Source organism: Cupressus sempervirens, chromosome 8 (genome assembly GCF_028749045.1).
Source record: "Cupressus sempervirens isolate cs-2001-9-10 chromosome 8, ASM2874904v1, whole genome shotgun sequence".
Classification (NCBI taxonomy): domain Eukaryota; kingdom Viridiplantae; phylum Streptophyta; class Pinopsida; order Cupressales; family Cupressaceae; genus Cupressus; species Cupressus sempervirens.
The window spans coordinates 399,699,981-399,772,069 of NC_143125.1; the positions used below are offsets into that span (position 1 = coordinate 399,699,981).

At 36.1% G+C, this 72,089-nt stretch overlaps 1 protein-coding gene across 1 annotated transcript; it reads left to right on the plus strand.

Annotated features, from left to right (window-relative positions):
• The first annotated feature begins 18,141 nt into the window (after positions 1 to 18,141).
• Positions 18,142 to 36,138, plus strand: LOC149542972 (phosphoglycerate kinase, cytosolic). The gene is made up of 6 exons (XM_089797899.1): positions 18,142 to 18,694; positions 34,159 to 34,236; positions 34,328 to 34,588; positions 34,869 to 35,186; positions 35,362 to 35,520; positions 35,748 to 36,138. Exons 1-6 carry the CDS (start codon positions 18,206 to 18,208, stop codon positions 35,955 to 35,957), a joined length of 1,515 nt encoding a protein of 504 aa, XP_089654025.1. The 5' UTR covers positions 18,142 to 18,205; the 3' UTR covers positions 35,958 to 36,138.
• Positions 36,139 to 72,089: the final 35,951 nt, after the last annotated feature.

Here is a 72,089-nt window from a genome sequence, read left to right on the forward strand (position 1 = left end):
TTTGTATGTACATATATATACACATATATGTATAAATATGTGTATATATAGATACATACACATACATATGTGTGTGCCTATGTATGTATATATAGAGAGAGATCTTGGCACAACAGAAAAATTGATCTAGTTGCATATAAATTCCATAATCCAACTAATAAAACAATAAATCTCACTCAACCCATGCTCAGTGACTTATCTCATGATCCTGCACAAAAATAATGTAGACTAGGAAAAATGGGCAGAGTTTGTATAAATTTTTACAAAAACATATCATAGCAAGAACAATCAATTATTCCTAGCTAGCAGGATCAAATACAATTTTTCAAGGTGATAAAATTGCATATGTAGATGTATGTATGTATGTATGTATGTATGTATATGTGTGTATGTATATATGTATATATGCATATATGTATGTATGTATATACATATATACATATGTATATGTGTATATATACATACATACACACATATGTGTGTGTCTATGTATGTATGTATATATAGAGAGAGATCTTGTGGGTTGTGGAGATCAGTGGAGATCTACGATTTCATTGTCATGCCCTTGCGATTGTTGCATTTTGTTGTCATGCCCTTGTGATATTTGTATATGTATGTATGTATGTATACGCGCGCACGCACACACACACATTCATGCATATACACACATATGTGTATATGTATGTATGTATAAAAATAGAGAGATCTTGGCACAACAGAAAAACAATAAAACTCAATCAACAGGTCACATGGCCACAAATGCGATAACAATGTCTATTGGTAAGTAGATTCCTCTTTCTCTCTCTCATTTTTCATGTGTTTATTCCACTTGAACTATTATTTCTTAGGAGACATTTTGTAATATTGGATACATTTTATGCAAGACGTGATAAGGCCATTCCTAGATGTATCTGTGTTAGATGTACATAAATCACTAAAGAATTGTGATGAATTACTCGTGAGCAATGAAAATGGACTTCCCTTAAGAGTAGCAAGAGGCAACGAGGGCATTCCAGGTACTTTAAAGATTGATAATTTCTTAAAGATTTTAGATGTTAATGGGGAATTTAGATGTTAGGGGGTAGTGGGGCCAAATGAGCTTCCATCTTCACATGGTTGGCTCTAATTAGTAGAGAATATTAAACTATTCTTGAAACCAAGTGAAGCTCAACATTAACCTATGATTTCATGACAACTAACTGTGTGAATCTCTTAGTTTCAAGCAATTGAGAAGGATGCCATAGTTCAATATGCAATCTCAATTCATACGTATACAACATTAGGTGGAGCTAAAAAATACAACAGGTTTTCATTTTTGTTAGAGGTCTTTAATTAGGTATTTTAAGTTATAGACCATCACGAAAATTGTTCATGATGGTCTATAATTTTAAAAACTTAATAGACCTATTAAATAAATGTAATTGTGCTGCATTTTTTTAGCTCCGCCTATTGTCCATGCATATAGAATGTAGTTGTGAGTGCATTCTCGATTCAGAGTGATAGAACCTTATTTTGGATGCGATGTAAAAATGACATACACAAAAAGATGGGAAAACAATGTCACTTTTATAGGTCTGGAACCTTTTTTTGTAATTTAAAGATTTATCATTTCTTAAATATTTTAGATGTTAATGGGGAATTTAGATGTTGGGGGGGTGGGGCCAAATGATCTTCCACCTTTACATGGTTGGCCCTAATTAGTAGAGAATGTTAAACTATTTTCAAAACCAAGTGAAGCTCAACATTAACCTATGATTGCATGACAACTATTTGTGTGAATCTCTTAGTTTTAGGCAATGCAGAAGGATGACATAATTCAATATGCTATTATAATTCAAATAGCTTTAAAGTTTTTGCTCCTTTTGCCTATGGTCCCATGGTATTTTTTACATAAAACATCTGCCCACTGAATATATATAGGTCGGTCATGTATAACTAATTTTCACTACAACAAAAAATAATTGATAAACTACATTGCACAAGCAAGATTTTTTTTAAATATTTTGAGTACCCATTGCAATTGCAACGACTTGTTCTAACGGATAGCCATCTCAACCACAACACAACTATCACATACCCATCACCCTTATGATGACCTTTTTCGATGGATAGTGGTCACTTCTACAACATGACTGTTGCACATCCATCACAATTGTGATAGTAGACTGAAAGCCTATGCCATCATAATTGTGACGGTCTACTATTGCAATTGGGATGGCATGAAGATGAACTCTTACCCTTGCCTTATTCCAAGTTATGATAGATTTATCCATCACAATTTCGATAGATGCCCTTACCGTCATTTGCGATAGTAAAAGTTTCAATGCTCATCCAGTGGGAGCCAATTTGTGGTATTGTCACTTAGGCGAAAGGTGGCCATTGCAATTCAGGCCCAAATGTAGTAGTGAGAAAGAGGTGGTTGGATAGGTAGGTGAGCCTCTGGCCCTAGCTATCCATTGTCCTCTTTACATCATAATATCACACAAAACTTCATCAAAATAGTTTCCAATCTTGAATTTCACAACACATTGCTCACTCACCAACAATTTGTTCTTATCCTTGATCCATGAAACATGATAGGGTTTAGGGTGTCTCAACCTCTACAACTAAAAATTTGAAACCAACTCCTCTGATGCCAAATTTTCTAAACTAACACTGTCGACAATTACTTTGCAACATTTTCCTACCATTTTTACGTCTAGTCTTGAAAAGACTTCTCCTTAGGACAAGTTCCTCAACAACTGTCTTATTACACAAAGTTCTCCTTACCATAAGCTTTTCTCCAACCTTAATTCCACAAGGTGAACCCTCAAGATCTCCTTCAATCACAATATTTCTACTACCTTGTTCATTTTCACCAAAGTGCCTACACTCAAAGGATCTATGCCCTTCTTTGCCACATCTGAAACAATTACCATGAAAACCACCTCTAGAATAAGAATTACCTCTTCCTCGATAAGAGCTAGTACCTCCTTGGTAAGTATTACCACCTTTCCACTTGGTCTTTCCCTTCTCATCAGCTTTCCCTTGAGATTTGCCCTTATCTTGCACAAAATTGTCACATCTGCCACCTTTTCCACAAGATCTTCCTCTACCTCTCTGGAATGTCACCTCTACCTCTTTTTCTTTGTTCATGTTTCTTTTTCAAGATCTCCTCAACTTTCAAGGCATATTGACATGATTCTTCCATAGTTTTCAATTTCAAAAAACTTATTTCATCTTGAATTCTAGATCTCAATCCATTCAGGTATCTTACAACTTTCTCAACTTAATCATCCACATGTCTAGATCTGATGTCCAATCTATAAAATTCTTTAGTGTACTCTTTCACAATCATGCCCTTTTGTCTCAAGTTTTGCATCTTCCTCAACAAGATAACTTGGTAATCAATGAGAAGGAACTTCTTCTTCACTTTGTTCACCATTTTCAACTAGGTTCTAATCTTTTTCTTTCCTCTTATTTGTTTATCAATTTTCAAATGCTCCCACTGTAGTGAGGCATGACCTTTCAACCTAGTGACTTCAATCTTCACCTTTCTATTATTAGGAGTGCTTTCAAACTCAAAGAACCTCTCCATATTAGACATCCAATCCAACACAACATTTGTGTCCAATTTTCCATCATAAGGAACAACTTCCATAGTAGGCTTTGAATGTGCCCTAGACAACACTCTCAATAATATTTCCTCATCTTAATCTTCTTTAGGTTCTAGATTAGGGTTTGGTGCAATTGTTTCATCATCACTCACATAATCAAGATGTACTGCTCTCCTTTGGGTTGTCTCCACAACATCTAATCTGGTTGTAATTTGTCTCAACATATCCATTATAACAGTGTCAACATTTCCTCTACCTCAAAACATTTTGTCGAATAGGTTCTTGCAAGATCATAACCCTTTGCAAGTTATAGGTAAAATTCAAAAATCTGCCACCCTACAACCAAATCCAACTTAGGGTTATACACGATCCAATCTCCTAAAGGGAAAACCTCAAGCTTTGATACCACCTAATGTAAGGAGAATATGACAAGCTAGAGCCAAAGGCACACCTGACTATCCAATCACCTTATTGAGTAAACACAACAGAATAAAACAACACCAAGGAGAGAAGGAACAACAAAATATTTTATTAATTCATCACATTGTCAACGTACATGCCCAACTGTGAGGTCTTCTAAGTTATGGCCAACAAGATTTACAAAATTCTAGACTTAGAATTTTCACAGATCCTTCATTCTAACTCTTCTAGCTTCCTAGACTTCACACTTCCCCAACATACTAAAATAAACCTAAACATCCCTATTTAAACTTACTAAAACAACTTACATAAGATTCTAGATCATCACATATTAGAAGGCTAGCCTTAAAATGGTTTACACACATCCCAATACAAGATCCTTACATTAAATTCACACTCCAAATTAAATACATAAGTCAGCAAGAACTAAGAACCAATCATAGACCAACTCAGTTAAAGAATGAATGCTAGGCCACCAAAGCACTCGATCGATATAGAGAACTTAACCAACACTAAACAACTTGGTGGTAACTACAGCTTGACAACCACTAGATCTTGGCAATGACTGCTACTCGAAACTTCCAGGTAGAATGAACAAATATGTGTAGGAAATCAAGGCCACCAAGGATGCTCCTGCATCAATACTCTACCCTTAGGAATTTCTTGATAGCATCTAAAACTAGGGTATGAGGGAATGAAATTATGCCTCTCAATCATTCTATAGTAATGAAATCCATGAACTCAGTTTGCCTCTTTTGACCTCTGAGATACAACATGGTATCCATGGAGATAAATCTCTAAAACTATCTATCAATCTCTATCAAAATGAAAATTCTTCAACTCGTAAATAAGGAAATATTTATAAAATCATTAGTGGGAACATATTTTTTCATCATTAAAATGACCTCATTATTCTGACGACCATATCATTTAATCATACTATTAGGCCTTGTATACTTAAGGGGTGGTGTTCTATTAATGAACTTAAATTTTTTAATGTGATCATGCTATCCTTGTTGAAAGACTCCACCAAAATTCATGATGATTGCCCTAGACAACCACATTGTAAAATGATTAAATGTGAAAGAGGATTAAACAATAAGCATGTGTAACTCTAGCCCATAATTTTTAAATATTATTTATAGAAATTAAGTTGAACTCTTCATATACATATAGTACAAGAATTTTAATTAAAATTAACGTGGTAATATCTGATAGAATGAGTCTATAAATAGGTTTCTAACATCTTTGGAATTATCGAGATTATTGATCTTAGGGTTAAATTGCTACTGACTTAATATGTTAAGGGTATCAATTTCTTAACTTACTATAATAAGTGCCTTACTTATATAATTGGTAATAAGATATTAATACCATGGGAGCCTTGCCTTCTTTAAACCAACCTAGTTTCTCTTGTAGCCATATAAAAGTTATGTTTTATTGCTCGCATTCTCTAGTTGTTATTCCATTTTGCTCCCAAATGAGCTAATTTGTTAGCTAATTTATTACCTTCTTTGTAGGTATGCTTACATTCAACTTCCATAAAATGCGTAATTAATTGGAAGGTTCTTTCTATCATTTAGTTTAGCTTCTAATTTAGTGTTTTACTAGTCCTTGTTGCATTGATGATTATTTGAGAATTTCCTTCCACTATTAACTGTTTAATACCAAGGGTCTTGCTAAGTTGGAGTCCTTCTGATAATGCTATTATCTTTGCCATACTATTGGTGGTACTATTTAATGATTTGGCTATATTACCTATGATTTGACCCTTATTATCATGAACAATGCAACTTATACCAATTATTCCCAGATTGCCTCTCGAGGTCAAAATTTAATTTGTGTCATTATGATCTAGGAGGTTCCCATTTGCAATTTAGTCTATTTTCTTTGCTAGACTATCCCACTTTCTCATACCAAGGTGGTATAATCAAACCAATCCAATTTTTAAATATTATGCCATCCCAAATTGAGAAGGATCCTTTGTAATGATTCAATTTCCTTAGTCTACTATTTAATTTTTTTAATAATACCTGCTTCCAATTTATTTCCTAGGGTTTCAATTAACATTGCTTTGTCTTGGAATAGCCTTCTATTTTGTTCTTTCTATAATTCCCATTCTACTATTATTGGGACAATTACCTATATATCCTTGTATAGACTATTTGTAATTTTAGATGGTCACGGCATATGAGCTTCTTTAGATAATAAGGAAATATTGTATACCAGTTTAGCTTTTGACAGATATTTTTTCCAATAGCTTAAAACATAAGGACATTTAAATAGTATATGATCTACCATTTCTAATTCTTGTTTACAATAAGACACATCTTGAAGTTCCCTCATTTTTGGCCTTTTGGAACCATTCCACTATTATCAATCATTTATGCATGGATGCCCAAAAAAAGGTACCTCCTTTTGGCAAGCATGCATTATGCCAACATAAGTGTAGTGGATGGTCTGAGTTATGTTGGTCTAAAAACTAGACAGACATATCCATCTTTGACCTTGTAGCTATTTTTTTCGATCCACACTAGATGCTTTTGTCTTTCCAATCTTTAATTGCAAAAGTTCTATTATTAAGATACTCCAAATATGTCTTCTTTTGATCATCTGACGGATTGACACCATCCAGAGATCTTTGTTTCCATCCTAGCATGGGAGATTCATCATCCCTTCTATATAGTGTATTAATTCATTCCCCCATTCTTGTTTTCAAGTGTTTTGAATACATGGATCAACTTGGTTAGAATGAAGAGGGGCAAATCCTCCCCACGAATCTTTCCAAAAGAGAGCCATCCTCCCATCTCCAATGTCCCAAGTTAGCTTATTATTGATGATTTCTTTGCAAGATAGTATGAAATTCCTATCCTTGATCCATTGGAATGATTTTTACATCGAAAAAATGTTAACGAGGTCTACATTTAATACGTATTTATCTAGAAGAATACTCACCCATTTCCTACGTGGATCAATCAACATATTCCAACAAAGTTTGGCTCCTAAGGCTATGTTTTGAGAAGACACATTTTTGATACCAAGACCTTCTTTTTCTTTAGGTTTGTGTTGGTGTAAATAAGTATTTACTTATTACACTTTACTTAAGTTTACTTAGGTTAATGCATTATTTTATTATTTCTTAGGTGAAACACTTAGGAGTTTGCATACTCTTATGATTTGTCATGTTGACAACACTAGAGTAAGCAACTCTAATTCATCACATGGTGTCTACAACACTGGAGTTGTCATAATTAATTGAGTTGTCATGTAGACAACATAGTTGTTCGCACTCCTAATTTAGCACATGGTGTGTACAACATAATTTTGTGTGCTACACCTTTGTAGGCTTATCCTCTCATCATCACACTTACTCCTAAGCTTAATAGAGGATAGCCCATATCTGGTGGACATGTGCCTGGTTGTATGACTTATCATGATGTTGATTCCTATGCATTCTAGAAGCATTCTAGAGACCTTTATATACAGGCACTCCTAGTGTACTTTCATGTCATACATATTGAATGAATATTATATCGTCATTTTGATCAGACTCTTTTGGTCTATTGTTGTGCTTGTGCTTGAGTTCCTTAGTCTTGGGTGAATTTTTCCCTAAGGAAAATTCTTACATTGTATCAAAGCTTGGGGAGATTCTCTTCACATAGCCATTCGAGACCATTCTTGCTTCAGCACCTCGACCCAAATCTGGAGAATCCATAGATATTGGGAGTGTCTAGAGCCAAAGTGGACCTCACCATTGTGCTTGGAACATTGATTTGGTGAATTGACTATAAATTTGCCTATGTTGGGCCATAGTCAAAATTGAGGCAACATTTTTTTTGCAAACTGGCAACCCAAAGGCTCGATCTACGAAATTGGTATGATTATTTTAGATCTATACATTTAATTTTTAGATTTGCATTTTTTTCATCTGCATCTCTACAAAAAATATTCGGATTTGCATTATTTTTTGATTTTTTTTTGGGCATTAGGCTAGTTGGAGAGATTTTTGTAGGTGAGGATTGAAGCTTGTTGGTGCAAATCAGATATTTGCATCACATTCAAAAGGTCAAAAAACCCCCAAATCAGATTTTGTTTCATCTAAATCAGACATCTGAGCCCCAAATCTAGAGCCATTTGATTTTTGGAGGTGCAACAATGACGATTCAGGAAAAATAATTACAGCAAGGATTTTCAAACAACGATATCTCCCTCACATGGACTCATTTTTTGAGCAATTTTGTTTTTTGTTTTGAGGTAGAATTTTATGATCTACACATTGGTGCAGGAAGTTTGAGATCTCTGTCCCTAAATTTTTCCACAAATAAAAAATCCTGATTTTTGCCACTTCAAATGCTTAGTGCAGGCTCATCTAGACACATAATCAAGTTTCATTTTTTTTTAAGTGCATTTTTTTGTTTACTTTCTAGATCTATAATCAGATTATAGGGTTGTGTGGAGAAAAGTCTCACTTTCAAAATTAGGTCCTTTTCTACATTGTAATGCTTTGATATATCTTCAGAATTGTTGTATGCCTAAGATACATTGTAATGTTCCAATTTTGAACTCCATAAAGAGGTTGTAAACAACAAAGTTAGAAGTCCACGAAGGCCAAAATTGGCAAGTGGCTATTGTAAATGCACTACATATAAAGTGACAAAAGCATCTTTTTTGGGGGGATTTCTTGATTGAGTGAAAAGGGAGGGTGTTCTCGGTGACGTGTTCCTCTTTTCTTATTGTTTTCTTTCGTTTTCTGCATCATGGGAAATTTTAAGTTTCCAAAATTAACTCTACATAACTGTGCTACATGGTCAATTAAAATGTGGTGTCATTTAATGCATAAAGGAGTTTCTCAATATGTAGATGGTACCCTTCCTAAACCAACAAGTGATCAAGTATCTACAACTAAAATTTTAGCTTGGGAAATAATGGATAGGAAAGCCTTAGGTGATATTTGTTTGGGGGTTGAAGACAAGATCATCTACCAACTCCAGAAGTCTTGTACATCCAAGGAAGCTTGGGATACCCTTAAAAACCTCTGTGGTAAAGTGTTTGAGGAGAATGTTTACAAAATTGAAGATGAACTTGTCTCCTTAGATCCAAAGACATTTGATTCTATAGAGGACTTTATCATAAAGGTGAATGAATTAAGAACGAAGCTTGATGATTGTGGGAGTCCTATTAAAGATGACAGGTTAATCTATCTCATTCATAATAAGTTTTCATCTGAGTTCTCCACATTTGTTTCTTCTTATAACACCTTAAAGACTACATTAGGGTCTGCTTATCAAAAAGTCTCCTTTGATCGCTATGCTATACTATTGGATGAAGAAGAAAAGCAATTGAAATCAATGGGGATTCTCAATTCACCCAAGTCAAAGGCATTGGTGGCAAATAATGAGGGTTCTCAAAATTCAGCTAGTCAATCTTCAAATAAACGAAAGTGCAAGAATAAGAAGTGAAAGAATAACAAATCAAAGGATGCAGAAAAGACAACACCATCATCAAATCAACAAGGCAAGTCTTCCTCAAATTCAAACAAGAAGGGGGACACCTATAAGGAGAATAAAAAGTGTACCTATTGCAAGAAATTGGGTCATGAAGAACATGAGTGTTATCATAAAAAGATTGATGAGTTGACCAACATCATGTAGAAACATAATGTTCCACTGCCTAATGCTTATAAGGAGAAAGGGTCTTCTTTAGATTCAGAGGGTAAAGGGCAAGCACTCATGGAAAATTTAAGTTCTTCAACGGAATGGATTCTTGACTCAGGTGCCTCATATCATATAGGTTCTTCAAAAGGAGATTTTTCTTGATTGAAGCAGTCAAAGGTACCTCACATCTTTGTTGGAGATGATACAAAAATGGAAGTTGAAGGGAATGGAAATGTGGAGATGGAAAATGGAGAGTTCAAAGATGTTCTCTATGTTCCTAACCTAAGTTCTAATCTCCTCTCAATTTACCAAATCACTCACCTTGGAGATGGCCACAAAGTTGAGTTCCTTCCTAACTTAGTATAGGTGCGCAGTCTAAAAGATGACTCATTGGTTGCAGTGGGGAAAGTTAATCATGACAAAAGGTTGTATTCTTTCTCCCATTTTGTGCCTAAGTCTCCTTCAGAAGCCTTGTTGACTCAATTTCATTCACAAATCAAATTATGGCATGAGCGGTAGGGTCATCTTGCCTTATGCTATCTTCAACAACTTTTCTCACTAAAAATGGTCAAAGGTCTACCTACAATCAACTTTTGTAAGGGTGAATATTCAACATGTTTAGTGGATATGCATCCAGAGGATAAGTTTAATAAAGGGAAGTCTTCAAGAGCACCAGTTGTTCTTCATTTGGTTCACATGGTACTAGTAGGTACTAGCTAGGGTCACTACATACTTACTTTCATTGATGACTTCTCACGCTACACATGGATCTACTTTCTTTATCATAAGAATGAAGTGTTGGACAAATGTCTAACCTTCAAGAGTCATGTTGAACAACAATCCAAGAAAGCCATCAAAGTTATTCGAATGGACAATGAAAGTATATATGTGAACAAAAGACTTAAAGAATTTTGCAAACTTGAGGGTATTGATCTTTAGAATCCACTAGCATTCACTCTGCACAAGATAGATGTTGCAGCATTGAGGATAAGAACTCTTAAGTCAATGTCAAGTTGCATGATACAAACCAAGTCTCTAGATCCATCACTTGAAGTTGAAGCTATAAGCAGTGCCACTCACATACTTAATAGGTCTCCTCATGATGCCTTAGATGGAAAGACACCTTTTGAGGCATGGTGCAATAGAAAACTAGTTGTGAAACACTTTAGAGTCTTCGGTTGTCCAGCATGGGCAAACATATCTTCTAGGGGATGCAAGGCACCATCATCTCGACTTTGTACTTTCATCGAATGTGAAGATGGTGTGAAGGCATACAAACTTATGGATCCTAAGACACATGAGATCCTTGTGATGTACACTTTGAGGAAAGTTCACCAAACTTATCCTCTAATCGTCTTCGCACTTCATACATTGTGGAAACTGATAGTGACACTAGCAATAGTGATTCAACAAATTCAGATACATGGGGTTCTATCGACAGTTGCAACAAGAGGTCACGACATCAATGAATTCCACATGCACATATTGCCACAGTGATAGGTCCAAAACAACAAGGTACACCTAGTCTTCTAACTCCAGCATCAGGTGATGACTTCTTGACAGATATTTCAAGTTTGTTCGTGGAGTCATACATAACAGATTTGGGAGACATCATTAATGATAAACAACTTCTCTTTGATGAAGAAGATCCTTCTTCAGTTCTTGCGAGGGCTCACTCTGACCCTCTTGTCCATTCTCTACATGATCAATCTTACCAAGTTGATGTGATTGTGGATTCTTATGTATAGAAGTTGCAGGAGGTCTCTTTATCATTTGAGGAGATAGTTTGTTCTTTGGGACAGGTTCTACATCAATCCTTGCTAGATCTGCACTCGTTCTTTTCAGCAGTATTGTGAGAAGTGACTATCAGCATCAACACAGGGACCGTTGAGCAGGTCTCAGAGACACCGTTCATCATTGGGATTCTTTCTACACATAGGGGAAGTATCTAACGTGTACCTCTGCCATTGTTTCTTCCAAAGGGGAGGAACATTATTCAGTAGTCATGGATCAACTTCTACATTGGAGTAGTTATCACTGATCGATATTCTACATTTAGTGGGGGGACTACCCTATCTCCTTCTTATTCTCTTTTATCGGGGGGGCGGGGGGGACTTTTTCCTCTTATGGGGTTTTGTCCTTCTCCTAATTCTCTTTTGTATATACTTGATGTATGTTGTAATGGGGGGGTCTTGATTACTCCTTCCATCCATGCATCTTGTTTTTTCATCTCTCTTTTTGGGGGAGGGTTTTTCCCATGAGGTTTTCCCTCTTTCTCCACTTTATGAGAGATTTCATTGCATTATGTGCATGTGTACCTAACATGGCCTAGGAGCCAGGACCCATCTTGCTTTTCATCCTAGCTTTTGTAAGCTTAAGGGCATTCCCCTAAGTTGCACTTAAGGGGGGGTGTTGGTGTAAATAAGTATTTACTTATTACACTTTACTTAAGTTTACTTAGATTAATGCACTATTTTATTATTTTGCATTATTTTATTATTTCTCAGGTGAGACACTTAGGAGTTTGCGTACTCTTATGAGTTGTCATGTTGACAACATTGGAGTAAGCAACTCTAATTCAACACATGGTGTCTACAATAGTGGAGTTTGCATAAGTAACTGAGTTGTCATGTAAACAACATAGTTATTTGCACTCCTAATTTAGCACATGGTGTCTACAACATAATTTTGCATGCTACACCTTTGTAGGCTTATCCTCTCATCATCGCACTTACTCTTGTGCGTAATGGAGGATAACCCATATTGGGTGGACATGTACCTAGTTGTATGACTTATCGTGTTGTTGATTCCTATGCATTCTAGAGGCCTTTATATACAAGCACTCCTAGTGTACTTTCACATCATACATATTGAATGAATATTATATTGTCATTCTGATCATACTCTTTTGGTCTACTATTGTGCTTGTGCTTGAGTTCCTTGGTCTTGGGTGAATTTTGCCCTAAGGAAAATTCTTATAGTTTGCAAATATTTTCCCATTTAATTAGTGGTATTTTGTTTCTTGATGTACCTTGCCAAAAGAAACCTCAGATTTTGGATTTGATTTTCTTGCATGTACTTGTAGGCATGATAGGATGGACATTTGATATATGGGTATTGATGCTAGCACTAATTAAATCATTGTAGTTCTCCTTGCATTAGAAAGACATATACCTTTCCAATTATCCAATTTACTATGAATCTTGTTTATCATTGGTGCCCGTAAATTATTGCTCTTTTTTCCTTTATCAATTTGAATGGCTAAGTATTTACATGGAAAATTGACTTTTCTAAACCCCAATACTATATATATTTTTTATTCTACTTTTGGTTCAGTGTTAAGGACAAATTTTTATGATTTATTGAGATTAACCATTTGACTAGATGCAGACTCAGAATAATTTATTTGAATCGATGTGCCTCTCTATTGAAGCTGGCACATGGGAGAATGATGTCATCAACAAATTGTTTTTGATTAAGTAAAACAAGTTTTTCTCAAGGGTTCCTTAAATCCACCAGTTAACAGTTCAAAATAAAAAACTAATAGTTCAAGACTAGCTACTAAAAAACAAAAAAAACAATAGGCTAGACCCGGCCAACAAACGAAAGCAAAATCCAAAAGGCCAAAAGCCAGGGAACAAGCAAAAACCAAGAAGTGTTATCAATGAGCATGATCTTTAACTAGCTCCTATTTCTTTAACTCCATCTCTTCCTTGGCCTTCGCCCAGTCAGTCTTCAAGTGACTATCCTCCTGATAGGCTAGCTCATCCCTCTTTCTCTTTTCCACCCTGCTCTTTCTGCTCGGGCTCTCCTCCTGCAGAGATTCCTCCTCCTCAGTCACCCTAGTTCCCTCTATGTCCTTTCCCTCCTTACCCTTTTTATTTTCCTCCATCATCCCATACAATTGAATGATGTTATCATTTGAACCTTTAATAATATTAAGGCTCCAATTAGTCAAGCTGTGAAGCATAGTTTCCATCCTTTCCACCCTTTTTTCCACCTCAGAAACCCTAGCCTCCAGGTTGCCAATTTTAACATTCTCTCCCACCTCTTCTGGCCTATCTTTTCCCTATAACCTGAACTTTATTTCCTTAATTTCATGAAATATCCATTTTATGGACCAAAAATTATCCACAAGATTGTTCCTAGCATTGTTCAGGAAGTTCATACCCATCTCCCGCACATTGTCACTAAGAATCACTAGGCCAGGATCAATAAGCTCATCCAACTGAATTTTTCCATCCCTTCCCTCAAGCACCTCCAGGTTAATAGGTTCTTTGACAAGCCACATCTTCATTGTATTGGCATAGAAATTCCTCCATACAGTTTTTCTTCCCTTCTCATCCAGAGAAATTGTAGTTTTTACCAAGCCCTCTTCCTCCTTCCTTTCTCCCCGAGCTTCAAAAATACTCTCCTTTCCCTTTCTAAGAGCCCTCTCAACTTCCTTCTCCCCTCCTCTTTTCCTTTTGACCGAGCTAACCACCTTCATGCTTACCTGAGCCTTACTAGGTCCTCCTTCTCTCACATTGTCTTCCCTATCTGTGTCCATCCCCTTCTCCTCATCATTATACTCTTCCTCTGATTCCTCCTCCTATTTTATCCTTTTCTCTGAGCCTCTCCTTGGGTTCTTTTTATTCTTCTTACCCATATCCTTCATGATTTTTGCCACCTCCTCTTCTTCTTTCGAGTGCATACCTACACTATCCTTTGTGTCTGACGAGAGGTAGGAGCTTTCTATTTCCTTGGAAGAAATCGCCTTCTAGGCAACAACCCTTTCATGAGTTTGAGCTTTAAAATGCTCATATAAGAGTAATCACAAACCTTTGTGGAAGGTAGGGTTAGAGTAAACTTTCTTCTTATAGTCCATTATACTCTTATTAGCAAAGAAAAATAGATAGTAGGGTATGGAAATTGTTGATGTGTAATACTCTTTGTATTTTCATAAATTTTGATGCCTTGGATCTTTCCATCTTGATGGGATCTATGAATAGATCTACCCAATTCTTTTGCCATAATGTCAAATAGGTAGGGAGATATCAAGTCACCTTATCTTCATACCACTCAAAATTTGAAATAAACCTTTTGTTTTACTGTTAATCATAATGGATAGTTTGGGTGTTTAGATACAATTGAATATTAAATTGATCCATTTATTAGAGAAGCCAAAAGCTTCCATGCATTTGCAAAGGAATCTCCAATTAAATTTATCATATGCCTTTTGAATATCTAACTTAATCAATACACTAGGTTCTTTATTACTTTGGGTTGTGTGGATTATTTCATGAGTGACAATGATGCCTTTTAAGATGGACCAGTTTGGTATGAATCTTGTTTTCTCTTTAGAGATAATATTTGGTAGTAACAATTTTAGTCGATTAGCTAATGATTTAGACATAATTTTGTAGATGGTATTGTGTAGAGCTATCAGTCTAAAGTCCTCTAACTTTGAATAATTCAATTTTCTTGGTATAGGTGTGATAAATGTGTTATTAACTTCTATTAGCAAGGTTCTTGAATGGTGGCTTCCAGAGCCTCATATAACTCCTTACCTATTATGTGCCAACATTTTTGGAAAAAGTTTGTGTTGAAGCCATCTGGACCTAGTGCTTTATCCAAATGCTTTTGCAAGACCACATCTTCTATTTCTTTGAAAATAAATTTACTATTTAGTCATTTGTTATCCCTACTTGATATTAGTTTTGTATTCTTGATAACATATCATGTTGATCATGTAAGTTGGATCCATTAGCATCATTGCATACATTCTCAAAATAATTAACAAATTTTGTGGCAATATCTTTGGTTTTTATAACCAATTATTATTTGCTCCTCTAATTTGGGTGATTCTATTGACAATTCTCCTTTGTTTCTTATTGTTATGATTTTTTTTGTGTTTCTATCTCCTTTCGCCAACTAGGTTTCACAAGATTTTTTTTGTTCCAATTTTTTTTTCTTTTGATAGGGTATCTTGATGTTTGACTAGTAATTATTTTTCTTTATAATAACTAGTAGCATTCATACCTTCCTCGATTACTCCATTGTTTAGGTCTTCAAGTTCCTATTCTATACTTAGCTTCTCTTAAAAAATGTTTCCAAATGTTTCCTTATTTCACTGTATAATTTGTCTATTTATGTATTTTAGTTTTGAGACAAAAAAATACATCTTGGAACCTTCAAAGTTACCTTCATTCCACTACTTTCTTGTAAAATCCATAAAATCTTTATTTTGAAACCACATAGTCTCAATTCTGAATGGGCTTAGAGTGGGTTTATTAGGTTTTATAATTTTTTGTTTAACTGGAAAATGGTAAGAACCATATAACTTTAATATTTCAGATTCAAGAGTGTAGTTGAAGATTCCCAAATCTCTTTTGAAAAAGAATCTATCTTGTTTTTCTACTATTTGACTGAAGCCTACTCTTTTATTTTTCCATATATAATTACCATTGATGCTTTTAACATCTAGTAGATTATTATTGTTTACCCATCGAGTAAAATCATTTTGAGATCGTGAGATGAAAATGGAACCCCTAAATTTTCATTGGTATTAAGTATTGCATTATTTAGTCACCTCCTAATATATGATTTCTAGGTGGTTTGAATACAAATGGTTGCTTAAATCTATCCATAATGCTATCTTTTGACTGTTTTGTGTTGGTCCATAAACATTAGTCAATATAAAATTTAGATTGGATTAACACTTTTAACTCTCCCCGATACCCAATTATTATATTTAGCTAGAGGTTCATAGGAGACTTTCATAAGGTCCCAAACTATCGTTAAGCCTCTTGATGCTCCTAAAGACTCCATTGATTATGTTTTCCATACACCTAGTTTTTTTCCCAAATTTGTTTGCTTCTTCTATACTTAGTTTAGTTTCTTGAACTAAAATTATATTTGAATTAACAAGTTTTAGATATCTTTTAATTAACATTTATTTGTTAGGGGTATTAATGCCCCTAACATTCCAAGTTGTGAGTTTCATTGGGCCTTAGGAAGGATATTCCCCTTCCCTACATGAAATATTTCTATCAATTTAGCTTGATTATCATCATTTTGAGCCTTGCATCTAAGTTCCACAAGTGATTTCCTGCCCCTTTTCTTCTAATTTTTTTTATCACCCTTACATTTGCTAAACCATTTTTTGTTGCAACCAAGCCAAGTATACATGTTGGACTAGCAACCCATGTAGAAATAAGAATTTCTTGCCCCAGAATCTCTCCATCTTCTGCTTCTTCCCTTAGAGCCTTTTCCATTACTCGATTGAAGGTTTATGTGTCTTCTATATCATTATCTGAGTCCTCTTCCTTCCTCACCTCCTCATGAGTATTCTGATGCATTTCTTGATGGTTGGAATTATTATCTTCTAACCTAGTGTAATCTTGACCATTTGTTGTTTGAGTTCCTAATTCATCCCCCATAATCTTGTATCCCTCCTTGTAGCTTCCAATTATGTTATTTACATACATAATTGAATTTATCTGTAACCGCTCTATAGAGTTTTGTTCAAGATGCTCTATACCTGCATCTTCCATCCTTGAATACATATACAAATTCTCTTCTACCATCTTCATTTGGAAAGGAGGTATCCTTATTTAGATCATTGTCTTCTATTAGGGATTGGTAGTTCTTAGATGAGTTTTGTCGAGCCTTCAAAAATAATACCCATTTTTTTTTTCTTTTTTGTTCATTTTGCCACTTTAGCCTTTCCAAGATTAATGTTTCCTACTACAGTTTTAGATTGCTGCTCAAATGGCCTTTTAGTTATGGCTCTGCTCCAAAATCTGTATTGGCCTCTATTTCCTTGTATGTCCTAAAATATTTTCCCTTGTTGTTGGTGAAATTTAGAGTGCAATTTTCTTCCTTATCTGAATTCGAGAGTTCCTTCCTTCTTCCCTAACATATTGTATAAACACCTGGTTGGGTTGAAATGAGTTCATCAATACCTTATCCATCTCTGAATCTTTTGAATTTATCGCATCTTTATCCTCTATTTCTTTCCCTCGCGTTTCTACTACTCTTATGTTTATATTGAGCTCTCCAGTTTTCTCAATTTCTTTATTTTTTAGCTCAATGTTGTTATACATCTCATCTTTTTTCGTTTCTTAATTAATATTGATCATCATTATGTGATCCAAACTTGATTATGTGCTATTAACATCAAGAATACATCTTATAACCACAAAATTGTTTTTTAAATTTTGTAATATTTTCTGTTAAATGTAATTAAATATTAAAGAAAAGCCATATATTCTATGTGTCATTTTCTCCTAAAAGGAGGAGATGAAAGGAGAAAAATGATCCTATCTATATTCTTTCTGCTCCTAGAAAATGACAAGAAAGGTGTTATACGAGGGATTGTCCACCACTCGGGAAGGGTAAAGGGCTAAGCCTCTCTATCCCCCCGCCTCCATGCGAAATGCCAACCTCTAGTTTTAAACACATGTCCACCTCCCCTTCTTCTCTCTCTTGTGTTTCTCAGCTATCACGTGGTTCGTCCCTTCCCTCGATCGCTCTTTGACCAGTAAGACTTCAATGGCTTCCACAACAGCAACATCGGCGATGGCACGAATTGCCTCCACGCCAAATCTCACTAATTTGCAGTCATCATCATCACCGTCTTCAATACGCTTGGCTATATCAACCAGGAGATGCAATCACTCCGCCGCCTCTTTCTCTCTGCAACCGCTGGTGCGCTCGTTAGTGTGCTCATCCAGCGCCAGTGTTAGGGGTGTCTTCAAATCCAGCTTTTTAACCTCCGATCACGAATTGGCATGTACAAGTGTTAGCAAGAGCAAGAGCAATGCAAGGCGGGCCAGTAAAGTGTTATGCATGGCAAAGAAGAGCGTGGGGGACTTGAAGGAAGCTGATCTAAAGGGGAAAAAGGTGTTTGTGCGGGCAGATCTCAATGTGCCTCTCGATGATTCACAGAATATCACCGATGACACGCGTATTAGGGCAGCTATTCCCACCATTAAGTATTTGATCTCCAACGGCGCCAAGGTCATTCTTTCTAGTCACCTGGTGAGTATACCCTTTAGATTGTTCTGCCTGTTTCTATTTTGTGTCACACATTTATTAGGAGAATGAATGATTACGACCATTCCTCGGATGCCAAATTTATTGCGGCGTCATGTTTGAATCCGTGACTAGCGACATGTGAATCTATTCGCCTTTTGTTTTTCATTAACGTTTTCATGGCATTGGTACTGCGTTTTTTCGCTCAGAAGTTGGAAATAATCAACAGTCCTGTGAGTCCAAGTTAATGCCAAATTGAATCAGTTGGGCGAAATTGGGACGTCAAGAACCCAAATTAAAGCCGATGTGGCGGCCGTTTATTTTTACCAACTTCAATCTTACTGTTGCGTAATGACATTGGAATCAAGTTCAATCAGATCATCTACACAGCCTCGAACAATCACCTGCCGAACTCAATTATAATCAATGCCTTTCGGTAGTAGTTGGGATAGTTTTTACCGTTTACCTTTTAATAACAACTTTTCTGGTGTTCACTTTATAGCGGAAATATATTATAGTTTGCTCAACGTTCAAGGGAAAGTGAGAGTACATTTGAAGTGAAACCCTAGCGACTAGAGTATGACAATTAGAGAAGAGTCAAAGATGTCTTGAATTATTTGAAAGCGCTAACCAAAGATTTTTTCTGAAATTATGGGCTTGCTCTTCTTGTCTAACTATCTGAAAATGATTAATAATAAATATATATCCGGCCAGAGGAACCCGAGTCTTTAATTGATTGGAGAGCGAGATTTCAATGGCTCTTGGTGATCTTTCCATATCTGTAGTTGGGCTTACTCGAGTAGAGCAGAAGAGCTCACTTGGAAATGGAAATGGAGTTTGCTTACAATCTTTCTTTATAATCTTCAATAACTGGTGGTGGTAGAAAGTCAGTCTAGGAAACAAAGGGTTGATCCTTCTGGTCACATCTTACAGATAGCTGTTGAAATCTAGACAATAGTTGTGTGATTGTTTGAGTCATTAATGAAAGAAGTCAACTACCTAAGTTTGTTCAAGTTGCTTGAATTTTCCTTGATGTTTTAGTGAGATTGTAAGAGTTAAGCGTGGATTTGATTTCCTGAGAGAAACACAATTTATTTCATTTTGAATAGCTAAGTCTCTTGCTTTGACTGATCTGTTTTTGTTCAAGCTTTATTCATGTTGGTGTAGACTGTAGAGTGATAATCTTGCTTAGCTGAAATTTGGCTGCACTATGGTATAAACTGAAGTCTCCCTCCAATGTGCTTTGGATTTCTGTTCACTGGATCTATGGTTCGACAGTAGTCTCGGGTTATGTTCACTACCAGTACTCCTCATACTCGTAGACAGAAATCAATTCCATTGTAGGGATTCTACCCAATAGTCCAAAAACAATTTCTTACCATCGCCCATTTGCAATGATGACACAAATACCTCTGTGGTCTGCCCCCCTTATGATGGCTTCTCAAGAAGAGCTTTATTTCTTTCATTCTTCTTGGCTTACAGATGCTTGAATTATTACTTCCTGTTTATAGACGCCTCTTCCTTCTTGGATTGCCTCTTCTGATTCATCTCGTCAAGTTGAAAATGCATTTACCAACATTTTATGTCATTCTTGATTGAAGAGTGGTCCTCACATCTTGCTTTCTTTTTGGCTTTCTATACCTTGCTTTTGCTTGTGGCTTGGAGAATGGTGTGAACAACTTGCATTTTTTCTGAAATAATTGGGCTGCTTGGTGATATGTCGATTCTTCCAAAACATGGCTATATGATGGTGACTCATTCCACAAAATAATTATCAAGTTGAAAATACTGTATATTTCTTGATTTGAAGAGTGGTCTTCAGATCTTACTTTCTTTTTGGCTTTCTATGCCTTGATTTTCTCTATGGCTTGGAGAATGGTGCGAACAACTTGTGTTCTTTTTCAAGTAATTGGGCTACTTGGCAATGTATTGATTCTTCCCACACCTGGCTACATAATGGCGACTTGTTCCACAAAATAAACATGGGTATAGCAATATTCATTTTCTGTGCCCGTTCTCATAATGTTGCAACAAGTCTTGTAATTATTTAATATGCTGTAGGATAACAGCTTTTTTTATTATATTTTTTGTTTCTCTTCATCTTGACTCAAATTTCACATCTTACTTTCTTTTTTCTTTTTATACGTTGCTTTTTGGTGGGTCAATGTGCTTTCCTTTGAAGTACGTGGTGGAAAAATTAGGACTGCAATATGGATTAATCCCATTGGACGAAGAAAGCATATTACAGTAAATAGTTTAATCCAACTTGTGAGCATGGGATAAAAAACTTATTAGGGGTCTTTATAAAAGGGAAAGCAAGGCAGTTAGTTGCACAATTGAGGACAGGATTGCATTGTCTAAGTTGTGAGACAGGTAGGAGGAAGAGGCCCAAGGAAACCTGGGAAGAGAGAATTTGCATATGTTGTAGTAAGGGTGTTGTTGAGACAGAATGACACTTCATCATGGAAGTACTGCTTACGAATATATTTGTATCCATTACAAAGACAACTTGAAGGTTTGACAACATGCGCCATTTGTTTGATGAAGATAAGATCAAAATGACCGCCAACGTTTCAGGCAAGATTCATAGCAGAAGATCCAACTTCGAAAGGGGTATGAAGATTGTTTGAAGATGCTATTCTTGGGTTCTTTAAATTGTTCAGTCTTGTGGGTGCCATTGAAATCATTCATTCATTAGGCTGCTTGGTGATGGATTGCTTCTTCCAACACATGGTCATATAATGGTAACTCATTCCACAAAATGATCATTGGTGTTTCAAAATTAGTTTGCTACTCAGCTTCTCTTTCTATGTGGGCAACAGACAATGAAACATTACCTCTTGTGTATTTTCCTTGGCTCCTTATGCTTGCTTGCACATGGTTGAGGGAATGAAGATGCTCTACATTCTCCACTGGGCTTTTTTCCTTTCTTTTGAGATTCTTCAACTCATTTTGACTCTTTTTGCCTTTATTGGAAGGTTTCTTTCATCTGTATTCTTTCTTGCAGTGACAGTGTGATGTGTTATCTCTTTGTTGATGAAGATACCATCTTTTCTTTGGGGTTTCTAATTTTTTTTTTTTTAAAATAGTGCAGTGCTACCTTCTTCTTCATTAGCAAACCTTCATTGGAGACTCCTATAGAAAGTGATTTGGGCTTCTACTTTTTGCAAAATTGCCTTGCTTCAACTGTCTTAGAACAGTCTGAAACTTCTTGTTGTCCAGGAGAGCACCCAAATTCTGCGCATTGAGGCCTTCCCTCAATTTCTAGGGGGTTTCTCATTCCTTGTTCATTTTTTGCTAAGAAATTTCTATTATAACTCATGATTGATAACTTGTTAGAGTCATTTCCATCACTGTTTTTCTTAAAAACAGCAAAGAAATTATTGATTCTTTCTTGGAAGAAAAAGCATAAGGTGGATTGGTACGCATGCATACCTCAGTCAATGTTTGTTCGTCACTGGTATAGTTTAGTCTCTTGGTTGTATGCTCCTCTCATTATTTTCCAATCTATTTGGAGCTTTGCCAACATCTTTTTATAAAGAACTTTTGTTGCCATTCTTTCATGTATTATGCATATATTTCTAATTTATCTTGCAACCCTTGATTCTTCTCTGTCATTGCTGAACTCTCTTTCTTAAATCTTTGGCTTTTTGTTGATAAATGTAAGATTTTTACTGCAACATATCAACCAGGCATAAGGTCAGGTTTATAAGATGACTGCCATTTGAGTATCACCTTCAACTTCTCTATATCCATCCTCAACTTATCTTGAGCTATTTCAAATCTTAAATATGCAAATTATTTTTGCTTGAAATTGCATCTCTTCAAGTTCACATGGGGGTTTCCATCTTTAGTTGTGCTGAAGCCTATGGTTCATTTATCAGTCCATGCCAAATGAGAAGTTGCACAGCACAGTTCATCTTTTTGTTGGGTTGTTATTTGAAGGTATCCACTTAAAAGTTAAAAAGCTGTCTGCTCATGCAATCCATGGGATCATCCATTTATAGTAACAAAGACTGTCATTTTATGGTTATCTCGTTGGCTGTGTGGGGATCTATTTACAATCTCCACTTCATTTCCTTTGTTGCAAGTATTGCATGTATTTCCCAAGGAATTTTACTTTCCTATTTTAGACACTCAAAAACTTCTCAATTTGCTTTTTGAGTTCCACACACATACCGGCTGATCCAGTGCAGCATCTTGTTTGGCAAGTATATTGGCTGCAATCCATTCAGAGTCCCATTGCTTATGATATGAGTACTACTGTATTCTTTGAGTAGTGCTTCTCATTTGGCATGGGCTCAAGGACCATCGCATGACACTCCTTTGTGTCTATCTTCCTTGAGAAACTCTCTGTTGCTCAAAAAAATCATCTTGCCCTTTGTGCCATCTTCCTGGATGAGTAAAAATCTATGCTCCACAGGAACGTGTACCCTGCCAAATTTCTCCCGCACTGCCCGGGGACGAGAATTTCCCATCCCCAAATTTGTTTCCTTTTTTTGAAAAAAAGGGACGTTTCGGAAATGACACTTTGTGAGCAGCAGGATATGGGTTATGGCTAGAAGTTCCCTGTCATTTGGCATAGGCTCAAGGACCATTACATGGCATTCCTTTGTGCCTAACTTTCTTGAGAAACTCTCTGTTTAACCAAATCATTTTGTCCTTCATGCCAACTTCTTCCTTGATGTGTAAAAATTTATGCTCCATGGGGACACACCCCTTGCCAATTTATCCCAGACCTGTCTCGGGGACGTGAATTTACCGTCCCCAAATTTATTTCCTTTTTCCGAAAAAAGAGGATGGTTTGGAAACGACGCTTTGAGAGCAGCAAGGTATGGGGGTACAGCTTGAAGTCTCTAGGATAGCAAGGGGACGTACTGGGGGCTTATAGCCATTTCCTATGGCTCAAGCAATTCATGGACTTTAAATAAAAAAGAAAGACATTTTTAAATTTGGAAAAAAGGCTGGCTGGTCCCCAAAGACACCCAAACCACATTCAACAATACTAAAACGTAATCTAAGCATAAAATAACCAAAAAATGGAAAAGAAATTTATTTTCACATTCACAAAGGAGAAGAGTGGCTGGTGGAGGAGTGAATATTAGTTGAAAAATGAGGTTATGGCATCAAATTTTGCTTGATTTAGACTCTTAGACATACTATCTGCTGATTATGGAAAGCTATATATTATTGTGATGCAGGAGCATCCTGGGTTGACGTGTTATCCTGCTCATTTGTCTTCATTCCTGCCAGTTGTTGCTGAGTTGCACCAATTGTCGAGTGCTGGTAATTTTGCAGTATCAGCCGAGTTGCAATTATCCCACATTGTGTTAACATTCGGGTTAGCGTGTTATCCCATCTCACTTTGTAGTGTGTGCTGAGTTACACAGTGTGTGCCTAACTATATCTAGTGTGTGCCAAGTTATCTAGTATTGACTGAGTGTTCCTTCATGTGCCAAGTGAACCTGTTGATGCTGAGTGTTAGCATTTTGTTCCTTCTTTTGCTGAGTTGTCTGTGTTTTGGGAGCCGACTTTCGTGTTTAATTCCGATCGCGACTTTTATGGTAGGATCTTGTCTTGGGATGTGTGGAGACCATTTTAAGGTTGGCCTTTCTGTTATGTTCTAGAATCTTTTGTAAGCCGTTTTGGCAAGCATAAATAGGGTGTTTAGGCTTAGGTTAGAGAAAAGGAAAATTGTAGAGAAGTTGGAGTAGAACTTGGAGGATTTTGAAAGTTTGTTGCATCTGTGTCTGGAAGTGCGAATTTGAAGTTGGATTGTGGATGTTGAATGTATTTTGTATCTGGCCGTAACTGAAAAGGCCTTACAGCTGGGCATGTATGCTGATTACTTGATAAATCAATAAAAGTGTTTTGTTCTCTCTCTTTGGTGCTGTTCTCTTTGTGTGTTTAATTCCATTGTGTTAACTTTGCAATGTGGTTTGGATTGCTGGTGTGCCTTTGGCCCTAGCACTTCTTACCCTCCTTGCGTCATATCGTGAACTTCTATGCATTGTTTACTGTTTAGTAATTTTTTATAGTATTTACATTTTAATATTATTATGGACAACTGATTATGGAATTGGACTTCTATGTCATTGTTTACTGTTTAGTGTTTTAGTTATAATAGAATGTCCATTGTTTACATTTCAATTTTTAATGTCATTTCATGCATGAAACTTGGAGCCTTTGGGCATTTTTGCTATATGTACGCTATATTTTTACAATGAAAGTATTTGAAATTTTTGTTAATTTGCGATATATTGAATTTCTAAAATGACTACGGTGAATGGTTTATCAATGTTATGATATGCATATCTCTCTCTCTCTCTCTCTCTCTCTCTCTCTCTCTCTCTCTATATATATATATATATATATATATATATATATATATATATTCTCCAATTTTTTTAATAGCCATTCCCTAACATCCCGTACCCTAAATCTTGGCTTTGAGCTGTACCCTTACCAGAAACACGTCCCTGTCCCAGAAACTTTGTGGAACATAGGTGAAGATTCAAACTTCTTTTCATCTTGTATGACAGCAAAGTTTTCATCTTTCGTGGTGGATTGTGTTTTTACCATATTGCTATAGGCTCTCCAACAAAGCATGACATATATCGTCGGAATCACATTGTACCATATTACATCTGTGTAAGCTTAAATTTGAATTGCAGTTTTACACGGATTTGTCATAGTGAGTTGATGTCCCTTTTGAAGCTAGGAAACTTTGTATCTTGTGGGATGTTTGATAACTTTGCACCCCAACTTTTGAATCATCTTAGAGGTTGCTTGATTACTAGTGTTGCTTCCTTTAATAATCAATCTGTAACACGTACTTCTTTATTGGATAACAGTTCAAACTTTTTTGCATCCTCTATGACAGTGAAGTTTTCTATCTTTCGTGGTGGATTGTGTTTATACCATATTGTTATAGTTTGTCCAACAATGCATGCCATATAACCATCAGAACCAAACTTCATCTGTATAAGCTTTAATTTGAAATGCAATTTTACACAGATTTGTCATAGTGAGTTGTTCCTTTTGCAACTAGGAAACTTTGTATATTGTCGGGTGTTTGATGACTTCGCCCCCTAACTTTTGAATCATCTTAGAGGATGCTTGATTATTAGTGCTGCTTCCATCAATTATCAATCTGCAATGCTTACTTCCCGATTTACAGTTAGTGTGCATGATACTTTTTCTCAACCATGATTCCTTCTCTTCTTTGTTTGGTTTGCTTTCGCATTACCAAGTGCTCCAAAGCCTCTAAAGTTGCACATTCTGCTCCATTCTCTTCATCTTTGGTATGCACAGTGTTAAAATGCTGATCTACATGCCCTTGTTCACATTCTGCTTCCAAATTCTTGAAAGCTCAGTGATCTGCTTCCTTGCATTTGTTGCAAGTCTCATTGAAGCCACCTCTTTGTGGTTTCCTTTCCCTTTGCAGATTGAAATTTGCTCACTGATCACTCTTGAAGGCTTGTGCAAAATCTACATTTTATTATTTCTTCTGCTTGTATGTCTGCTTTTCTGTGCCATGTTTGCCCCTTTTGTAGACATCCTTACCTTTGGCTTGCTGTTACTTATGGGGCTACTCTATTTATTGCTTCTCAGTAGGCCTCTTTTACAAGACTTATATTCGCAAGCATATTTAATCCCAAACTGCACAACCTGATAACATATTTGGAGATCTTTTCTTCATCATCATCTCCATAGGACCTTCCTGAATATTGAGCTGAAAGAACTCTTTTATGTACTTTAAAGAACTCTTTTATGTACTTTAAGGATGTCTTCTCCTGTGCCAAATTCTACAGTTTCTGTAAGTTTGAGCTTACTAACCATTTGATTCCAACTTGAGATCATTGGTTTAAACTTTCTGATGTTGTCTCTTTGCACAACACAACATCATGGCATGGCCCTTCAACTTTATGCTTACATACTTGACTCCTTGGGGATCGTCATTTACTTCAAACTCAAAATATTTTGTACCTTCTATTTTCTAGCGTATCAACTCATCTAGATTCAGGCTTCATAAACTGGTTGATCAAACTTAGATTTTCTTTCAACTTGTTTTTTTATTGTGAATTTCTCATCAAAATATTCACTTCTCCTTGCCCATCAGTGTTTTCCCTCTCAATGTCATTTCTGTACTCTCCTCTTCTCTATGATCTCCATGACATTGAATCTTCCTTGATGGGTCCTCGTCATATCAGCAAGTTTTTTTTCCAAGCGTGGTCCTTTGACCACTCTGATGCTTCTTTCATTCTTTTTTAATGGATCATAGCCCCTTTGGTCCATCGGCAAAGTTATACACACGCATTGCAGCCCCTTTGGTCCATCGGCAAAGTTATACACACTCATTGCACTTTGTTATGCCACTTATGTAACTTTCACTTACAAAACTTGTCTCTTCCTTTAATACCAAATGATGCAAACAGTTAACGAACAACCAACTCAAAGTTGCTTGAAGTTGCCCAACAAAAGCATAAGATAGAGGAAGAACACTGAAGAATCTGGAAAAACAAATAGGTCTCTATCAGTAATATATGCAAAAGCTGTGTCACAAGGTTCGCCGAATTTTCGGCTCTAGGTTTGAAATTCGGCGAACCTAAAAAATAAATAAAAGATTTGCATAAATTCGGCTCAAATCTGTCTTACGTTGCAGGTTATTGTTTCTACTGTAGGTCGCAGGTTGTCGTGTTTGTGCAGGTAGCAGGTGAGTGCAGGTTGCAGGTCATGGTCGTTCCTACAATGAACGAAATCTGTGAGAACTTGGGTTTTTTCGTTCCTCTCCATCCACAATGGCGTCTGAAGAAAACTCACATTCGCATCCATTTCTTTCCCTCGACAATTTGGGCAGGATTATATTGTTTTTCAATGTTCGAAGATTATTTAGTTTTAGGTTTTGGTTCATAGTTTTAAATTTTTATTATAGTATGTTTAATGTTTTGAAAATATTTAACTTTAGATTTACTTAATAATTATAAATTTTTATTATCAAATGTTTTGTTATTGTTATTATTATTTCTGTTATTAATTTTATATTATTTATTAAATATTAAAACATGTTAATAATATTTTATATTATATAATCATATATTTATAATTAAATATGTCAATGCTTTTATTATTTTATCAATTATTAAAATATATAATAATAAAAACTAGTATATACTTTTTTTTTTTGAAAATTACATTAGGCGAATTTAATGCTATGTTACCCCAAGTTTTTGGGACAGGGGGACGGGGGACGAGGAAATGGGTTTCCGGGATGTTTTTTTTTTTGGCTGAAATAGGGGATTATATATATATATATATATATATATATATATATATATATATATATATATATATATATATATATATATATATATATATATATATATATATATATATATATATATATGTATTCATGAATTTTAGAATTACACAGCATTGTCACATTCATCATAGCAACATAGTTTAAAATTACCAATTTCATTTATCAAATCAGCATAGAACATAGCATCAAATCGAATCATCGTCTAAGAATTGGAACATAGGATGACATCAAATGAGAGAATCAATCTACCATAGATTAGACTTTAGAGCCCTTTCTTGTGGGTTTTGGAGGAAAACCGAATTTGTTGTGCCAAATCTCCCTAGATAGGTAGCAGCCATCTTGTTTGGGCAGTAATGAGCTATAACAATTTATTTCTGGGCAATTATTGCTGCTATTAGAGCATTATCAAAGCTGAAAACAATCTGAGTATTCCTCAACCCAGCAGCAATCATTTCCAGGTCTGCAATATGAAAATCAAATAGAAGTCTAATTTACAATCATTTTTCAGTTGTGGTTTGTTGAACAAAAGTTGAAGTTTTAATTTTCAGTCATAGTTGGATGCTAGTTTGTAATGGCTTCCAAAAAAATATATTTCAACATGGGTTATATTAACATATTTTATTATTTTAATGTGGTGCGAGCGAATGGGCAGAAAATTGCCATTTATTAATTTTTTTTTAAAGTTGAATTTTATTTTAAAATTGGAAACTTCAAGCAGTCCCTAGGACGGATGGGAAACGGCTACGGAGTCCCGGGGACGGTCAACACCATTTGGAAACGCGTTGACCGTTTCCGAAGTTTCGGGGACGGGTTTCCGATTTTCTTGCTTGGGTGGGGACGGCTTGGAAACGTTTCTGGCCGTCCCCAAGTCCCCGAAACGGGGACGGTTTCCGAAACTCAAGGTTTAGGGCTGGAAACGCGTTTCCGAGTAACATAGATTTAATGTCGAATTTTTTTGGATTTTTTTGACTTGTCAAACTTCATCCGAATTACATAGTCGTCGAACGCGAACTCGAACTCGAACCTTGTGACTTAGTGCAGAAGAATTGTACACCCTACTTGACACTCCAAATTATATGGAACCCAACAATCTACTGGTAGAAACTCTGTTACAATCTATCTCTTGTTTTAAGACCAGGTGTGCCTACGACTTCCATAGTTAGCCTTGACCCATTTTAAACTTAGTTCCAATTTTTACTGGACTCCAATAACCTCTATAGAAGGAATATTCCACTTTTATGTTGAAGTGGCAGGTGCTTTTGTCCCTTATAGATATGAGATCTCAATGATCCTTGCTACACCACATGTTAGCAACCGAAGCTTTAAAAATTGTAATGATTCAGTTCTGTCAGCAGGTCTATTGATTCTTTGGCTGTTTTTGCAATACCTCTGCATGCAATTTTGCATAACTGACATTTTTGATTTTACACAACTTGACATAAACACCAACGTTCATTGCTTTCCATCTGCTGGCCTCTGAATGGTTTCTTCAGTCCCCCTCTTTTCAAGACATGGACTGTATCCTGCATGGCTTTACTAAGCATACCTGAGTAAAATACTATGTGTGGCGCCACAAGTGTTCATACACTCTTTTTGGAAGACAAAACTCAGAGTCCGTATGCTCATGTGCCTCTGACATCTCAATGACTGGTTTTTGTGTCACCGCGCCTCTTCCAGACATTAAAATCACAAAACAGAACCATTGATGCACACTGCACAAAGCCAAACACAATAGTTGATCTACTGTGCAGACAACTAAAACAAACAAAAGAAAGAAAACTGTTTTGTGTTGATACAAGATATCTCAATCCCTATTGTGCTTTTGCGTGAGAACTATCTTGGGACAAAAAAAATTATCTCAATGAGAAGGCCAAAGAAAAGTCTATCTAATAGTGTTACTTAGTCTTGATCGAGGATGGCAGGCACTTGGTTGCTACACTGGACTTGTATAGTGCAGTTAGACATAACATGGCCAAATCCACAGGGCTGTGGAAGGACCTTGGGTACTTCCCCATGGTGCAAAAATGTTTTGAAAAGTTGAAAAAACCTTAATAGCCAGCTTTCCTTTGTCTTGATCAAGGATGAGAAGCACAAGGCTGCCACGTAGGACTTGCTTTCTACAGTTTGTTGATTTTTCCAAGCTAACAAGCCAGGTGATGTCATCTTTGGATGAAGAAAAATATAATGTTCTAATAAACTGTTTTGATTAACATTTGACAATTGTTGGTTACATTATCAACTATCAGTTCGTTTTTTATTTAATTTTGTACCCCACACACACAGAGTCACACACACATGCAACCCAATCTACCCCCCCGCCCCACTGGTATATATAGCATGTGTCCGAATATAGCCGTGCGAATGGGGGAAGAAAACTAATGAACTTCATACACACATTCATATATACAAATATATATAATTTACACAACTAAATACAAACCAAAATGATAATTGATATATATGCCCAGTCATTGCTGACACTAGGTGAATTAAAGCTATGATATATCAAACTCAAAGCAGCCTTACAGTACAGATTAATAACATAATAATTATAAGAGGTTTGCAAAAGGTACTGAAGAAACTGCTGATTTTCCTTTTGAGCTCTTTCTAATATATACTGAAAGGTATTATATATTCATATATATAAACTTAAGTGCCTAGAAAACTTTTTAACATGGCCAGTGATGCTGGCACAACACGCCTTCCAGCTCCACTTGAAATGCTTTGACTTGGAGCTATGAACTGGTGAGGCCACAAATGGGGGACCTCATCCCCTCATTACACATCTGAGGCTTAAACCCGCAAGCACATTGGATCAACAAAGGCAAAAGCCTGCCATCACAATGGCCCAGCAGGGATTTGAACCTAGGTGTGGACAACACCACCACCACCACTTAACCAACACACTAAGTGGTGAACACCAATGAAATGTATTATATTGACCAGGAGCACAATTATGATTTTTTTTTTGCATGGCTGAACGTATATTTTTATTCTCCTTGTAAATAATGTTGGTCTGGTATGTGTATATATATCTTGAAGCCAGCTGTGTTGAACCAGGTGAAAAAGGTGATGGACTGCAAAACCTAAGCCAGCTGTACAATACAGATTAATATCTATGTGTATATATATCTTGAAGCCAGCTGTGTTAAACCAGGTGAAAAACGTGATGGACTGCAAAACCTAAGCCAGCTGTACGATACAGATTACTATCTAAGTTACCACATTCGGTCACCAAGGGTGGAAGTCACGGTTCGATTTGTCCAAAATTCTGGTTTGATTCGAAATCGGTTCAAATTCGCCTGCAGACTGAGAAATTCCATCCAAATTCGTCATTGAGGACCCTGGTCGACTTCCATGCGAATTTGGTCGACTTGGTTTTTTCCTGTGTGAGCCCTGAATGAATTTCTGGTGACTGGGTGACGACTTGAGCAGTTTGGACTTCCATTTTAGAGTTTTTTCTACTTTTTCGATTTTGATTTTTGGTTTGAAATACACACATGGCATTATAAAACCCACAATTTACACCACCGACGCAGCTAAACACGCATTACACCAGCAACACAGATAAACACAGAAATGGCTTTTTGAAATACACAGATTTACTGCAGAACGGTGTCATGGACCAGCAACATCAGTGACACAGATTTCCAACTCAGCACTGCGACTCTACTTGTCTTTGGCTTTGTAATGTTTTTCTCAGTTTTTCCTATTCTGTAAAAATTATATCATGCAATCTAAGTTTTTCTTAGTTACATTATGTTTTATTTATTAAAAAAAAAACGTTTCAAGTTTTAGAATTTAAATATTTTTTTGAAATAAACTTTAATTTAATATGTTTAACTTATGCTTTTCTAAAAAAATTGAAGTCATTAACAAAATACAAGTGTTTTTATTTTATTAATATTATTAAACTATTTTAAAATTATATATATATATATATGACGAACCCAAAATGAATCCGAACCCAACTCAAAAAAATCTTGGACGAATTTCGAATCCAAATCTTGAACCTACATCCGAAGCGGCAACTTAGATTAATATGATAAAATTTGTAAAAACAGGTTCATAGAAGTTATTGAAGATCATAGGTTTCATCTTGAGCTCATTTAGATTGACACTGAATGGAAGCATTTTGACTATGGACACAATAATGATGTTCTTTTTGTAAGGGCTATTTTTCCTTTTCTTATAATCCGACTAAATATTGTGGGGTTGAAAGGCATGACTAATATTTTGTGATGTCAGTTAGCTGTTGTAGAAGTTGATTGGCTATGTTTGTATCCTTGATCCTAACATAGTGGCAATGATTTCTAAAATTATCCTGAGAAGGATCGTAGATATTTGCAGGGTGTCTGATTGGTAGGGTAAACCTACTGTTTTCCTTGCCAAGACTGCTCTGGGGAGTCTGATTGGTTGTGTATAACTACTGTTTTCCTTGCCAAGATTGCTTTCATTTGCTGATTGTGTGAAAGTTATCTTACCAGTTTTTTTTTCTTTTGAAATATTTTTGCATCCAAATATGGTCCACAGTGTGTGGCCCACCTCTTATAGGTAGAACATTGTGGATTAAAAAATAATAATAAGTGGTGGGTTTAAGTATGTGGCTTGTTGGAACTCTGCGTGCAAGGATAATGCAGAAGTTCATTTTGAAAGTCATTTTCCTCACTTCATCCATTCTGTACAAAATAGATTTTAATCCACCAGAAGAAACATTCAACATCGTATGTTGCCCAGTAAATTCTAACTATTATTTATTCATGGATTCCATGACATGAATGTCAGAGGATTTTGGTCAAAGCTTCTAATTGGCACATTTATGTGATTTTGTGAAACATCAATTAAGTTTGAAACAATAGTTTCACAGAAGGGGGCTTGCTTGATATTTCCGCACATGTAGATTTGAACGACAAGGCTTCAAGCAGCCGGGTCCGGCTTCAATTAGCAACATTTGCAGGGGAGGATCAGAATAGGCTGGGCAGCTAAAAGACAGACAAATTGTGAATTGTGGCATTTCTTGATTATTTTTGTGAAATGGAATAGATAATTGCTGCATTTAAGCTGAGTTTCTCCATCTCTTATTAATATACCCAACCACATGGGAGCACATTAGTTTTTTGCTGACTGGGTTACAATGATATTGTTTAGCCAATGAACTGTCAGGAGTCATTTACGTCAAGAGTGATTTACTTCTAGGTTATCGTCTTCCCTATGTGCCCCTTCTACATTATTGAAGAGAGATGTTTTCTGCTTGATAAACAGAGGTTTTTGTTGGTATCTGGGCCATTAAGGAATGTTGAAAGGCCAAATTACAAGGGCCAGTATGACAACTAGGCAAATGGAAGAGTTTTCTTAATTTTTTCTGAAAATCACTTCTATTGTCTTTATGCTTGACTTGAAAATCTTTCCAATTAGGCAGTTGATTTTGGTTTTTGAGTGTTCATTGAAAAACTTGCTAAGAGAATTCTGATCAATATTGCTTTCTTCTTTTACTCCATATCTCTTCTCAGGTTGGTATAGTATGTACAATTTCATATTCATGATAGTTTCACTTAATTTTGTATTTCAATTTTCAATGGTCAATGTTGATCATGCAATGCTCAATATTTATTATTATGAATGTTACTGCTATTTGAATTTCAGCTGTTTAGAATTCTAATTATATTATAGAGCTCAGCAATTGAATTGAAAGGCTATAAATTTGTCATCTCCTATTCCTTTCCTCCAGCCACTTCCCTTTAGTTACTGAAATATATTCCCTTTAGTAAGGTCAAAGCTAGGTTTGGTTTTGTGTCATTTGTATTACCTTATTTTCCTATTATCCAGGTGTTTTATATTTGAATTTTAATTTAATGAACTTCTCTGAGAATCTGGATTTTTTGTCATTTTCTCTCTCTATGCATTGTCAGGTTGGTTTGCTTTCTTTGCAAATATTTTTGTTTCTGTTGTCAAGCTGGTTCACTTGATATGGACATATTTTCTGGCTTGTTTCTTTCATTTCTGAAGTTCAAGTTGTTAGTTTTGAGACTTGTGCATCATTAGTTCATTCCATTCAAATATTTCTAACTTATATCATAATTCTCTGTCATTGATGTCTTTACCTTCTTCTGACTGTCTCGAGCTTCATCTGGTGATTCCTGAATTGCAGGGCCGACCTAAAGGTGTTACACCAAAGTACAGCTTGAAACCTCTTGTGTCCAGGCTATCAGAGTTACTTGGGATCAATGTATGTATAATATGTCATTTGAGACGTTACTTTCTATCTTCATCAAATTAAGTCTATATTTCTATTTGGTTTTGAATAATTGCTTATGCAGGTAGTGAAAGCAGATGATTGCATTGGAGAGGAAGTAGCAAAATTAGCGGCATCTCTACCAGAAGGAGGGGTTTTGCTTCTGGAAAATGTCCGATTCTACAAGGAAGAAGAGAAAAATGACCCTGAGTTTGCAAAGAAGCTGGCTGCTGTTGCAGACCTCTATGTTAATGATGCTTTTGGCACAGCACACAGAGCACATGCTTCTACAGAAGGTGTTACCAAGTATCTCCATCCATCTGTTGCTGGTTTCCTTCTGCAGAAGGTAGAAGTCTCTATGTACTTTAAATCCTGGGGCTTGTGCCTTTTTGCACTTGATGGGATTTTGAATGTTTTAATTTGTTATAATACTTCTGTAATTTAATATGATTTAATGAATGCATAGAAATGACATAAATATTGGTTGCTCCTTCAAAATAACCCAACAAATGCTTCGAAAATGTCTTCAATATCATTGTTATCATCTTACATTGTCATATGCCCATCTTAAGAGAGGAAATTGAATATCATTTTTCTTGATGTTTTGAAACTGTGTTGTTGTGTAGGAACTTGACTATCTAGTTGGTGCTGTGTCTGAACCCAAGAGACCATTTGCCGCCATTGTGGGAGGATCCAAGGTGTCCTCCAAAATTGGAGTTATTGAGTCCTTACTTGAGAAGGTTGATATTCTTCTTCTGGGAGGAGGCATGATTTTCACTTTTTATAAGGCCCAAGGACTTAAAGTTGGATCCTCCCTTGTTGAAGAAGACAAGCTCGAGCTTGCCACAAGCCTGATGCAGAAAGCTAAAGATAAGGGTGTTTCACTCATGTTACCGACAGATGTTGTAATTGCAGACAAATTTGCTCCTGATGCAAACAGCAAGGTTTGTGCTTTATGCTGGAGTTATTAATAGACATTTACTTGGAATTGTAGTATCCAACATTTTGTCTGATTTTTGAAATATACATATCTTTCCACTTTCCATTTCTTCATTTCCTTGAAGATTAGGTTTTTAATGTTCATTCTCTTCATATTTTGTTCTTGTGTGTGTTTTATAGGTCGTACCCTCTAGTGAGATTCCAGATGGGTGGATGGGTCTTGATATTGGACCAGACTCCATCAAGACATTTAACGATGCTTTGGACACAACTAAAACTGTTATCTGGAATGGTCCCATGGGAGTGTTTGAATTTGAGAAATTTGCATCTGGAACTGAGGTTTGTGTGGCTGGACTTCTTGGATGTTGTTAGCTAGATACTTTCTTTCTAGTTGTATGAATGGATTGGGATGTACTATTTATGAGGGGAGTGTGAATTTGAGAAATTGGCAATTGGAATCGAGGTTTGTTTGGCTGTACTTCTTGGATGTTACCTTATTCATAATTTCTTTCTAGTTTTATGAACGAACTGGTTTATACTTATTTTAAATGTATTTTTGAATGCAGGCAATTGCAAATAAGCTTGCAGATCTAAGTGAGAAGGGTGTAACCACAATCATTGGTGGAGGCGATTCTGTTGCTGCTGTTGAGAAAGTAGGTGTGGCTGAGAAGATGAGTCACATTTCAACTGGTGGTGGTGCCAGCTTGGAACTATTAGAAGGGAAAACCTTGCCCGGCGTTCTTGCCTTGGATGAAGCTGTTCCAGTAGCAGTTTAAGTCATTATCAGCAATATCATATTGCTATTTTTCTAGAAGTATTAGTTTTAGCTGTCTTTTCAAGGCAGATATATCTCATTAATACAAGTATCCAAGACTACAGTTTCTTCAAATGTTCCCAGGCAATCATATTTCCAGGAGCTGTGCAATTAAATAGAAATTTCAACCGTTTTCCAATGTTTATGATTGTATTTCTATCGTGTCTTGTGGGCTGACAGCAAAATGAGTGACCTATCATTTGTGGAAAGTTTGAGAATAAAATATTGGCACATTCTATAAGTCCAGGAGTAAACATGACACACACTTTGGAGGAGCACGTAAGAGAATATGAAACTATGACCAAAACTGTAATAATCTGCAAAGAACTTTAATGACGATCCATCCAATCTCTACACAAGCTGTTAATGAGAGTTGAATTTTTGGAAGGAATGCCATAACCAAATTGGGAGTTGTTACAAGGAAAATGTATTTTAACTTGATAATCTCAAATTAGGATAAGTACAAATCCAAAATAATCCATCAAAAATATCTATGGGCTTAATTTTTCTTCTCTACATACTAAAAGTATACAAAACCTAAGCAGAGTTGCTGTTGACGTTGATAGTGGAATGACCGTTGCTGTCTGTTTATTAATAGCCTTTAATTAAAGTGACATCGATTTTGACGGGCTAGGCTTTTTAATAACTAGGCTTTTTAAAGATGGGGAGTAGGGGAATGTGGTGGATCATGAGCCTTGCTTTGCTTAGGGGTCATCTGGAGGTAGCCACTCTCTTACGTTGTGACCCTGCCTTGACAAGTGGCCTTGCTTAGCACTAATTAGTAATTGGCCACTTAATTGAGATACTATAGGTGCTTTGTGCTTCGCACTAATTAGTAATTGGCAACCTCATTGAGATATATAGGTGCTTTGTGCTTGCATGAGCTAATTTAATTTTATGACGAGTAACTGTTTTGTATGAATGACTACATTTGATAAATAATTGAAGGCAAGCTATTCGCTATGGACTGTTAAGTTGTATTGAGCCGTTTAGATTATTGAAGAAGGTACTTAAGGGCCATCAAGCCTTTTGCAGATGGCAAAGGTTGATTTGGGGCATTGTGGCATCCCCATGTCAGGCCTTTTCCAACTGTACATTAATGGATATGATAAATATTAAAAGAAACGAAATAATGAAGAGAAATGAACATAACGGATAAGAGGAATGACGCCAGTATTGACCATGTGAAGGCAAAGGACATCCACCAAAGCCTCAAGAATGGAGGGATTCCGTCAAACGCAGGGAGAAAGATTACAACAGCAGGGAAGATAAAGAGTCATGGCCAAGAATAATGTTGAATGACCCAGTAAGGAGACTACTAAAATAATCAGGGAGTGGTGTAGGTGTGATCAGAATGGTTGCACAGCTAGCAGGGCATAGCGTCCCTGGTCTTTGGTGGTTCAAAATTTCTGATTTGATCAATTTAGTGTATGTTGCGGAATAATGCTCAACTACCTAAAACAATTAGACAATTTTGAGCAGTTTTGGGGGGGGAAAGACTACAAAATTTGAGGAGGTCGAATAGAGGGGGAGCAAACTCGAGCGAGGCATGACTGATGGAAGGAGTCTTAAGTGCTGAGCGTTGCAATATTTGACGTTAATATTCATTGAGGAACACCATGATCGTAGAATGGGGTCAGAAACAATTTTTTAGTAAGGCTATAAACCCTTGAAGCATTGATAAGTAGAGATAATTTCTACGCAAGGTCAAGGTGTCATGTGTGATATTGCTATCAGGAATATTATTTGAGTCAAATTCATTGACCATATTTCATACCGCAGGTCTGAAATTCGATTATTGTAACGGCCAGTTTCTACTTTTGGATCGAATATGAGAGTCAATTTTTTATTTAATAAAACTATTTCTTAAATATAAATTAATGTGAATAAATTAATTTAAGTAATGTAAAATTTAAAACTATTTTGAATTAAAAAAAACATTATTCATTATAATTAATTTATGATGTATGAATAAATTTCCAATTTTTTTTTGTTAATATGAAAAAATTGAAGGGAAAAAATCATTCTACATAATTTTTTAAAATTAAAAGCAATAGAAAAAAATAAATTAAAATAACTATAAAAATAAAATTTAAACTAATTTAAAGAGTACAAGATTAAACTATTTAAAATAATTATGAATTAATATAATTGTGAAACAAAAAACTAAATCAATTCATAGAAAAATAACATGAAAAATGGATAAAAACAAAAATTAAATTAAAAATATTATAAAAACTTAAAATTCAATTAAAAATGGATGAAACAAGACATTAAATTAAAAATATCATAAAAACTAAAAATTAAACTAATTTAAAAGTACAAAGCTAATTTTTTTTAAACAAGTAAAGAACTAAACCAAAAAAATAAAAACAAAAATCATCTTAAAAATCAAAAATTAAATTTATAAATTCTAAAAGGAAATTATAGATTAACTTGTTATTTTTCAAATTGTACCCTAATTTAAAATAAAAATAATGAGAAAGTTATTTTCGGAACAAAGCTCTCACATAAATATTATCTATCGAATATATATGTTTCAATTTTGTTTATTATATATTCAAATTAATTTAGATTTAAAAAAAATAAAAAATATGAATTTATTTGTTTAGATTTATATATAGAAATTTAGGTAATTTAAATTTTTTGTATATACTACTAATTTATAATTATTTTTTAATTTTATATTATATGTATGGCAAATTTTTTTTATATGATTTATTATATATTATTACTAATTGCTGTATGAATATTGAGTCACTATTATTTTTTAAACCTAAAATAAAAAGAAATAAAACTAGTAAAAAAAAAATTCATATGATAGTCAAATTCTAGGATCAAAGAATAACAATTTTTTAATGATCTTCATGATGTAGGATCTTATGCTATGAATTTTGTCTAACAAGTTGACATTCATATTGATCTTATCTTCATTAAACAAATGGAGAATGTCATCAACTTTTAAGAATTATTGTGAGAGTGGATATCCTTGTAAGCAACACATTTTATGATAAAGTGCCACTACATCTCCACCATTCTGAAATAATAGTTGTAAAAACAAATTCCATAAACCTACATCATCCTTGCATATGCTAAAATGAGAGTTTTGGAATAGTGATTAAACATCGTCAAATTATGATAGTTGAATTTATTTTTAGATGTGTAGAGCAGGATTTGAAGACATTTCCATTCATTTAAAAAAATTAATACACTATAATCCCAAGTCAATGTCCTTTTACATGAGACCATAAATTCCACTTATAGAAGAAGATTATGTCTTCAATGGTTTACAAGGCTAAGCATAGCCTGCAAGATAGCTTGCTGATCAAACTATTTTTGCAATTCAATCCTTTTCCTATAAGTTGATGATGATCATCCTCAACTTTTTAACAGTCCCTTGGCTGAATAAATTATATTCTAAACCACCTATCAAGATATTATAATAATGTTCATGAGACATATAGACTAAGGGATAAAAATATAACAATTACTAACAATCTTCATACTCCTCTTGATTTCATATTTTTTGCTATGAATCTTGACTAACAATTTGACATTCACATTGATCTTATCTTTGTCAAACAAATGGTGCATGCTGCCGACCTTTAAGATGTTATTGTGCAAGTGCATATCCTTGTAAGCAACACATTCTATAGTGAAGTGCCATTTTGTCTCCAATATGCTTTAATAATAGGTGTAAAGCCAACTTCCACAATCTTCGTCCACAACCTTCTTGAATATGCTAAAATGAGAGCTTTGAATAGGGAGTAAGCCTCGTCAAAGTATGATAGATAGAATGTTCATCATATGTTAAGAGTAGGGTCCAAAGATATTTTTGTTCATTTCCTATCAATGCACTATGCTTGTAAGTCAATGTCATTTTAGAGGAGACTACAAATTCCACTTATAGAAGAAGACGATGTTTTAAAAATGTTTAGAAGGCTAAGAATAACCTATAGGACATCTTTCTCGATGAAATTGTTTTTACAATTCAATCCTTTCTCTATGCAAGTTGATGAGGAGCAACCTCAACTTTTCAACAATCCTTTGGCTAGATAAATTTTATATGAAACTAGATATCAAGATATTTACATTCTTGTCTGGATCATTATTGAATTGTTTCCATTTCTTGGAAGTGCAAAAATATGCATTCATTCTTTACAAGCTTCTTTTGACATTTTCGAAAGTTCGGTTTCATAGTGGAGTTGATGAGAGTTAGTTTATAACATTACAATATAATTTTGGCTCTTCACAAAATATTAGCCCTATGCACACTTTATGACGATGTGGGATCAAACCCATTAATATAATAAGTTTTGGGGCAAGGAGGGATGAAACAGCTAGGGCCAAAGGCACACCCAACTATCCAAACCACCTTGTTGAGTAAACACAACAGAAGAAAACACATAGAGAACAACACCAAGGAGAGAGAGACCAAAATACTTTTATTGATTCATCAAGTTATCAACATACATACTCAGCTGTAAGGCCTTCTGGTTACGACCAGATACAAAATATAACTCCAAGATCTATATTCAGCTTCAAATTTGCAACATCTGCTCTGACTCTCTAAGTCCCCCCTCTAAACTAGACCAAATACCTCTACTTATACTTGCCAAATCGACTTACAGAAGATTTTAGAACATTACAAAGAAGAAAGGCCGACCTCAAAATGATCCACACTCATCCCTAGACACGATTCTACAATCCAAAATAAATACAAGAGTCAACTCCAATTGAGAACCAAACACAAAAAAACTTGGTCAAAGAAGGACCCGAGCATCAACAACAACAGGTTCACTTGGCACATGAAGGATCACTCGGTCATCACAGAACGACTCGGCTAACACTACAAGATTATGTCAACATTGAAAAGCTCAGTTGACATTACACAAATTGGTTAGCAAAGAAGAAACTCGGTTGACACAACAAGCTCGGTTAACACAAAAACAACTTGGCTAAGATTGGAGAGCTTGGTCAACATAGCTAGAACTCGGTTATACTACCAGGATGAACATAATTCAGGATTGCAAGGAAACCCAGGATGCTCCTGCATCAAGTTTCCTTTCTTCTTACCCTTTAATCTCAAATATACTTGTAGAACTTTTATCAAAAATCCTTATCTATTTACTATTTGTGGGCAATATGGTCAAGTTGATAGATTCAATTTACTCATCCTTTTGATGTTTGTTGCACTCAAGTCTTCTTTTGTGAGATACCATAACAATTGCTCTAATAATAGTTCTAGCTCCACTTTGTATGTTATCACAAGGAACTACATGTTTAATCTTGAATGTGCTTGTAGTCAAGCATGTTTGAATTTTATCAAATTGCTTCCATTGTGAGTTCAAGGTAATGCTACATCCACAATTAGCACCTAAAAAGTACATTGGGAGCACAACAAGCCCAAAAATAGCTCAAGTATATTTCCAATCTCATAACTTTACATTTACATCTATTTTGAAGAGCTTATACCATTTTCCAATCTTTGGAAGTACAATCACAAGATATTTGTAATTTGTAGCTTCTTCAAGAATATCGCCTTCAAAGTAGAACTTATGCTTTGTCTGGTTGATTTTGACTTGTATCCCCATCATTCTACATAAATTCTCAAGGGCATATATGTGCTATTTCAAACCAAGAGCTACTTTAGGAATTAAAATGAGGCCATTTGCAAAAGGAAACCTTATCACAAACTCGCCCAAGTAGATACCCTTGCCATTTTGCAAATCTAACCACTTTTCATGCTTGTGAATATATAAGCCAACAAAGGTAGGTGTTGTGGTCTCACAACACACGCCCCATTCCTCACTAGAAATGGGGACCCCCTACCTTTTTTTTTAACTCCCGAACTCAGTTCGAGAGTAGAGAGAAAAAGTGTTAGAGTCGTTAAAAGTTTAAAAAATCTGAAAAATAAAAAAATAAAGAAATTAGAAAAAACATAAAAATTATAAAATGTAACTTCAAAAAAAAAAAAAATCACCCATGAAAGAGCGCGTGCGTGGGCGAGATGCGTGTCGCGCACCTCGCCTGGCATGGGGGGTTATAAAACCCCCACAACCCCCCTTGCTTCAACACTTGTCTTTTGTTTTTCATACATTCTCATTTTTGGAGGTTCCCACGTGCATGAAAGTAAACCCTATCGTGGCGCTTTGCGCCCACCACGCCCCATGGCGCCCAACACATTTCACTGTAGCCTTCAAAACCACCGCGACCCTAAAACACCACTACTGCAGTGCTTTGTGCCCCCGGTGCCAACATTGTGCATGTGGCCCTAAAACATCATTGCCGCGGTGCTTTGCGCCCTCGACACTAACAATGAGCATGACCCACGAACAACCACTATTGCGGCGCTTTGCGACATGGCGCTGACATTGTGCACGCAACCCTCACAAGCCACTGCCGCGGTGCTTTGTGCCCTTGGTGCTCCACATACGACGCACGCCCCTTCAAAATCACCGCCGCACACGCGGCCTTCACACAATGCGCACAACCTTCAAAGCCACCTCCTAGGGGCGCGCGCGACCTCCGCGCCAAGCATGCTGCTTTCACATTCATGCATTTTTTTTCTCCATCTTGAGTCAAAAATAAATAAATTTAAAATTTATATATATATATATATATATATATATATATATATATATATATATATATATATATATATATATATATATATATATATATATATATATAAAATTTTGAAATTTAAAAAAAAAAATGAAAAAAGAAAAGAAAAGAAAAGAAAATGCCCAAATTAGGTGTTTTATTTTCCTTTATGTTTATTTAAATTTAGAGCTTTTAAGTTTTATTTCTAATCTTTATCACTTGAACTGATAAACATTTTTCTCACAACGTGCAGGTGATCAAATGGCGTCCACATCTGGAGTAGCACCCAAACTAGTAGTTTTCAAATTCCAAGGCATTCCCTCAAAGTCAAGATTTCATGATGACCACATAGAAATCTGAGATACTGATTTAGGGCACACGAATCTAGGAGAATTCCTCAGGATTTGTAACAAACCAATGGAGAGATCTGCATTAGTATCCTCATTGATTCATTCCAGGTTGGTTAATGCAGCATCACATCCTGTGTCAGTACAATCAACTGAACTAATCATGGCCTTGGCACAATGTTTCATTCCTAAAGAGAGAGTGGTCAAGAGTGTCACTAGAGAGGTTGTGTTGGATCTATGACCCAACAACATTGAGAGGGTCTTCCATCTCCCAAGAGTGGACCAGTTTATTAGACTCTCATATGAAATAGCTAAGAGATGGTAAAGGGAGCACCAACAAGAGGCAATTGACATCATACAATCTTCATATCTCATTGAGAAGCCTCCTTAGGGAAGGATAACGGGCAAAGTGGATATGACTCGGGGGTACATGAAGGAAGACATTGGATACTCTATCATTCTCCTGAGTAGAGTCATGGGCTTACCCGCACCAAGTCACCTCAACACCTTTATGGTCAACTTCATTAAGACCATTAGACAGGCAAAGATACCACTGGACTAGGCCACCACACTAAGTGAAAACTTGTGTGAGCAGCTGAGGACGGTTAAGGACAAGAAGAAGTTTTACATGACTTCTTACATGGTATATCTATTTGCAACAAGGGCGAAAAACTACCCTAGTTTGTACAGAAGAGGTAGTATGCAAGATCCCAATGCTTGGCCATACATAGTCTACCCCCAACTGGTGAAGAAGAAGCTCTCGGCATAGAGCAAGGAATATAGAATCATGAATTATGTGTTCATCTTTGCGATCATTCGATTCATTGAGGGAGACTATGGGAAGAGGTTATCCGATGAAGCCAAAGCACAGATTACAGTTCTCAGAGCCTACTTCATTTAGTTCAAAATGTTCACATATCTTCGGGTAGCTGGTGCCTCCATCAATCCTAAGAAGCTCCCAAGATACCCAAGTGACAAATTGGTGCTATTGGAGATTTCTTGACAAATTGAGTTGGCATATGAGAAAATAAAGAGGCAACGAAGACCTTGCTAGGCATGGCCATTGGTCATTGGACCATATCAGGTGAAGAGGAAGCAAGATATTCCGTCCTTCGAGTGGGAGTGGGAGAACTATCCCCTTGAAGAATACAACTCTCCTTGGCCCTATTTTGACAATGTTGGGAGAGAGGAGAGTCTGGCAGAAAAGGACTTCCATCATGAGGATGGTGTTGAAGATCACTGGATGAATGCCACAAATGACTATGATGTCCACATTAGGGACTATTGTAGGATGACTTTGTATCTAGCAGAAAAGGCTCTCCAGTTGAACATCCAGGAGGAAATAAGGCAACAGGATTCTAAGGAGCTACAGGTCCCCCTATTCAATGCAGACAAAATTGGTGAAAGACCCATTATGAATGCTGAGGTTGATAGGGAGGAGGCCGATGATATTAATCATCGAGCAAGGCATGTCATCAGAATGACGAAGGATTGGATCAAGAAACTTTTTCCACTTGATCCAATTCCTAATACAATTGATCTTCCATGCGCATGCCTGCCTAGAAAGAGGTAGAGGGAAGAAAGTAACAATTCCTAACTTTGCGGCCCAATCTCCTATCAGGCTAGAGACAGTATACCAGCTTGATCGCCCAGTTGGATACTATCACCCTCCAGAGAGGAGGGGAAAGAATAAAAAGAAGAGGACCTCCCCTCAGAGAATTCAAATAGACCAGGTTGAAGAATAGGTGCCTCCCTAGCAGCAAGAAGAGAGTGCATAAGGGTCTAAAGATACTGGAGCTACTCAAGTCCAGGATGAACCTCAGTTGCCTCCCATTGTACCTAGCCAATCAGAAGAGGGAGAGATTCCACAAGCCTCCATTCCTCCTGTACAAGAAGAGACAACTTCTCCTTCTGTCCCCAAGAAGCATAAGAATAGGATCAAGATCTAGATGAAGAAAAGGAAAAGGATCAACAGAAGATTGGTTCCTTCTCCATCTATTCTCGAAACCATTCCAGAAGGAGACAAAGAGGAGGAAGAAGAAGAATCAGAAGAGGAAGAGGAACAAGTACCCCTATAGGGAAGAACTCGGCTAGCTAGAAACACATAGTTGCAAAGGAGAAAGAGTGCCACAGGTACCCCGCCATCCACTCTAGCAGAACCCTTAGAACTCTCTTCTTCAGAAGATGAAGTACAACAGTGGGTGGATGAGAAAAGTGAAGAGGGTGATAATGTTTTCTCAATGTCAGATTTTGATTTCATGCCCATAGGTACAGAGTTGATTGGGGATAAGATCAGGGACACCCCTATAGGTGAACCTCAACAGGAAGACTGGACACAAATGCTACCAGATACATAGGGTCCTAATCTTACTCCTCCATCTCCAGCACGAGTTATAGTGGTAGAACAGGGATCGGTGACTCCTCCACCTCAGAGTTCAGAGGAAGAGTAGGTTCAGAAGGAACCATCATCAGAGGAGCGACCAGAACAAATGGAGACCAATGAAGTATCAAAGGAGGGACAAATGGTGAAATATTCTCAACCACCTTCCCAAGACACTGAGGTGCAAGCTACAAGATCCATGGAGATTGAAGCTACAGAAGGGGAGTCCTCACAGTAGGAGATGACTCCAAGCAAAAGAGACAAGGGGAAGGAGATAGTAGAACACACCCCTTCATCATCAAGAGTTAGGTCCTTAGCAGGACGCATCCCTAGATGGATTCAGAAGGAAATAATGAGGAATACTAAGCCTTAATTTTGTGCTTTGGAAGATGACATTTGTGACATTGCAGAGATCCTGAATAAACTTGAGTCCCCATCACACGAGGTAGCGTCATTGGCATTTTTCACCAGCACAAGGAACTAGGAACTGTTTGCACAAGTGGCTCTCCCTCTTGAAGGCACAGATGCAGAAGGCCTTAGCCTCAAAGATTATGAATTGAAGGATGTTATGTTGGGAAGGCCTACATGGGATTCAACCCGACTGATGATGACCATGGGAGTCGAAGAGGTCCTTAGGCACATGGAGCAAGAGGAGACCGAACTCCAAACACTTCGAAGGCAAGTCAAGATCCTAAAGGGATATCTAGCCAAATTTGTTGGTCCTCTGGATCCTGAACACCTTGAGCAGACTTTGAATACCATACTTAGAGAGGGAGGAGGTGTAGAGGGAGGAGGTGTATAATTAGACCCATTTTTGAAGGCTTGTTAGGAGTGGCGAGAAAGCCTTGAAGATAAATGTGTAACGATAATCACAAGGAATTTGAGGTTATTGCATGCTATGCATGAGAACATGAATAAGATTGTAGCAATTTTGAAGCAGGACATCAATATCATGGATGAAGTACGGGCCTGGAGTAAGGATTTGCAAACTCTACAAGCCATAAAAGGGCAAAGGTATTGCATTTTGATCGATGTATATACAGGAGAAGAGCTAGAAATGATCGATAATTGGATAGAAAAGATAGTGAAAAGCAATAAAGTAATGGGAACATAACATGAGGAGATCCATCGGCTCAAGGATTGGAAGCAGAGAAGCTGTATAGTGATGCATGCTTGGACATTTTTGATGATGAAGAATGAAAGAAACTATTGACGGTTGAGGCAGTATTAGAGAATTTTAAGAAGACCTTGGAGGAGGCATCTAGCAATGAAGATATTTGACAAGTCTTCAGGATAGAAGAAGCCCTGTTAGAGTTGGATACCAAACTCGAGGATTTTGCAGAGACTCAAATTGAGGTAGACAACTATAGGCAAAAGGTACAAGATAAATATGAGGCTTTAGATCTTCCTGATGCTGCTAAGATTATTGAGATGATAGAAAAATTCAAGGGAAAACATCCAAACATAGCTTTGGGATGAAGATGAATGAAATCCAGATGCCAAAATTTCAATTTTGACACTAAGTAAAATTTTGAGATTTTGACCTAGTCAAGCTCCGCAGGTCCACAGCTCTGCAGGTTCGCAGCTCCGTAGGTCCACAATTCGAAGGTGTGCCGATAGTTAACTGTTTGTTCCAAAAATAATGCTTTCCATGCATAAGGAACACATTTTGATGGCAGTTTAACTTTGACACACGCCTAGTGAAGGACCAACTTCCAATTTTGGCACCTCCAGACACTCCTACTTCGACTGAAGGCTTCCTCCTACTTTCTCTCTCATATTTTCTTTGTTTTTGACATGTAAAGGGCTCATGCATCCAATTAATGAGTAAAATATGGATGGGGTCCCTCTAAGCACTAGATTAATTGTTAGTCTATATGTATTTAGTTTGTTTTATTAGTTAAAAGCATTTTATTACATGAAGAATATCTCTCACTCCAACACAAATTGAGGAGATGATTTCTTATAAATACCCCATTGTAAAATGTAACAAGGGCCGCTGTTATTATGCAATAAAATTATGCTTTTGGTGCTCTCATTTGGAGTGTAGTCATTCTTGCCTGAATGTGTCATTGTTTTGTGAATTTTGTTCATGAGATTGTGATTGAGCCAAAGGTTTATTGTGTTATTTCTGGTTGTGCGATCTTTTAGTTCTGGTGTTTGCTACAGATTTATGAATTCTATTGACATAATGAGCTTGAGAAGAAATCACCAAATTGTGCCTGCATAAATTTTTGTTTTGCATGAGTGCGCTTTCCGTGGCCTTGTGATTTGATGAAGAGTGAAAGATCATTCAGCTATTGAAATTTCCCATTGATGATTGCATCAGTGGAATCTAGGAAGCGTTGCTCCTATTTCCATTGGTTACATACCGATCTCTTCGAAAGCTTAACTCGCAGTGCGTTGTTTTCTGTAGCTTATGTCCATTAGGGTTTCAATTTCACGTTATTTTTTTTGAATTTCATATTATTTTCTTTCAAGTTCTATTATTTTCTTTGCTAACCCCTTGTTAGAATAAGAACTCATATTAGTTGCATTGTTAGATTGCATTCATAAAAAATAGAAAATACAAAAACATAGTTTTCTTTTAGTGTTATTTTTTGAATAGTGTGCAAATTCTACATTCCATCCAAAATCAAAATGAACCAACAAAGGCCTCCTCATGAATATTCACATTTATCTTCAACTGGGTAGGTTGCAGTAGGTCATAAGATCACCCGAAACCTTGGAGTCAATTCACAAGATCAGCTTTTCAAGAAAGGAGTTCGCAATAATTCCTACCATTTAGCATCGTGTAAAATGACAACTCAACAGTAGGGGATAGGGGTCACCCTCGCTTATCTCCAATATTGTATTTTTTAAAGTTTTGACTTTGACCTTGATATCCTCATAGAGCTGATGGACAACTTCTCTAAGATGGATATGAATCTCAACTTCTTCCATTTTGTGCCAAAGATTTTCCCTAGAGACTATGTTGAAAGTCTTTTTAAAACATCAAAGCAACAAAATGCTTCTTGGTGGAAAGGGGTAATATCCGAGCACTATACAATTGCAAAAAATATAACTCAGGAAGAGGGAGATCCTTTAGAAGGGACAGAAAGATCCACATGATTAGTTCAGGTGCAGGTTGTCCAAAATGAGGGTGAATCTCATGTTGTTGATTCTTCTTTGGGTAAAGTGATGATGATTGATATGACAGGGTCAGATCTTCAGGCTATAGTGGGGCCTGGGCCTACTATAGTTGATCAGAAAAGTATGGGTGTTAATGGCTACCCAACATAATGTAGTTGAGGTAATTGAAATAGAAAATGTTAAAAAATTAAGTAAGGCTTATGTTGGCTTTTGTTTAGTAGATAGTGGATTTAGTGTTGTTTTGATTTTAGAATCTCAATATCGTGTTGGATCTCTAGAGACACATTATTGGCAGAATAAAGCAACTATGGTTGAGGAGGGATGGATCTCGGTTATATGAAAGCATTCAAAGAACTCTCCTCCTCAACTTCATATGACCCTTTGATCCCAAAAGAAGGGTAGCAAAGGAAAAACTTAGTTTTTGTTTAGTTTTGTTAATTATGGGAGTTTCTTATCCCTCATAGATAGACTGGACTTAATGGTTATCTTTTTTATTGTCTTATTATTGCTGGTCTTGGATTGAGCTATCCTTGAAAATCTATGGATGAACTATTTTGGGTTGCTAGACATGTAATGCTTCTATGTGGCAACCATTGACTTGTGTACAGGGTTTTGGCCCCCCTTTGAAACCTATTTTTACCATTAATCAAAAACAAAATGCTTCTTCCTTTTTCTTATGTTTCACTGATGTGCCTCAAAAGTAATAATGTGATCAATCATGGAATATTAGGCTTTTAACCAACTTGTCCTTTTGCATGTTTATGTTCTATCACATTCTTAGTAATTCTATTTTTCTATAATGCTACCAAATAGATTTAAAAATAAAAGATTTTATCATTATTGCTTTATAAGGAGGCCTTATCTGTTGGAATTACAAGTAGGAAAGGTAAACTTCTGAGAGGAGTGGGGGGTTGGGGGGGGGGGGGGGGGGGGGGGTGGGGGGGGTTTGAATCAGAAGTTAAAACATGAACCCATAAAACTTTTCACCACTCATCCATCTCATGCATTCAATAGATAAATTGAAATAACATGTAAAGCACATACATCTAAATCATGTACACATATAAGCAATCACACATTTGACACCAAATATGATTACCTAGAAATCCTCCAAAGAGAAGGCAAAAATGGGGTGGGGATGACACCCACAATTCTTCACTATTGCAGCATTAAAGTGTAGCCAATCAAGGTTACAATGGTTTGACCATGAAACAGGCTTTCCCTGTTAAAGGCTTACAAGGATTGTTAAGTCTCACCTTTTTAGAGGATTTCAACACCTTGTTATAAGTGTGCTTGGCTAAAGGACTTCAGAACATCCACTTGGAATGTCACCCTATTAAAGGATTTACAACAGTCTGTTAGGACTACTCCGTCTAGGAGATTTAACTAAAATCACCTGTTAGGATGTTTCAGCTTAGATCTTGTGATTAGCTCTGGTTGCTTGATTAAAGATCAAATCTATACAATGTTCTTCTTGATCCTTCCTAATTTGATGTGATAATTGCTGTATCCTTATGTTCTTATTCTCCTCCAACTGATTCTAGAATTCACTATCTATAACTTCTAAGTCTCCATGAATGCTCTAATTTTTGAATGCAAACTTCTCTATACTTCTCCTTCAATTTGTTACATGCTCATATGAAGTTTAGGGTTTCATCCTCCTTAAGAATACTAGAGGACTTAGGGTTAGGTATGAATCTATGACTGAGATTCATCCTTTTTGCCGCTTAATCCTTCTCTTTTTTTGATTGGTTGCATGTAATTGCATAGGAAATTTGCATACAGATTCGTTCTTATCTTCAAAAGATCATATTCTATCCTTTGGTTAGTTGAAAAATGGTTTACATAGTTGTTTGTGCAATCACAAACAAATATGTCCAATTTTGTTGCTAGACACTTGAAGTTATTGATGCTCGACACATATTGTAATTCTGATTCTGACTCAACACCTGAACTGCTTGGCATCTACTATTTACTTGGCACTTGAATCACTTGACATGGTCTATCTGCTCGACACTTGAGTGACTTGGCACATGAGTGACTCAACATTTATTATAACTCGATACAGTCTTGTATATCATACTCGACATGCATTACTGGTTCGGCATGAACTTAGTAAATGACTTAAGTATGTTGACACTCAATTGTCAAAACCAATCTGAGATCAACAATCTCCACTTAACTATACATAATCAATCTAACCTTCTCAAGTATAATATATTTACAACTCAGCTTATATACAAAACTTCAAAATTGTAAAATTTTGTAATAAACTATATACCTCAAGATTTTATAACTCCCCTTGAGTTAATATGCCTGATCTGTATAAAAAATTTGTTCTCTATTTTAGTAGATTTGTCTCTTGCTGATACTCTTTGTCTTCAATGTATTTTCAACTGATGTTTTGTCATCTGATATGTGCTTTGCTCTATTCTATGTCTATCTCTATATCTATATTCTTCAAAATATATATCACTGGGGTCAAAAAATGGTTTAGCTCCCCCTTTCATTCTTTCTTTATCTGTTCCTTTCCCTATTGCTCCCCCTTTGGTTTATTTTCCCTTTTTTTATCTCCCCCTTTTTTATTCTTTTATATCTCCCTTGCTTATTTATCTCCCCCTTTTTTGACACTAATGTCAAAGGATCTATACACTTATGGTGTATTTGTCCATAAAGAATTTTTGGACCTCCATGATTATTTTCAAAGCAACATCCTAATTGTCACATGCAACATCTAATGACTTTATTTGGATTGCTAGCTCTGCTACAAGGTGAACTAGTCCATCTGATGTAGAAAGATTAGGATCTTTCTTCAACAATGTTTCTTCATATCCTAGTTCTTTGTGAAGTATCTCCATATGGGGGTAAGGGAGGCTTGGATATTAATCAAATTGGCTCTTATATTAGCCTCTTCTGCTATTAACATAGCTAGTTGACTTTGTGATTAAAGCAATGAGTGAAAATGTTTCTTACTCTGAGCTGGGTTTTGAGGTAATTGCATACTTGAGACTTCTAAATTTCTCTCCAGACTCAAAATTCTATGGCTTGTTTCTTGAGTGAAGAGTGTGGGATCACACAGTTTGGTGTACAATGAGAATATGTTCTCAAGTACCTTCCTCACTTTCTTAATTTTTGTAGCCAATTCAACTTGCATTAGTGCTATGTCACCAGATATCTTTTCATTTACTTTCCCTTGAAATTTCCTTTCAGACTATTCCAAAGTTTGGCATTGTTGTCTTGGTCTTCATTGTTCACCTATTCTACAATTTTTGATAACTATTCCAATAGTGGCTTTGATTCTTTAGGTGTTGGCAAGCTGAATGCATCTAAGAAGATGTCTTTGATTTCTTATAATGCTTGCCTCTATCATACTCCTTTCTCAGTATTTCCTAATTTTTCTTCTTTTCCAAGGCTTGATTTTGATAAGATAAACAAGTTTTACAAGGACCCTGAAACCCAGAAGTAACTACATAACCATGGTTGATAAAAAGCAATTTAAGCCCATCCAAAAAAGACAGGTCACACGGCTGATAATAAGCAATAAGCCCAGCCAAAAACAAAGGCCAACAAAAAGGCCAAGAAAAAATCTAGTCAAAAAGCTAGGACAAGAAAAAGCTAGCAAGAAACAGTAAACATTGACCAACAAAAGACAAAAAAAGAGAATTACTCTTCTATCTTTCGCTCGAGCTCTTGCATAGTCTGAGCAGCTTCATAGGCTTTGTGAGCCTCCTCTGCCATCTGCTCATGGGTCTTCTATGCATCCTGATCCATACTGGTGAAAGTAATATTAGTTGCAACATCCTCATCAGTTCTAGCTCTTCCTCTATCCTTCTCATCATCCTCATCTAGCAGACCTTTGGCTTTTAACACACCAGTCAAGGACAAAATGTTGTCATTAATTAAGTTGAGAATGGAAATCATTTGATTTTCCAGGTTATGATTGTAGTTTTCCAAGTTTTGAATTCTCCTCTCAGCCAAGCTGAATCTATCCTCCTGGTCCTTCTGATTATCCTAACCTGGCTCTTTCTTGTTTCTCTCCATTTGTCCAATTTTCTCCCTAAACTCTTCCAGCTCATGATAGAGCCACTTAATTGATCTAAAGTTATCAATCATGCTATTACGAGCATTATTAAATAAATTCATACTCATCTCCCTTGCATTATTAGTTATTGCCACAGTTGTAGGATTGATAAGGTCTTCAAATTGGGGCTGGTCTTGATTTTCTACCAAAATCTGGGGATTCATAATCCCTCTTACAATTCCCATTTTTGCAGTTCTGACTTTGAAGTTCTTTCAAGCTTTTCACCTTTCCTTCACTACCACTTCACCACCCTCACCCCCAATATCCTCCTTATCCTGCTCCTAGGGTTGAAACTGAGGATGGACAGGGGAAAGTGGAATAGTCAACACATCCAACCCCTGGCTCAAAATCCTCTCATCATCCGTACCAATTTCCCTCTTCTATTTCCTCCCTGCAAGTTCTTCTAATTTTTTAACCTTTTTCTCCTTTCCCTCTTCATCAAAAACCATGTCCTCCCTTTCCTCATTATAATCCTTTTCATCCTGACCTGAAATTTTTTGCACATGTCCTCAAGGACTCTTCCTACTAGGGGTTATGGAGGAAGATGACTTCATTTCCTTTCTTTTAAATTTCTTTCCTGAGGATGTGTTCTCCTCCCCCTTTGAGCTAATACTTTGGATGTCATCAGAATTAGAAGAAAAACTAGAGCTACCAGTGTCTTCAATAGCATCCACATCATGCGAAGGATTATTACTAATTGTTTGAGCTTTGAAGTACTCTTGAATTAACAATAACAATCCCTCATGTAGAGTAGGATTCACTGAGGGTTTTTTCTTAAAACTAGAAATAGCCTTACTCATAGAGGTTAATAAATAGTATGGAAAGGAAATTTTAATGCCATGGCAGAAATGATTAAGAAGAACAAAATGATAAGTTCTCACTCGATCAAATTTGGTATCTAGTGTAATGTACTCAATAACAACGTGTAAGACATACCTCCAAAGTTTCTAGATAGACTCCATTTCATAGTACATCTTGCATTTTACCAGGTCATTCTTTTCATTTAAACTCTTTACAAAATCCTTCACCGCATTCATCGAAAGCTTCTTGTCTCTATAATTTGAAACCCTCTACCGGGATTTCAGACATGGTAGCAACAACTTCCTCAGTGACTTGAAAGGAAACACCATTCACTTTCACCTTAGCATCCTTCCATGAATTCACCATGCTGCTTGTTACATCTGGGTCAAAACCATGGAGTTTTGCAATGTAATTTGCAATACCTCCCTTCTCCAATTTTTTCCAAACCCTATTTTTCCATTTTTCCACTTCCCCCATAGGCTCCTTCCTACTGCATTCACCCACCATCTCTTCACTCTCAACTCCAACAATTCTCATAAACTCTAATCTCTGCAAACCCTTCTCAGACCTATGGAAAATTTGGTTACTGTTCCTCTGAAAAGTGCCAATTTATTTTGCATTATCACATAAAAAGTAGCAAATGAAAATATTGTCCCACAAAACGTGTTGAAATGACACTGATAACCTCAGCTGCTTGTATTTTTTGAAAATGCCTTTATTACTCGAACTCATTCCCTAATATCCATAAATAATCATAATTGCAATTAGATCTCCACCGTACACCCCTGGATTTTTTCCTGTTCGATGAGACTCTTGGCTTCTACCACAATATTCCTTCCTGAATGCCATGTCAACAACTTGTCTAGCCTAACACCTTCATTGGAAAACTAGTCTGCCACAGGGTTAGCCTCCCTAAACACATCTGTGACATGGACACTTTCAAATTTATCAAGGATAGCATGGGTCTCTTCTACTAAATTAGCAATAGACCAAGAAGGTTGAGAAATACGATTAATATAATTTATGATATTATTAGAGTCTCCTTCTAACCAAAGTTTTCTTGTACCCATATCAAAGGCCAGCTTAACAGATTGGCAAGCTGCATTGGCTTCAACAAAATGATTGGTTTGGAATCCCAAAGGAAGAGAAAAATCCATCAGACCTTCACAAATTTTATTCCTTATAAATCCTAGCCCGAATGTCCAAGGTTTCCTTTAGAAGCTCCATCACAGTTTTCTTTATGCCATCCCTCAGGGGGAAGAAGCCATTTAACTTTTATCTTTTTATCCTCATGTCCTTTTCTTTCTCCTTATTTTTACTCCACTTTCAATATCTCCCCCCTTCCTTACCTGGTAATTTTCCTCGATACTCCTATAAATATTTTTCCCAAGAATAAAGGCAGGCTGCTCTCTTTCTCTGAAAATTCTATTGTTCCTTTCCTTCCATATTCCCCAGCAAAAATGAGGCAAAATCTAGGTACCAAATTCCTATAAAATAGAAAATTTGAACATACTTTTCCATTGATTGAAAAAATCTAGAAGATTATCCAACATGCACTAGCTAATCCCTGAGTCCTTAGTTAAGAAATAACAGACCTCCCTTGAAAAAGGACAATGGATGAACAAGTGATTACCTGATTCCATCTGACTTTTACGTAAAATACATCTATTAGGCATAATATGCCCTCTTTTTTATTAAGTTATCCTGGGTAAGAATTTTATTCTGAAGAGCCAACCAATAAAAGATATTAATCATAGGAATAAGACTAGGAAACCAGGTGTTCGCCCATGGAGGTTTCTCCTTTAAGCTCCAAAGAGAATTATAGCCTGAAGCAATAGAATAAAAACCATTAGGATTATGCCCCCAAAATAACCTCATCTTTTTTGTTGCTTAAAACCATAAAATTTAACATTGTCATAATCGATTTAAGATCCTTAGAAATGAGAGAAAGATCTCTCCATTGTTGGCCACTTCTATAATTACTTACTTTCAACTCAAATTGCCTTATACAAACATTTGCCCAGATTTCAAAAATAGGATTATTAATAAGGGGACCTTGAAATAACCAATTATTAGACTAGAATCGGATTTCCTCCCCATTGTCCAATTTCCAAATAACCCTGGCCTTAGCCAGATCCCTAGCCTTCAAAATACCATTCCATATGACCAATCCTTTTGGAATGTCCTCATTATTAAGCACAAATTAAAGTGAAGGTCTTCTGATGTATTTATTAACCAAGATATCTCTCCATTCTCCAGTACTATAAAAAATACACCAGATCTGTTTTGCTAGGAGGGCCTTATTAAGATGGGTTAATTTCTTGATACCCAAGCCACCATAGCACTTTGGAAGACAAACATTATCCCAAGTAACAAGAGGATACCTTTTTCTCCCTTCAAGACCTATCCATAAAAGGTCCCTCTGAATTTTTTCCATTTTCTCAGTAAATTTAACTAGAATCCCATAAAGACTCAAAGCATACATAGGCAAGTTCTGAAGAGTAGATTTAACCAGTTGGCATTTTCTAGCTTGGCTAAGCGAAGTTCCTTTCCAACCCACTAGCTTTATGCTAAACCTATCAATGATCCCATTCCAGAAGGAGTTAAGAGGCTTAGTGCCCAAAGGGAGCCTAATATAAGTGGAAGGAATCTTTCCCACTCCACAACCAAGGATCTTGACAATTTTTCTCTATTTTTCCTTTGGGGTGTTTATAAAGAAGATCGAGCTCTTATCCCAATTAATTAGCTACCTTGAACCTCTAGTATACAAATCAAGGATCTCCTTCATAACCTTAGCCTCTTTAACAGAGGCCTTCCCTCCCATAATTGTATCATCCACAAATTGTTGATGGGAAAAAGGATCACACCTGGAGGAAGGTTTTAACTCTTTTAGCCTTCCTTCATACTTATTTTTCTCAATTAACCTTCCAATACATTCAGCAAAAATAATGAAAAGAATAGGCAATAGGGTATCTCCCTGTCTAAGGCCTCTTAAGGGTTTAAAAAAATTTGAAGGAGCACCATTAACCAAAATAGCAAGAGAAGAAGTAGATACAAGTTGGGAGATAATCTTACAAATTTTTTGATCAAAACCAAAAGCTTGGAGCACAAAACCAAGAAAGGACTAGTCAACCTGATCATAAGCTTTTGAGATATCCAGTTTTAGAAGCATACCTTCACTTTTTCTAGCTTCCATAGAATGTATTACTTCATGCACCATCATAATCGAGTCCAATATCTATCTTCCAGGAACAAAGCCAATTTGCTATTGAGAAATAATCAATGGGAGAATTTTTAGCATCCTGGAACTAAGCACCTTCGAAATAATCTTGTAAAAGGAATTGCATAGACTGATAGGTCTAAATTTATCCAAAGAATTAGCCCCAGGAGATTTAGGAATGAGGACCAAAAATGTGGAATTAATCTCCTTCAGAATACTTCTAGCTCCAAAGAATTCCTGAATGACCTTCACCACATCATCCATAACCACTTGCTAATAAAATTGGAAAAAGAAGGTACGAAACCCATCCAGGCCTGGGGATTTATTAGCAGGCAAAGAGAAATGAGCTTCCCTAACCTCCTAAGCATTAGGAATTACCTGAAGCATTTTTTTGTGATGGGGTTGGATAATCTAAGGAATACAAGACACAATTTCATTCTAATCTATATTAGATATCAAGGGATCCCAAGACAAAAGAGAGGAGAAAAAGGAAACTGCCTCAGCGAAGATATCATTCTCTTGAGTTAGCAAATCCTACCCCTTCTTAATCCCTAAAATTCTATTTTTAGCTCTATGTTTAAGAGTGGATAGGTGGAAAAAATTTGTATTCTGATCCCCTTCCATCAACTAATTAATTCTTGATCTTTGCCTCTAGAACTTCTCTTCCTTACTAATGATATTGTGCAAGTTAGATAAAATAGACAACTCAGCCTCCCTATTTAAATCATTATATCCTTCCTACTAAATATTATCTTGAATTGAAGTAAGTTTAATAGATAGATCCTCCTTGTTATGAAAAATATGACCAAAATCCATTTTATTCCATACTTTAATCATTCTCTTCACATTACTCAACTTTCTAGCAACTCTAAACATAGCAGTACCTTCCACATCAATCCCCCACAACAATTTCACTCCCCCACAACAATTTCACTTTATCTAATAAATTAGGGTGAGAGGTCCACATCTTTTCTAACCTAAAAGGAAAATTCTTTCTTGGTTCAATAGGAGCAACCGAAAGGGAAATACGTGAGTGATCAGAGCCAACTCTAGGGAGTAGAGATAACTTACAAGAGAAAGACTACAACCAGTCAGGGGAGATTAAAACTCTATCCAGTCTGACCTGAATACATTCTTGACTTATTCTTTTATTTGACCAAGTAAGAGCTCCTCTTGAAAGATCTAGATCCAAAAAAGACAAGCTATTAATAAAACTGGAGAGATCCTATTTACTTTCCCAATCAGGTGCTAAACCACCCATCTTCTCCTCATCCACTAACAAAGTATTGAAGTCCCCCATGACAATACCTTTCTTTAAGTTACTAGTTTGCACTAGCTCACCAACTTTAGACCAGTAATTCTTCCTTCCTTTTTTATGGTTGGGAGTATATATATTCAACAAAAACCAACTTTCATTGGAATACATATGAAACACCCTACAGAAAAGGATATTGCCATCATTATATATAGTATTGAATCTAAACTGCTTGTTTTTGTACAAGGTTAACAAGCCTCTAGATGTACCCTTTGAATCCGAGGCTTCCCCACTCATGATATTACTAAATTTGATTTTCCCCAAACTCTCTTTCTTCATCTTAGTTTCTTGAACCAACATAATATCAAGTCTCTGATATCTAATCATGTTCCTAATGATTTCTTGCTTATGGGAACCATTAAGGCCCCTCATATTCCATGCAATTAACTTCATTTTGCATTCGTAGTACATTCAAAAAGAGTTTTTGGGTGCCCATCTGCCAAACTTGTTTTGGTCTCCTCCTGTCTGGCTTATTTTTCAGATCTTCTACCTCTTCTAGATGGTACTCCCACATCTGGTTTGCTATTGCTTCTTGTCTCAACTATCAAAGCCATAGATGAATCCCTATTTCTTTTCTTTCTTGGCTTTGGTGATAAAGAAGCTTCCCTGTCCAACTCTATATCTAGAGAGCAAGATATAGTTAAGGTTTTCCTTGGGGTCATGGGAATATCCAATGATTCCACTTGGTTTTCCTTCATTGACTCGTCATTTATGATAGAGTCAAGAACCTCCCCATCCTTTGAATGATTCATAGTCACTAAGTCCTACAAGTTCCCAACCATTTCTGTCTTGTCCTCAATATTCTCATCTGAAACCAAGACTGCATCTACTCCAAAAAAAACAACTATGTCTTCTGAGATGCTGGGACAAATAATTAGTTCTTTCTCCCCTCTTTCAATCTCATCTTCCTTGGTTACAGGAATTGAATCCCTCCCATTATCAACAGAGATAGCCACTATTTCTTCCACTAACTTAACTAGCTGTAGGTAAACTTTCCCATCGTCATCTATTAATTCCACTCTCTTTGAAATTTCCATTGTCTTTGCTAGAACTACAACCACATTTGACTTTGGAAGAGGATCTCCCTGATCAATGATCTTTGGTCCAAACAAGACATCATTGTCTTTCCTAATAGAGGTAGCAGATGGTTTTTTCTTTTCTATCATTAGGTCTTTTTGAACCCCCTCCTTTTGACCAATCTTGATATTCTTCTTTTTCTAGATCAATTTGTCGCTCTGATGAGAAGAAGAAGGAAACTTCTTCTTATCCTTTTTAACCTTCAGACATTGATACGCCTTGTGCCCTATTTTCAAACAGTGAAAGCAAGCAAAGGGGATACTTTTGTAATCCATCTTCTGAATACGAGTACCCAACTTAGAGGGGAAACACACCACTTCTAGCATGTCATCCCCTTCCCTGACACCGATGCAAATCCTTGCATAAGTTAACCTACTCTTTGAAGCTATAATCAAATCAATAGATAAAAGTTCCCCAAAGGAATTTGCCACTCCCATAAAAATATCCTCATTCTAGAATTCTAATGGTAACTCTAGAAGTCTAACCCATACCAGTGCTTGCTGAAAGAAAGATTCATTGAGATCTAGTTTTGATGACCATTTCTGAAGCACCAGGGTAGATCGACCTATACTCCAAGGTCCTTCACATAGAATGTTAGCCAGGTCCTCTTTACAAGAAAAATCAAAAGACATAAATCCTTTTGCCATTGTTGTTACATTGACCTAGCCTTTAAGGTGCCATTTCTTCATTGTGAATGATCTCACCACATCTATGTTTGGTCTTTGCCCAATAAACTTCCCAACCATAGTAGAGGCCATAGAAGCAATACTATGATCAACAAGCTCGTCCAGAATAGCAATCGCACATGACCCTTTTCCAAACTAGACAAGATCTTGACGGGAGGGAAAGAAGACTTACCAGATGGTTTGGCACCAAAAAGGGAAGACCATTTCTTCTCCGGAAGATTCCCTGACCTATCCACCTTGGGTGGCAGAACTGGCTTGTCTGGTCCTCTGCCATTGTCACATGGGTCCCAATCCCCATTCTTTGCTACATCTCCACACTCTACTTGACTCTCCTCCTTTGTTCTTGGTTATGATCCCCCCCCCCTTAAAGATTCTTACCCAAGACCAATTTCAAAATTTGAATGGGCACATCTCATCCTCTCCCCTGTCTGCTCCCACTCCTACTCGCCATATAACTAGTTGCATTATGCCTATTTGTTCTAATGTTATGGTTGCATAATCATATTTAGGTATCACTATTTATTCATCTAGAGTTACATCTCCATAGTGAATTACCTTAGCAACCTAGGAGGAACTTAATCCTGGTGCTAAGATTTGTAGTGGTACAGCTTCAGTGCTCAGCTCCTGAAAGACTTTTATAAGAGTGCTAGATGTTGGTAATGTTACCAATGCTTGAATGACCTCTTGTTCCTTCTCCTTTGTTATGTCCTTACTTTATTTTGGTTTGCTTCCATCAATCAAAATTATTTGAATTGTACCTAGTGGCTATATTGTACGCATAGATGTGTCTTTCTATCCTATTTGCTTTGTCATGGTTTGCTTTTCCTCTTCATTTGTAGTTTGTTGCTGTTCAACCAAATAAACTTTAACATTTGTGTCAACCTTTGTGGATGTGTCTACTGATGTTTGTGTTAAAGGTTGAGAACAAGTAGCTGAATGGATGGTAGAAGGTGGTTCTTGTGCATTCACCTTATCCCTTGTAATGTTAGCTATTTCCTTCTAAAGTTCATCAACGCTGACCAATACTAGATTTTCACACAATCTGGCTTATAGTGTGGATTGATCAAGAATCTTCTTTAGAGCTTTTGCAGTTAAAGGATTGATGTTCTAAGCTAAATTATCAGGAACATCCTTAACAACTATAGTTTTTGCAGGTATGCTTGTGTCATTTGGAGGGCTCATACTAGGCATTTGTGTGCCTTGCACACTCTGTTCTTCCTGCTGCTCTTCAGCTATACCCATGTTATCTTTTTCCTTTTGTGTCTCCTCCATAGTAGTATCCTTTTCTATATCTTCTTCCTCCTTATCATATTTATCATAATAATTATTTATTCCCTCAAAGGGATCTTCTTCTCCTTCTTTAACAGTTGTCAACCCATAGATCAATTTCCACATTTGAGTGGATTTCATGACATCTTCAATATTGTTTGGAAGGATGCTAAATTCCTTGTATTTGGATGCAAACCATCCACCATATTACTTATTTGCTTTGACAATTTTTCCTTTTGTCAATTCTGGCATCACCTAGGCTAGTGTGGATTCTTGGATTCTTTGATTTGTTTCTCCAGGTATAAACAATAATGCCACTTATTTTCAACAATAGTATGCAAGTCCTTAGGCATTGTATTATCTAATTCTAGTGAAGTGTTCTTGAATTTAGACATCATTTCATATATTGATTCCTTAATCAAATTTTGTTCTTCTCTACCAAGTTTTCCAAAATCAATATTTTTCAAATAAGATAAATCTACATTGTTTCTAACATTTTCATAGAGATTCTCAAGATTAGATTTTAGTGGATGACTTACCACTCTAAACTAGCTTGTATCTTCAGATTTTGTTCTTTCATCATCAGTCTCTGGTTGTGCAATGTATTTTCTCCTTTGCTTCTTCTACTCTAGGCCCTTTTGTTTAGTAGCCTTTGTCTTTTCTTTGGCTTGCTCTTTGGCCTTTTGAGTAGTGACCCTTATGTTTGCCCTAGTTGTTGGTGTTGTTAGTTTTACTAGGCTAGGCTTAGTGGTCTTCGTTGCCTTTGTATTTGCCACAGGTTGTGCCTTGGCCTTTCTTTTCTTAGGTTTTGTTTGAATTGGTGCTTCTTTGGTTTGCTCTTCCTCGACACCTTCTTCTTCAATGTCCTCATTGATGCCTTGGGTCAAAGCAAGAGGTTCTTGAGCTTGTTCTTGCCCTTCCTCTTCATCCTCTTCATCATCTTCTTCTTCCTCTTCACCTACACCTTCTCCAAATTTGGCCTTTAATTTTCTCACCAATTTGTCTTTCTTCTTTATTGTGGAGGCTATCTTTAACTCCATTTTAACTTTGGATTTCATAACATCATAATTACCAAATATCATGGCACTTTTATCAATCTCCTCTACTAGGAGTGTAGTGATGGCAGCTAAGGCTTCATCCACATTGATTTCATATCCTAAGGGTCTTAGCCATCTTACCCTAGGTACTGTTGCCTGTATGTATGTGTAATCAATATCTACAAGAAAACATATGTCATTGTAGTATTTTTCAACTAAGGAGATAGGTACTTCCAACCTTTGCTTCATAGACATCTTGAAGTCTTTAAAATAGCTTATCGTAACTGTTTCAAAGTTCTCACCCATCTGCTCAATATATTCATTGATCTGTACAACCACTAATCTATTTGTCTTCCAACCTATTTTACCAAAAGATGGAAATTCATTCTGTACATAGAAAAATATGCACACAAGTATTGATCTAAATTTACATTGTGCACTCTTGGTTTTCCTAATTGCTCCAAGATTTTTATTTATTTGTTGTAGTTGAAGTTTTGCAAGATCATAGGTATGATCTTTCTTGACAATTTTATAGCCAACATCAACTGCAATGCATGGTACACTGTTTAACCTGCTTGACTTATAAAATTTGTGAGAAATAACCCTAACATCAAACTCAAGTGGAGGATCAGTGATGGTATCAATTGTCATTCCTCTCTTTTCCATTTTGCACTTGTGATTCTTCTTAATTACCTCTTTTGAGTCACTTCATAAGGTCTTTGGACGATCTAGGGTTGGAAAACTAGTCACCCTATGAACAATTCTTTTTGAAATCTTGATTCGTCCTCCTTCCAACCATAGACATTCATCATGTATCCTGCTTAACACTATCTTGATCCATTCTATTTTGAACACCATGGGAAAATCTAGGGCACAGGTCAAACCCTTTCTCTCTACAATCTTGAATTCTTCCTTCAAAATGCCACTTTCACACAACTTATCATAATCTTGTCTTATTTCCATATCACCTATACCTCCTACTTTTTAGTTGTAACATTTACTTACATCTTGGACCATTATGACCTTAAGTGGAATCATGGATAATGTGCTTGACGGGTCATTTTTATAAGTAATGTCTGGGATGGCTTTAAAATTTTGTTGTTTGACCTCATTGCTGACTAATTAGACATCAAAAACTTCTTTCTCTTTCACATTCTTTGAACTGGAAGCCATTTTGTCAAACTAGGGTTTTACAAATTTTAAACTATGTAACTCAACTTATGAAGAATACCTCAAAAATTTGATGAACTGGAGCTTGATCATTGCTAGGATCTTTCCAAATGTTTCAAATTGGATTGTTAATCACCTCTTCACTCTACTTGCTCTTGCCTGAATTTGTAATGACAAAAATAGGTAAAAATTGACCTTATACCCTTTAAAACTTTGCATTTAATGCTTGGTACTTTTACAGCTATAAACTTAACATCAAAACAATTTCTATTCCACTCAGCATCTGTAGAGATTTCCCTCTCGTAGCAGCTACTACAGGCTCGACTCTAACTGTCTTTGACTAGTAGCTCGATACTCACTAGTATTTTGCTCGACATACACAAAAAACTTTTCATGCTTGGAAAAAACATGAAAACTTGAAGATTTAACCTTGAATCTACCACAACTTCTTGCATCTTTGCTCATACTAATGTGGTCTTTTCAGTACTAACTCCTTTTGGAACTGATGTATGATATAACACTTAAATATCAGTCTTACATACCTTTTGACTGGTTAGTTTGATGAGGTGTGATCACTTGACCTATTAGGTGAAGTGATCCCTTCATTTGATGTATTGCCACCATCTTTCTTCTTCCATGTCTTATTCATCTCATTCCTGATGTGTTCAACATCTGCCTTGCCTTTACCCTTATCAAATTCACAACTTGGTGCCTTGGACCTAGTTGGATAATGCTTACTAATGTGACCAGCCTTGTGATAGCTGAAACATGTGGTTTGACTCAACCACCTTTTGTAGTTACCATTGAAGTGAGTCCTAATGTAGTTTTTTAGGTACATGTCCATATTCTTGACAACAGTGATAGCTATATCTTGTATTTTAATCCCACTTATAGGAATTTTTAGAGCTTCTTACCTTTGCTGGCTTGTTTGATGACCACATGGACTTGGATCTACATTCAAAGGCTCTATGTCCATACTTCTAACAATTGTAGTAGTATCCTTCAAATTTTATGGCATGCATGGTTCTGATTCTACATTCATGTGCCTGATGACCTTATTTGTTGCACTTATGACAGTGAGTCATGTTCTTAGGCTTAGCATTCTAATTTGGATTCTTGCTCCTGCACACATTAGCTATATGTCCTTTCTTACCACAACTATGACAAATAGGTTTTCTTTATAAGGAGGGCTTATCTGTTGGAATTACAAGTTGGAAAGGTAAAATTTTGAGAGTGGGGGGGGGGGGGGGGGGGGTGAATCAGAAGTTAAAACATGAACCCATAAAACTTTTCACCACTCATCCATCTCATGCATTCAATAGATAAATTGAAATAACATGTAAAGAACATACATCTAAATCATGTAAAAATATAAGCAATCACACATTTGACACTAGATATGATTATCCATAAACCCTCCAAAGAGAAGGTAAAATTGAGGTGGGGATGACACCCACAATTCTTGACTACTATAGTAATAAAGTGTAGCCAATTAAGGTTACAATGGTTTGACCATGAAACATGATCTGCCTTGTGAAAGGCCTACCCTGTTAAAGGCTTACAAGGACTATTAAGTCCCAACTTGTTAGAGGATTTCAACACCCCGTTAGAAGTGTTCCTGGCTAAAGGACTTTAGAACATCCACTTGGAATGTCACCCTGTTAAAGGATTTATAACAGTCTGTTAGGACTACTCCACCTAGGAGATTTAACTAAAATTACTTGTTAGGATGTTTCAACATAGATCTTGTGATTGGCTCTGGTTGCCTAATTAAAGATCAAATCCATACAATGTTCTTCTTGATTCTTCTTGATCTGATGTGATGGTTGCTATATCCTTCTATTCTTATTCTCCTTCAACTAATTCTACAATTCACTCTCTATAACTTCTAAGTCTCCATGAATACTTTGATTTTCATATGCAAACTTCTCTATACTTCTCCTTCAAATCCTTACATTCTCATATGAAGTTTAGGGTTTTGTATTCCTTAAGAAGACTAGAAGACTTAGGGTTAGGTATGAATCTATGACTGAGATTCATCCTTTTTTCCATTTAATCCTTCCCTTTCTCTGATTGGCTTCGTGTAATTTCATAGGGAATTTGCATATAGATTTGTTCTTATCTTCAAAAGATCATATTCTATCCTTTGGTCAGCTGAAAAATGGTTTACATAGTTTTTTGTGCAATCACAAACAAATATGTCTAATTTGTGTTGTTTGGCACTTGAAGTTATTGACGCTTGACACATATTGTAATTTTGATTCTAACTTGGCACTTGAACTACTCGGCATCTACTATTTACTTGGCACTTAAATCACTCAACATGGTCTATCTGCTTGGCACTTGAGTGACTCGGCACATGAGTGACTTGACACTCATTGCAACTTGACATAGTCTTGTATATCATACCCGACATGCATTACTAGTTAGGGATGAACTTAGTAAATGACTTAAGTGTGTTGACACTCAATTGTCAAAACCAATATGAGATCAACACTTATTGACATGAATACTCTTGAAAAAGGTATCGCAAGACTAGTCTAATCTTTGGGATATCCCTACTAAATTAAGTCTAATGAGATTAAACAATAACTCAATGATTATGTCATGTTCCTTGATTGTGTCATGAACTTAGATTTTAGTTGTATTTAGTCAACTTAACAAATTTGGTATCATGAAACTAAAGAATATATATATATATATGAAATTATGTATGTACATGTGTAAAAACCTATTAGGGAGACCTAGAGAAGTTAACCTAAAACACACTACTAAATTTATAAAATATTCTTTTCTTTAAATTTTACAAATAACAATGTAACAAAATGCAGTGTAGCTTCAATGAAGCCTACAATGTGCTTTGCTAGGATTTTCCCTATTGGAGCTTCTCCTCCCTTTGTTCTTTAATGGAAAGGAGTTGTCTCTTCTTCTTTTGCAGAACCATCTATGGGTGATGGTGTGTCTTTTCCTCTTTAGGTGCCTAATGTTGGTGCATGTTCTATGGAGTTTGCTGGTGTTATTTTTGGATTTCTTGATGCGGTTAAGTCTCATAGGGCTTCATCTCTTGGTGCCTTTGTTGTGGTTGTTGGGAGGTTCGAGTCTCTTACTCTTTATGTGTAAAAGAGGGAAGTTGGACCCTGTATGACTAGGGATGGTGCTATCACCTATTGGTTGGTGGTTTTGGATTCTACAGATGTGGGGATGTTGGAGCAGTCTAGTGTAGATTCTTGTGGGTTTCTATATCTACCCAAGGTCAAAAATCCTTCTACCATTAATTCTAGGCTTCTATTTACTGGGGATAGTCGATTGGATGCTAATAATAAACCTTCATATGCCCAAACTTCATGTGCTAGGAGGGCGGGGGTGGGTTTGGGGGATACTCCAAAAAGATAAAATTTAATGTAAAAATAGTTATAGATATTGATCAGAGGATTGTGGACATCATTATTGCACTTATTTGTCATTTCATGGGTTTTTGGCCCACTCTTCTAGGAGTCTATGCTTAGATTTCTAAGTGTTGGGAACCTCATAAAAAAACATTTAGATTAGATTTTTCCATTGGAAAAATGTTTCTTTATAGAAAGATTCAATAATCTAGAGGATAAAAGGGTCATTCTTTGAGATCACTTTTTCACATGGGAAAATCATTTTCCTCTTATAGTTAAACCCTGGCATCAAGATCGTAACCCATCTTCTGAATATTTTTGTAAGATGTCAATCTGGGTTTGTCTCGCTAACCTCCACCTTCATCTTTGGGTGAATTCTATCCTTAAGGAAGTGGGTGAGGCTACAAGGGATTTTTCAATGGTGGATTCTAATTCTATCACTCTATCTATGCACAAATTTTTTTAGACATAGATACTTCTAAAGGTCTTCCACTAGAGATTAAACTTTGTACTCCAAAGTGCTCCTGTATCCAATTGTTAGACTATGAAGGCTTTCTTTTTTGATGTAGAAAATATTTTAAAATAGGTCATGTACTAGTGGAAAAATGTGATTTTAAAATATTTTTATAATCTCTCTTCATGGTGGCAAGGAGCCTCTTCACAACACTATACAATAGCTAAAACCTCATCTTAAGGGGATGGGAATCCTACAAAGTTTATGTACGACTCTTCTTGTTAGGATAAGGCACATAGAGTCTTGGTTGGCATTGAGGATCCTTTCTAAATTTATACTAGGTAAGGAAGAGATTATTGATCCTAATGGGTTGGACCAGATGACCACAATGGTGGAAAAATTGCTAGTCAAAATGTGGCATCTACTAGTGCTTTCCAACACAAAAGTGTTGGCCCTATAATTGCTAGCAATGAGAGAATTTTTGGTTTCACTATTGTTGATGGATTTTTCCATCATGATGCTGATCCTATTGGGTTAGAATAGATTACCACTGTGGTGGAAAAATTGCTACTCAAATGTACTATTGACTGGTTCTTTTAAGCACAAGAGTACTAGTTCTATGACTATTGGCATTGTATAGTGAACCATTGGTGTTGTTGCTATTGCTACCTCTATCCAATATGATGTTGTTGCAACTATTGTCACATGATCTATCCAGTGAAATATTGATGTAGTTCCTCTGATAGAGGATACCAATATCAATTCTTTTGAGTATGTTCTTTCTGGCTTGGTGTTGGCTCTTATCCTATTTCTATCCCTCTATCTTTGGATTCTCAGGCTTGGCTAGATAAGGCCACTATGGTGAAGGAGTGCTAAGTATTGGTTATAAGAACTTGGATTGGCTTTAGAAAAGGGATATCTAAGAATCATATAAAGGATGTAATCCTTGGATATAGGAAGACAATAGGATATATGAAGATGAAGAAGATGAACTTCTAGCTCTTTGATTGTAATTTATTTGTATTGGCCACAACCTAGAAGGCCTCATAGGAATGTTGGATGTTAATAATATATTTTTATCATGTGAGTTTTATCATCAATTAGTAAACCTATTCATGAATTGAGTTGTTTCTTACTGCTAAGTATATGTTTGCTTGTGTGTGTACTCTTGACAAGCTATTAGGAGATTGGATCCCTTCCTTTCCCCTGCCATCCTTGCATCAAGTGTATTAGAGAGAGCTCTCTTTCCTTGTGAAGATTGGGATGGTGGAGAACCTTAATGTGATTGGTTGTAGGGTGTTAGATTCAAGATCTAATCTATAACTTGTAAGAGGTTACAATCTTGCAAGAATATTTATCAAGATGGTTAGAGGTAGTGGAAATGTAGATAATGCTATTACTGATACATTGAGGTAGATTGCAACAAGACTTGAAGCTGTTGAGACAACCCACCAAAGAGGTTTACATCTTGAGGATGTTAGTGATGATGAAGAAGTGACCTATAATAGAAATCTTAAACTTCAGGTGGAACAAGATGAGGAGAGGCTTCTAAGAGTTATGTCTAGGGAAAAATTTAAACCTTCCATTGAAGTTTCTTGCTATGATGATAGAGTGGAGACTACTGTAGTGTTGGATTGGATCTTTGAAATGGACAAGTTCTTTGAGTATGAAAGTACCCTTGATAATAAAAAGGTAAATATAGAAATCACCAAGTTGAAGGGTCATGCTTCACTTTGGTGGGATCATTTGTAGAGTGAAAGGCATAAAAGAGGAAAAGAAAAGATCAAGACTTAGGCTAATATGTTTGGAAAAATGAAGAAGAAGTTCCTTCCTATCAATTACTAGATTAATTTTTTGAGAATAATGCACAATTTGAGCCAAAAGGATATGCATGTGAAAGAATATATTGATGATTTTTTCAAATTGAATATCAGATTTGGACATGTGGATGATGAAGTTGAGAAAGTAGCTAGATACTTGAATTGTTTGAGGATGCCAGTTTGAGAGGAGATTAGTTATGTTAAGCTTGATAGTGTTGAGGAAGCATATTAGTATGCTTTGAAGGCTGAGGATAAACTGGAAAAGAAACATGATCAAAGACAAAGAAGAAGAGATGAAAAATTTCAAAGAGGAAGAGGTAGAACCTATGGAGAAAGTAGTAAATATAATAGTACAATGCAAGACTAGGGTAAAACAGACTAGAAAGAGGAATCTACTAGTAAAAGAGGTGATTTTTCTAGAGGTAGCTATACTAGTTACTCTCAGAATAATACTGATAAGGGAGAAGAAATATCTTGGTTTAAGTGCACTTGTTTTAAGTTTGGAGAAGAAGAACATAGAGCCATTGAATGTACCAATTACAACAAAAAGATTAGAGGTAGCAACAAAAACACTTTTGCTAGTGAAAAAGTTGTTGAATCACCTAATGAACTTGAGCATGGCGAGAATATGATGTTGAGAAGAATCCTATGAAATGAGGAAATTAATGAAAAACCTATCTTGAGAAAGATCTTATTCAAGACTAGATGTAAGGTCACTAGAAAATGTTACAAAGTAATCATTGATAGTGAAAGTTTAGACACTTTAGCATCAAAGGAGCTATTAAAAAATTGCAGTTGCAGAGATTGAGACACCCTAAACCTTATCATGTTGTGTGGATCTAGAAGGAGCATAGGTTACTAGTAAGTAAACAATGCCTTGTTAAATTCAAGATTGGAAATTATTATGACAAAATTTTGTGTGATATTATGCCTATGGATTGTTGCTATATTCAATTGGTCAAACCTTGGAAATATGATAGAGAAAGCTTTGCATGATGGTAGATTAAATCAATATACTATTAAGGTTAATAGGAAGAAGCAAGTATTATTTCCTTTGTTAGAGAAACCTGATGAGAATCATTGTACCATCGTAAGAGTATTTTTGGTTGAAGGAAATTAATTTTTTAAGGATGTGAAGGAGCATAATGTTTGTTTTTCCTCGATTCCTAGAAAGACCAAGGAACAAGATGAACTTGAGCATGCACCTAAGGTTGAATCTTTGTGGTTGAATTTCAAGTTATTATTTCTGATAATGTACCTAATGGTTTGTCTCTAGTGAGAAGTATTATTCATTGTATGGATTTGATACTTAGAGCTAGTTTATCTAATAAAGAACCACATATGCTAACACCTACTAAAAATGAGGAATTGAATAGGCAAGTGCAAAAATTTCTTGATAAGGGTTTAATAAGAGAAATTTTGAAACAAAAAATGCTACTGGATGGTTATGTTGAGTTCTACAATAATATATCTTATTTTAGAGAGATCACATTCCATTTGGATTTGGCACATCGATCTTGCTCGATGTCAAAACTTGTAGTGTGCTTCAGTTCATAGGTGCATCACTATGTAATTTTGAAATCATTAATCTTGGTATTGAATCCTTAGCGTCATTAGCTTTGGATGGGTGGGTGAACCCTAGTGACACCATTGTTTTGGCCATAGAGAGCCTCCAACATTCATGACCATCCTCTACCAAAGAGTCTCCAAGGTGCTCTAAGTACATTTGGATGTCAATCTTCAAAGGGTCATAACTTAGAGCTCATGGGAGCTATGGGTGAAATATCAAATTTTAGAGGATGGTCATGTTGAGGTCTACAATAACCTATCTCATTTCAAAGAGATCACATTTTTTTTGGATTCGACACATCGATCTTGCTTGATGCCAAAACTTGTATTGTGCTGCAGTTCATAGGGGCATTACTATGTAACTTTGAAACCACTGATCTTGGCATTGAATCATCGGCACCATTAGCTTTGGATGGGTGGGTGAACCCTAGTGACACCCTTTTTCTAGTTGTGGAGAGTCTACGACATTCGTTGCCACCTCATATTGAAGAGTCTCCAAGGTGCTCTAAGAGCATTTTGAGGTCAATCTTTCGAGGGTCGTAACTTGGAGCTCGTGGGGACTATTGGTGAAATCTCAAATGCTAAAAGATGGTCCTGTAGAGGCCTACAATAACCTAGTGACACCTAGTGACACCTCTATTTCTACCACAAAATGCCAATAATGTTAATGACCAGTACATACTAAAACATCTTGTAAGACCAAAGATGGGCTCCTAAGACCAAATTGGCCATGGATTTGGTTGATTGTAGACATCTTAAGGGATTACAAAGATCATTTCAAATTAAACATATATGATATAATTTAAAATTAAACATTGCATCTAAATTTGATAATAAAGGTCATAAAAATGTTCTTCACAAATATAACAAACATGATCAAAATGAGTGATATTCCATAAACATGAAAAATACACATGATCAATGATAAATTGAACAATACTATACTAAATTAATATGTATATCCTTGTGTACATAAATGAAAAAAATAGTATATCAAAATACATGTATCCATAGACAAATTATGCAAATATATATCAAATTTCATGTATCCATAGACAAGTTATGCAAATATATATCAAAATACATAGATCCATATACAAAATATGGTTGATCATGCCATAGAAATATGTATAATATCAATGTTTCTGTGTACAATGTGGCATATGACATCTCAAAATGTCTCATGAGGCATCCTATGGCAACTATACTATCCTATGCTACTGGTGGATGATCAAAATACAACCTCTTCAATGAACTAGGTGGATTGGATGCCTCCTACATAGACAAAAAAGGAAAACCCAAAGTTAGACTACTAAATTTATATGATTCTATATATCTGACATTGAATTACTTGCATAATGATCATTTTTTCAGTAAAGATTTATAGTATTAAAATTTCATCATAAATACCTCTCTTGTTGACCTCCTATGCCGGTCAGGAGTCTTCTTATATGTCAAGATTTCTAGAACCTGGTTGGTTGTGGCCTATGTATGTTCAAGTATGTTTGTTAGATGGATCTACAAGTTAAACTATAACATTATAATTGATAGCATACTAAATTTATAACATATAATCAAGAATTCAAGCTACAACTTACCTTTGTCGACTACTCCTCTAGATATAATGGGTGCGTGAGAAAAGATACAAAACTGTGACATCTAGCCTCCTATGCGCTAGGTGTATCCCATGAGATACAAAAGCCTAGTTATTAATATCATGGAAATAAGTTTTGAATTTTTTTTA

Excerpts from the sequence above, each read along its gene's own strand:
- LOC149542972 (XM_089797899.1), top strand. The coding sequence starts at position 18,206 with ATGGCTTCCACAACAGCAACATCGGCGATGGCACGAATTGCCTCCACG. Across the intron at positions 18,695-34,158 it reads TCATTCTTTCTAGTCACCTG|GGCCGACCTAAAGGTGTTAC; the intron begins GTGAGTATACCC and ends CCTGAATTGCAG. Across the intron at positions 34,237-34,327 it reads CAGAGTTACTTGGGATCAAT|GTAGTGAAAGCAGATGATTG; the intron begins GTATGTATAATA and ends TTGCTTATGCAG.